Genomic DNA, 60,948 nt, shown 5'->3' on the forward strand with positions numbered 1-60,948 from the left:
TTTTTTTTGCGTTACTGTAATGTCTGAATTTAGTACTCTGTCGTTGCTGACAAAAAGAAAAAACAAAACAAAACAAAAACAACAAAAAAATATGTCGTCTTTGGTCCAAGTCATGCTCATGATCACTCCTCTGACTAATATGCACTTTAAGAATTGGGCCTTTTTTAACGTGGTACGCAGACAACATTGTCAAGTATTTGTAACAGCGTAAATATCAGCTCTCTTGTCAGTATCGCTTTGTCCTGTCTGCTGTCAATGGGGATGTGTTTCATTGTTCTGTCACAGAAAGGAGAATGTGTAGTTGCATAGTTTCTTGCTAAAATTCATGTTAAAACAGTGTTAGCTCACTGATTAGTATACTGTATGTATTTGAATGTACTTGAAGTAGCCGATATCTTTAACAATCTTTCTATGTATAGGACATACATATATATAGGATTTATATCTTGAATATACACATCTCCTTCATATGCAGCAGGTAAAAGAGGCAAGTACAAAACTCTGTCAGAAATAAAACTATCTTGACCAAAGAACTGTTGCCAGTATTGTTTTTATTGGTAAGTGATGCTAGTTTTAACTATCTCCAACTCCATATATCACAACCTGGTGATATATTCTGTCCTCTACTATCTCTCTAGTAGATAACACACTGAGGATATGTACCACAGTGGACAGATGTCTTTTATTTTACAAAGCTGTTGTTCTGCTGTCTCTGACAGCATTTTGTCAGGATCATTTTATCTATGGACCAGGGCTTCTCAGATCCTGGAGCAACAGAGTCCTGGACTCTCCCTAACTGCATAATGAAAAGCTGTCAGCTGTAGACTGATGTCATTGGTAAGGAAGGTTTTGGTGATGTCAAAGTGACTGTTTCTATTATACCATATGACTATCTTACATAACTATCTCTTGTCTATATAACAATATAATGGCACTGCCATTCAAATGATCATTTCAGTCATTCATATCCCAGCAGTCTCTAATGATGTAGAGCTTAGCTTTCACGTAAAGAAACACTGTGAACAGTTTCCATAGAATATTCTGGTCGAGGATTTTGCCGTGAACACCCCTCCTCGTGGCTCTGTCTTTAATCCCGTTTAATAGCTCACTGTGCTCACATGCTATAGGCATGACTTTGACGCCAGTGATTAAACTAGAACAAAGAAATATTTGCAGCCAAATCCACTTCATTAAAACACCGGGCCTACTGGTCACGTTGTTTATGAAACATTTTTGATGTGAACACATGTACTACCGCATCTCTGGACTATTTGTTCAAATAACTACATGTCTGTCGTGCGCCTTAACGAGAAGCTTTCCTTACTTTACAAGAAAGAACGTATTCATACAGTTAACATGCAAATGAGTAATTCGGCTTCACAAATAACAAAGCTATGAAAGAAAGTGAGGCTTCGTGGTTTCACGACACCCTAGATGAAAAGATACGCTTAAAAAAACGTGTGCAGGATATTAGTTCATTGTGATTCATGCCATAACGTCACCGTGGCTCCTTTTACGTGTCAAGTATGATGTACTTAGATACTATTTCTGCATATTCCATAAGGTTCATTTGACCGATAGAGACGCACTTTCCTGTGTAAAGTCATAAATGGCGTCTTACATTTTACCCCTGATATATTTAGACATGAATGTGGTCAGCAGCCCTTTACGTTTGACTTGATAAAAAGAATGTATCGTTTTCGTTAGCACATCAAACTGATGTCTGATGTAAAAGGTTCCTTCATTTGTCCCTCATTTGTTATTCTGTGACTGTAACTAAAATGTATCTTATCCTTCTGTATTGGCCTTCTCTCTCTGGATTTGATGTGAGAAAATAGGGTCGCAAGGTCGAGTGCAATTTTTTACCTAAGAATAAAGATACCTACTGCATATGAAAAATCCGTCCATCCACAGAAAAATTTGGCGGAAGACGTATCAAATAGCATTCAGTGTCTGTATTTGCATGACTACCTTCAACAGCTATCACATGTTCGCATATTAACATTTCCAAGCATAATTTGTACCCCCCCCCCCCCCCCCCCCCCCCCCCCTCCCGACATTGGAGGTTTTATTTCATACTGCCATCTAGTGGAACAGCAAACTTTGAAACAAATCCTATTTGTAATTGCAGAGGTCAGCACGCAATTCCCTCTAGCGTTTTCTTGGGGTAAATGATTTGATTATTTGTGCACAGCTATTGCACAGATGTACCTGTTCACTTACCGCTTAACCACTAGGACATTTAAAATATTACACCATTTGACTTGGGGCCTGTGAGCCCATGTTCTGAAAATGTCTGCAGACCAATTACTGGCACACCACATTAATTCACCACATAATTGTCAAGCTCTTCAGGAACTGAACAAGGTATGAAAATGCAGTGTGTATACAAAATTACAGAATACTCAGAACTGGTCTGTGGGTTTGGTGTCTAAAAATGCAGAGCAACTGGGAAGCACATGTCTGTGTAAACACCATACTGACCCACCTGAACTCCAGTGAGTTACTTCAGTGCTAGAGAGGTGAAAAAGACCTGGGTCCCCAGACTAAAATTAGGACACAACACTCACTCAAGTAGAAGTTAATAGTATTTCAAATGATCAATTATTGAGTGAAAGCCCATAGCATAAAACAAATTCTCTGACACACAAAGATGAGTTAGGTACATACATAAAATTTATTTACGAACATTAGAGAGGTAATAAACTAAACAGTATTTATTATATCAAAACACACACACACACACACACACACACACACGCACACACACACACAACTGTTGGTGATGACTAGTTGGGCCCCGACTGTGAGGTTATCCCATCTGTTAGACTTCTTCCAATTCTGGCAAATGCCACCTCAGTTCCTAACAGTTTGTCTTGAGGCTCCACAAAGCCAGCTGGCATAGTTCCTGAGAAAAAAAGAAGCAAACAAATGTCTTTGGTGGGGAGGAAAAAATTCCTTGCGAGAGAAACAAATATATCACTCAGCAAAGATGCTGACAGTTGCTTCAGAATGGGCTGGAGTGACAGCAGGCTTCTCTAGTGGCCAGCTAACATGCGGGATTTTTCACTGAGATGATATCTCGGTTAATAATGTATAAGTCATTTGTGATGCATGCAGGACTAGCATCAATGTGTATTTTCCAATTTACCATCATGCTAAAAATGGATTCTTGTGCCATGCTGTTGTGTTTTCCATGGTACCCAAGCCTGCTGCAGAAATAAACAAGACAGATAAAACTACAATAGAAAAAAAAAAAAAAACTACAACTGTCCTAACAAAATTGCAAGGATGACCTCACATTTGACGTCACATATGAAAAGCAGAGAATAGGAAAATGGAAGGGGAAAAGAGAAAATAAAAAAGATAGTGGCAGGCAAGCAGCAAAGTACCTGTAAACTTAGAGGGACAGCAAGGTGAGGAAGGCATACCTGACTAACTTTAATATTAGCTTAACTGGCAGGCCCCTTGTCTCATGCAACAGTTTGCTCGCTAGCCATCATGGCTTTTGGCCTAGATCTGCAAATATTTCAGCTAATATAAGAATTAGCCATCTAGTTAAAGGGTATAATTACAATTACTATTGTTTAACCTAACACACCCTCCTCCTGTGGAAGAAAACTGCGAATGAAGAGAGGAATAGAAGTGCCACTGAATCCCCCAGAGAAGAGACAAGGAGAGAGTTGGCCAGCAGAGGAAAGATAGAGATAGAGGTCAGCTACAATGTAGAGAAGAGCAAGGGAACACCTTCAGCCCCACATTATTAGAGTGGCTTAGAGCAGCAGCAGGTGGAAGCAGAGGAGGTGGATCTTAGTGTAACAGTCCAAGATCCAGCGTCCTCACAGGTGACTGAGTACGTCGGTGCTGGACAACTGAGGACGGCCAGACAAATGAATGAACTGTAGTAGGTATTAATTCAAATACCTCATAATCAAGAGGACACCTTTCAGTGAGACAGAGAAGGATATGCCAGAAGATACGGAAGGAAGGGCATTCTCAAGCCACTTATTATACTCTAAATCTTACAATGGCTGTGAGGGGAAAAAAAAACCCCAAAAGAAACACTGGGGGATTTACAGCTAAAGTAAAGAAGTCTTGCAGTGTGCTTAATTCTACAGATGGCAGGAAAATTGGCACAATCAAATGGAAAGATCTGTATGTACGGTTTTTCAGAGAATGAAAAGACCAATGTGCATCAGCATTTATATTGGAGGAAAAAGCCAACTGAAGTTGACTGGCAGCATCCAAAAATCATAGCCAGAAATAGAGAAGAACAAAGCCTGAATGTCACACTATTTAAGTCTGAGAAGTGTGTCCTTCAGAGGTAACACTTATTGACTTGACGAATCACATAATGGGAATTCCCATGGTTTAGCTGAGCTCTCGGTAAAAGATGATACAATTGTACATGGTCATTTATAGACAATAAGATAGAATCAGCAATAGGGAAAGAAAATGCAAGCCCATTACCTTTCACCTGACAGCCAAAATAAATTCACTGAGCTATGTGGTCAGTGCATCCTGAATTTGAATGAAAGGCAAGTGGCAGGATATTATTTGAGAACTTGTGATGCAACTCAAGGAGCAAAATTTACTCTTGTGAGACATCTCTACGGAGCCCACTATAAGTGAATGAGAAATGAATGAGCGTTCCATCAAATTCAAGGACTTTTTTTTGTTTCATAATATGTGGAAAGAAATTGCCTCAATGTTGATACATTCATTAGGAGAGCATGGAATTCACATGTTGCAGGACCTATGGCTATGATAAAATGGAAGCAAAAGTTCAGAGAGTTCAAGCCTGAATTCATTCTTAATATAAACCCACTCTCCACATCTTCTCCTTTGTGGCTCACACCTTATACCTGGATGGAGTCCATGTAGTCCAGGCCTGTCCAGAATTGGACATAGTTTGGGGATTATTAATTGCCTCTATATGATGTTCAGTGCAAGCACAGACTCATGGGAAATATTACAGGGCTTTTTAGGACACTATTTGCATCACTTGTCTGATAATAAGTGGGAAGGCACACACACAGACACAGTTCACCCAGCAGCAAAGTACTGGCCTGGATTGATTGAGGCATTAGACATCTTTATTTCAGATAGCGACGTTACCATTAAAGCCAGATCAGAGGCTCGGGGTTTAAGGACCTACTTTCAGTCCTTTATCACTGCTGCAGGCCTCACCTTTTGGGTAAAGGTGTTAACAGTGTGTCGAGGATAGAGGCCTCATCCTCCAGTCGTCAGCCATTTCCTCTGTTGTAGAAGCTTCAACTATTCAGGCCTCGGTGGAGGAAATGGCCTCCATGCATAACTCACGACATAGTTTTCTGTCAGAGGTCACAGCTGTAGCTAATACCACAGGCATTGAACTGAAATTGGAAATCAGACAGAAAGAAGGGGTGTAGTTTGGCGAAATCAAAAGATACGAAAGGTGAGGGGATCCCACAAAATTTTGAGAAATCTAACATGATATGTTGCCTGAGACAGCATCATTTCTCAACTCGATAGACGTCTTACCACAACAAGGCAGATATGCAATGAGGTTTTTTTCTTCCTAAGGAGCTTCAGAAATGTTAAAGGATGTTAAAGCATGAGTGAATTCTGTGGCAAACTGTCAGCAAAATATGATAGCAATCTGACAGAATCTCTTGAAAAAGATTCATCACGTCAAGACGACATACAGCGTAATTTTCGAAACAGATCCTGTCCCTTTGGAGCTACTGAACACCATACATGAAGTGGTGCTTCAGGGCATTTACAGAGACCTGTGCATCTTACTGCACATTTTACACTCTCTGCTAATGACTGCCAGGTTGTGAGCATTCCCTCATTAAACTGAAGCTGATTTCAAAAACAAACAAACAAAAAAAGCATTCTACCATGTGGCAGGAGAGACCACATAGTTTGGCGATATTCTCCACAGAGAGCCAACTGACATGGGAACTGGACTTTTAAGAAATAACCCACAATAATCAGTAAGAAGACAACACTATGAGGTAGGAATGTATTCATCTTTTTTTAATTGTATAAATTGTATAAAATACAGAAAAATGTTGCAAACCTCTAAACTAGAGTTTCCTCAGTTCTGTTCCCAAAGACCGAGAGCATAGCACGTTCCAGCACATTTCTGCTCTCACTCAGCACCGGATTCATCTCATCAACTGATCAACAACCCGGTGATCTGTTAACAGCTGGAATCATCTGCTAGGCAGAAGCAAAGGAAGTGCAAGCCTTTGGGTTTCTGAGAATTGAGGAAACACTACCACAAACTGTGTTGCACCAACCATAACTTACTTTACATTCTTCCACAAAACCTGAGGTCTTTCAGTCTTCCTTCTTGTTGTCAATGAGCTCCTGTGTTTGTTGAGCCAGTTTTCTTTTCATTTCCATCTGTTTCTTCAAGGCCTCCTCTGCCTTCTTACTCTGGTACATCTTGACTGCAGCAAAACCCAAACATAACAGCAGGGTCTTCGCTGCAAGGATGTAGAACAGTAAAGGCACGTTGTCCAGAGCCTGAGATACAGGGGAAAAAAAATTCAACACGAGTTTACATTTGTTCTTCTGTTCTACAAGAATTATGATCCACAAATGTGCACTGATAACAGTAATCATCTTATCAGACCAGGCTTTTAAGGATCTCTACAAAGCCTAACAATTGATTCCTGACTTCTAGCTTTTCATGATTTCAATAGAATACAGTAGCAAAAAGGTACAGCTAACAAGTAACTGCCAAAATAAAGGCCAAACGCAGAGGGTTAAAACAGAGGATAGTGCCACCACCAACCAACAGGACAGCTGCAATGCACCTCAGCTTTGATTCCATGAGTGTCTGGAACACCACTGGATAAGACCCCATTCTATCATGAGCAAGATCATTTGGTTTGTTAATGGACGTGGAAAATGCCTGATGAGGCATTCTTCCAGTATTCCACAAAGGTTCAGTTGGGAGAGATCTTGTGCTTGCTGAGAGCGGCATGATAGGTGACTATACTGTAGACCACTGCCTATGTTCTTTGCAACAATTTCATAAGCATATTCAAGTGCAGTTTGGGGATTTGCCAATGTCAGTCCACCCACAGTATAGCTTTCGACAGACCTTTCTTAAGAACTGCCTGCTCACACCTAAGACTGAATTAATTCAGATTTGCTTGTTTGTTTTGCTTTGCATCTCAAACAAATGAAGAGCATGTGTCCTTAGCTCATGCCTTTCCCAAAATTTCCATACAAACACCACATTAGCCACTGTTCCTCATGATATACCTGTAAACTGAGCAATATTTGACAGTGAAGCTCCAAACAACTGTTCCAACAACAATCCCTCTCTCAAAGTCAATGAGAATCACTTTCTATTGTCACACTAAAATACTGAATGAATGGGCCTGTCAAGCAATTTAGTTTTAACAAATGCAAGTGGTGTTTTATTGAGACATGGAAACACAAACTTTCCATGTTGAGTCCCTTACTGGTGCTTTCATTTAATCAAGCAGTTGCCTGTACAAGAAAGCCAATAAGCTTTCTAGAAAGTAGGAGAAGCACAAATTAATAAAATATTACACCACATAGAGACGACCCTGTGAGACCTTCAGTGCTGAGGCTGCGGATTTGTACAACACTGATACTACCCCCTCGCCACGCCGGAGGATCCCCCTGGAAATGTCTAGAACAGTTGTCAGAGAGGGAGCTGGGTAGTGGCCAACCAAGGCGACAGAGCAGCTGCTGGCACACTCGTCCCTGATTCATCATTGTCAGCAAACATAACAAAACCTAAGGAGAGTTTCCCACTACTTTGTCGTGTAGTTTCTTTTAAACATTCCAGTTGTTACCCGTGGCGTCTTCAGAGCAATCTGTAAGCCTACACTCCCGTGCTGAAAGAACAAGCCTTAAACAACTTGGATTTTATTTCGAATTGGTTTTGGGGTGGCTGTTGCATTGTGAGACTCTTTACAAATGATTTTACTGGTTAAGTAATAGTCAACCTTTAAGTGAAATGAGGATGCTTAAAATTTTTAAAGATCAACATTTGAAGTTCTTTTGAAAGAAAACTGATTCACTGATAGCCCTTGCCACGTTCGTTTACTTCGAAGGATTAGTACGCTTCTCATGTCAGCTGCTATAATGGTAAATAATAAAAATGTGCTTACCCGCCAGTTGATCATCTCAGCTTCGTTTTTTCACACAGCTGGTAACCAATCAGTCTAAACGTTACCGATGCGAGTCATTTAGTAGTACATCTATCTCGGAGGTGGGACCAGAGGAAACGTAACAACGCTCACCCAATGAGCAAGGACATCCAGATTATAGTCCCTTCATATCGTTTTACACTGTCCGATAAACAGCGTAATAGTATAACTGAAACAAACTAAAACTCTCATACAGTCTAAGACACTTTCAAATATGAAATGCAATGGTTTAATAATACTGCACCAAGTGTACGAAAATCCCTATACCCGGAAATTGCGTATCAAATTTCAGCCATCGTTTTAGAACAATCATTGCCTCAGTTAAATATGCCTCAGTTATAAATCTTATAAAACTTGATAGTTTGTGGCACTAAAGAAATACATCCGATGAGTCATTTAGTCATTAGGTACCTTTTAGAGTTTACTTCGTTCTTTTCTTAAAGATCAGGTGGCTTAACAATGTCATTCAGCAAATATCCATTTGTAAAATCCAGCAAAGTTATTCTATAATACAGCAGGATTTTATATTACACATCGGAATGTCTAAAAAACTTCTTTGAAGGGTGAAAAACGTGGCAGGCAAGTGACGAAACATGTGCAAGACAGATACTCTCATTCATCGTCAAGTCCTTGATTAGTTAACTCAAATTTTAATCGCTGGAACAAACTTTTGAAACCATAGACCACAGGACCAAGATGTAACACTGCATTATTTTTTTCCCCATTCTACCACAAAATGATATTCATCAGTGATAAGCTTTAAGGAGAAACCAAGATGTTCCCCAGTCATCCAACACGACTCTGGTCAAGATTGGCATGTGGGCTGAGCATTCACCTGAGACACTCGATGCAAGTCGAACAGATTCATCCAAGAATCCCCACTGCTAGTGAGAATCCAGAACCAAAGCAGTGTGAGTCATGACTCACTGTACCAACACATACCTGTAGGGTGCTTCCACACCCATGCAATGCCACCTTTGAGGAGTCATCCTGCCCTGTTGGAGCACAGCACCCGCAGTGTAATATCTAATCGGTTGATAAGTTTGCCAGCACTGTGTAAATCCATCTTTACTTCCAGCTGTAGATAGCGCTCCCCACAATGGGCAGTCACAGAATTGGGATTTTACAGGAATCTGAGGATCAAATTTGATGGTATTACACTGGCTTTTGGGGGATCTGTCTTCAGATCTTTGAGGTCTCTCATACTCAGGCTGCTGTAATTGTGTTTTTTTGTTCTACAGAACAGAGCAAAGGCCTATGACTGAGAGGTCACTGGAGTCTTTGCATCCCCCTTTTTTTTTCTGATCAAAGGATATTGTTGCAAATGGAGATGTAAGTAACCTTGAACTGACACTTCGCAAACGCTGGCCAATGCTCCGTGGTCTGACCCTGCTGAAGGATCTTTGAAGCAGTGGGTCTTACAATGGTAATGGAATTAGTAACTACCGGGACAGAGATCAAAGCAGATCCATTTGTAGTCAATGCTGTGGTACTTAAATGGACTCAGACAGAAGCAATACAAGCGTATGACAAAAACCCTTTCATTGTAGATGTCTGAGCATCTCCAACAAAAAAAAACAAAAATGCAAATTTCAGCAGCTTAATTTTACATAGTCTGGACTGATCTGCAACCATTATCCTATCAGTCTGTTTTATGTCGTTAGTCCGTTCTGTTCTGTCCTGCACCAGCCCTGATAATTTGACCTAGAGTGGTATTGTTTACATCACTGCCCTCTACTGGAGGAAGAAAGTCAGTGAAGTTTTGTAATACATTATTTGTGAACATGACCGTGGGAGCGATCTGCATGTGTAATGAATCAGCTTTCCACACTAAGTAACTAAATGACAAGTCAGATCACATCAGAAGGACATTTACCAAATTCTTAATCATTCAATACAGAGTGAGCTCATTACATATCACATTTAGTCATGCTCCAAATATCACTAAAGCACAATGTCACCACTTTTCGGAAAAATAACTTAAAAAAAAAACACACACACAAAAAAAAACACTTTTGGTGGAACAACGTAGCAGTGCTGTCATCTCTGCCTCACACATGCCCTCTACAGATTGCACTACTGCATTACACTTACTGTACTTATGTACTTACTCATAGAAAGCACATTTTGACGCACATGCGTAGAGTTGCATGTTCTAAGGAATGCGCCTTGTTGTGTAAACTTTCTAGGATCTGCCCTTTGAAGTCTGTGTTGCCCTTTGTAATTAACAGATTACATCATAACAAAGGCAATGGCATGAAGAGGTTACATCCCTGATTGTAGTGTTTTGTTTTCCCCATACGTAAATCCCTCATAACAAATATATAATTTCACAATGTCCGTGGGTTTGCTCAGCCAACCTCGGTGCCCCCCGTGTCAGAAACAGACTGTGCAATGGCATGAGGAGATAACATCCCTGAGAAGAACAATCGCACTTGAGTGGGCATTTGTGTGTGTCAACAAACATATGTGGATGGGTGCCATACATGGCATTTTTGCAATCCTCTGATATAGCAGTTATAAATGTATACGTACACAGGTTTCAGACAAATATGGGTCATTCTGGATTCCCATGGCCATGACCTTAAAATCCAACATGGGACTGGGGACCTGGTTCCTTCATCATCGTGTATATTCATCATTACATATAATACAATGTACATGTTATTGTGAAATACTGTAATCTTAACAAGCCATTGATTCATGTGTTTGTATATCATTTCACGCCACATAGCAAAATGAACTGAAGATATAATACACAGATTTAGAGTTAAACATTAGATGCAAATAAGTTCTAAGTGTAGTTACACAAGGAAATATACATTTTTACATATAATTACATGAGGAAATATACATTTTAACATATTTCTTATGAGAACAGTACTCTCTCTGTATCACTCTCTCTGATCACTGGCATGAGCAGTGGGAGTCAGTGTGGGAAGATGAGGAGGAGGAGTACAGTGTAGTGTGTCTCAGCTGGTGGAAGGAGCAGGCTTACATGGTGTTGTAAAACTTTTTTTTTTTATTGATTTATTTTTTAAGCTGCCTACAGATAGACAAACAATGGAGAAAACAAATTATTCACTGCCTAAAAGCCAAATAAAACACAGTCTGCCAGAAGTATAGCCAAGCTGCACTTCTTTGCTCCATGCATGGCATGTACACTCCAGTGCCAGAGCTGTGTCTCTCCACATGAACGAGGTGTGATGATTTGGTTTGTACTCTGCCTGTCTTGGAGGTCACTTTGTATAAAAGTGTCTGCTAAATGAATAAATGTAATGTTAATGTAAGCGACTCTCTAGACCTCGGAAGACTCTGTGTCCCGTAGCTTATTTCTAGGTCAGTCAGTAACAAATCCAAAATACAATAGCTATGCATGTGGCCATTCAAAAGCGGGTGCACCTGGTTACTGTGTTGGATTGGAAAGCCCTGCAAGAATGGTAAAAAAACAAACAAAAAAACCCCTCTGTACTACTAAAGAAATATTTCCCATTCAGTATGTTTGACACTTGTACAACATGCACCTTATTCAATGTCATTTACAAACACAAGGTCACATACATGCTGAAAAGTTAAAGTCTCACTATAAATGTGCTGACAATATTTCTTGACCAACAATGAGATTAGTGTTTTTGTTTTCCCTGTTAAGTGGCTCTTATAAGTTGTCCCTATAAGTGGCTCCACTTAAGCGCCACACTCAGGGACAGCAATCACTTGGCAGAGGTAACAACAACACAGGCACGTGGTCAATTAAAACAAAAACAGTGGCATTTGAAATAATGTTGGGAAACCCTTATGAGGCACAGTTGGCTGTCCATTAGAAGATCCATCAATTCTCCCACACTGAGCACCACCAGCTGAGGTTGTCCGGAGGCAGAGTTCTTGCAAGCAACCCAGGAGCCCTGGGTTCAATATCATGCCTGGACCCATTGAGACCTGTAACATTATCTGGTTTTACCAGGAGCCAACAACCAGTCCGAGGACTCAGCCTTGAGCACCCGAAGACCTAACCCAAAAGACAGATCACCCCTCACAAGCGTTGTTTGCTGCGCAGAGTACAAATAAAGAACCACTTCTGGGGTAAATCTATTCCTAGACTCTCATCTCCTCATTGTTTCACCACAGCAAATACATTGAAAATGTTCCAATAGTTTACAATCCATTTGTTCATGAAACTGTTGGATGCGCATTTGCCATGTTTTCAGTGATTACAGCATAACTGTACCATCACAAGGAGGGAGAATACTGTGGTCCATTTTGAGTGAACAGAGTGAGGAGAGTTGCATGTAGAATTTCTCACGTCCTCTGGCTAATGACCTTCCCTGCTCCCTCTTTGCTCCACAGGCACTGTCTCCTCATGGGGAGGCCAAAAGATCAGCCTGCTGGGAAAACAACAGGTTTTTTTTTTTTTTTCCAGAAAACAACATCTGCTTGCCTTGCAGCTGAGTGGTTTTGTTTGTTAGGGACAAAAGAGTGAAAAAGACATCAAGAGTCTTGAGATGGAAATTTTTTTTCCTCCTTTCTTGGTGGGTAGAGGAAGAAGATTGGGTCAGATTTCAGTAGTAAAGAGGGATGGAGAAAAGTTGCTTCAAAAAGTAAGCCAAGAGGTTCTTGCAAATCAAATCAAATCATTGTAGATCATGCTTCTCAAGGAAAATCCTTTTTTGTAACAATTTCTAATGCAAAGTGCTTCATCAAAATTTCATTAGTTTCAAAAGCACTCAAGTCACTTACATACTGGAGTTCCCACGGCGCAAGATCTAAATTTGGCTGAATGAAGAAGTGCCCACAGGACCACTTGACCAAGCATAAGTATGTCATTAGGTTGAGTTATGAAGATTACCCCAAGGGCAGACTTTTTAAGATGTTGCAGTGAGCTTTCAACCCTCTAATCGATTGCTACTTACCACATTCCTCTCTCCATCAGAAAGAGAGACTAAAACCAAATGCTGAGAAAATGTGAATGATACTGTTTTATAAAGCTGCAGGCAATCACCTGTACAGATATTACTCAGTTTCTATAAATAATAAAATTTAAGATTTGATTTCAGTGACTAACTGCTAGTGATATTGTTCATTTGTTAATTCTTTTGATTTCTTTTGCTTTTTGGTCCTTTAAGGTCTTTACAATCTTAATTTACAGATTATAAGATTATAAAGAAATCAGTTATATCTTTTGTGCTTGTCATAGTACGTATCTACATTTCCAGTTATCACTAATGAACACCTACTACAGTGAAACGAGAAAACAGAACCCTGAAAATGTTTTCCTTTGTCTTAGGGCATGTTTTACTGTACTGTAAACATGACACAGCAATTGTTGTGTGTGTGTGTGTGTCTGTGTGGGCGCGGGCGCGTACATCTGTGGATGCTTCAACGTGTCATGTAAAAACAAGCCAGTTAGTAAAAGGCGTTCTTAGGTCACTGCGTTAAATTGAAAGTAAATGTTCTAGGTGACTGAATGATTCAATTCACCGTGTCGGGTGGATAAGCGGGCGAAAAGATGCATGAGACAAGATAAGCGTCGACTGCAGTGTCCGATTTACGAGCGGACGGCCGAGTGGCATGATAAAACGTAACGATATAAAGATTGATTGGGATGTGTCCTGGCTCCCTCATTCACTAAGAACTGAGCAGTTGGCTGACTTCAACATTGCAGTCGGACCCGACAGTGGTGACATTGCGGTCAGTGCATTCCGCATGGCAGTCATAGGCCTACATGACTTTTAGGAGGTTAAAATATTCTCAGTTGCTGTACAGGCAGTTTGAAGGCTGTTTTGGCGAGGGGGCGGGGTTTCACTTGAACAGAGCGTGTACATGCTGATGAAGAATAAAGAACGTCTTTTTTGAGCTAAGTAGTCGTGTCTTTATGACCCTATGCTATCTGTAGGGCAAAAACACGCGTCATCCTTCCTTTGAAGACATTGATGATGCATCCGCTCCTTAGTGCAGGTCTATTCAGTTTCTCAGAACACCCGGAATAGAAAAGAAAACCCTTTATCAAGAAACCGGCAACGTAACTTTGTCTCTGTCTTAAAAAAAATAATGGCAGGTGCGTCTGGTTCAGACGTGTGTCAGAGTAGCCCACGCAATACATGTATGGTGAAAGACATTAAATTTTCAAACATTCACACTATCTGTAAATAAGATTTATTGTCATCTCGAGTTCAACGTCAGTTAAACCATGTGTAGCCTACACGTTTAGGATGAACCTTAAACACCTTAAAAGTGACCTGTAAAGGTATGCTTTACAATGCTTGTTCCAGGGACATGGCAGTTGAGTTAAAGAAACCTCGATTAACCGACATGTATTCTGAGTAGGTTTTGTTCTAAGAAAACAGCTGCAGTGGAGCATACAACTTGAAGGAATATACTATGGGGACTATGTGAGACAGTAACTAAACTGTCACTGTAACAGCAAGTGATGGTCTTTATGTCCAGTTGAATATGACTTTAAAAAAAGGAAACAAACAAAGACACACACACACACACACACACACACACACACACACATATATATACCGATGAGGGGATTTTTTTTCAGTTTTAAAGAATTACTCAACAGCTATTTATCCCACTGTCTTATTAAATGTGGTTCCTGAAAAAGGAAATATTTTAAGACAGATTTTACAAGTGTCTCTGTGATGGTTTTGAGAGACCTCTGTCTCAGTGCTCTGTTTTACCGGTTTATTTGCCTCAAGTTCATTAGCTCATTGTTTGATTATCATGCCCACATGTCTCTTGTTCATTTACTCATCAGACCTTTGCGTATGTATCTACTTGGTTTTCCCCATGTGTTTTGTGAATTCTCACATTAGTCAAGCTGAGTTACTCCTAGTTAATAATATTATCATAATATTATAATATTATTTAATATTATATTAAATTATTAGTTAATATAATATTATATTATTATTATTATTATTATTATTATTTAGTGTACTTGCTCCTGGGTATTTGAAAGTTGCCCATTTTCTGATTAGTGATTCCTTGTTGGCTTGTAGTAGTCTGACTATTGTGCACTGAACTCTGCCTGTGTTTTGAATTTGAATAATATTTTGGTGTAAAGAACTTCCTCAATACATGGATCCTGCACCTCTGATATTTGTGACAGCTTCCTCCTTCTGCGCATGATGAGATGTATTTTAGGATCCACCTCTCACTGAGACCTCATCAGATATAAACTTTAACACATACCTTAAGCAACTACAAATTGGTAAAACAGAATTCCAGCCACTTGCTAGGCTCCAGTGTGTATTTCCAATACACAGGGTCAAGATGTAGAATCCTTCTATTCAGTCTCCAAAAGATTTACATGTATGTGGTCTACCCAGCCCACTTGTCCATGTGCCTTATTTAATGCCACTGATGGTAAAAAAAAAGGCATGTGTGAAGTCTAAAAAACAACTATAACTTCAATGGCACAGACTTCACTTATAAACTTTAATACAGTGGCTGCATCAAATAGAATGTTAGCTTAAAAACATGACCTCTTTTAAAAAACTATAATAATAAAAATATGGTGAAGCCTAGACAAACTATTACGTAAATGTTTTCTCAAAGTGAATTTTTTCCTGTTTTTCAAAGAAACTTGATAGAAACTTCTGTTTGATTTACATAGCTTTTTTGTTCTATTTGTGCAATGAATTAAACACGTTTCCCCCCCGGGGCCACATTAAAAATCATTCAAGAGTGAAATGTTTTAAAAGCATGTTTGATGTCAATGTTACTGGGAAATGCAAACATTCACAGATGGCAGTTCTGATATGATTGGGTGAAAAAGCAAAAATCTCTGCTGGAGAAATGCAGAAGTCCCCAGCTTATGCCTGCTGTGCAGACTAGAGAGGACTGCATATATTAAAGAAATGCAGTGGTAACTCCATGCCATTCCTTGGTAGCTCATTTGATGGTAGTTATCTTTGTCAGTAATTTTAAATCTGAAACAAAGGCAATGGAGAAGTTACAGGAAGTTAAGTTTTGAAGGGGTCTACTGAAGGCAAATAAATCCTCCAGGTAAATTTGATTTATAGACCTCTAGAAAATATGTGCTAGTGCTTAAATTCCCTCATGTGGAATTGACACACGTGTGATCCCCTAATATTAGATTCCCACTGTTTGAATATCTTTCCCATCTCTGACTGGTCTGCACCTGTGCCAAGTTTTAAGGGTCCAGCTGAGCTGCATTTGTTCAGTACAAAAATAGGCCTGAGTTTGGGTAAGCATGGAAGCCAAACTCTTTTCAAACTCTTCTCTAAACTTTATTTCTTACTTTAGGTTATTTTGAAATATTCTGAATTAAACCTTGGTGTTAGCTCACATCAATTTGTTGTGGCTTACAACCTTCATTAATTATGAAGTTAAGAGCAACTAAATGTGCTTGCAGGAACATTTCAAACTCAGTCAAATGTATAAGCTTCCTGAGAAATTTGACTTTGTGGTAAAGGTTATGTTTGAAGGTGTAGGCAGAATTGTTTTCAGTGATAAAATGACTCAGGTGTTTATTGTACAATATGATTACTAATACCAAACAGGACCAAGCTTCTTCAGTGACAGAGTTCAGTGAGATAGTGAAGTCTTGACTTTATATGTTCTGTAACAAGATGTCTCTTTTAAGACAATGCTGGTCTGACCTTCACCAGACCAGCAAGTTTTTTTTTTTTTTCTTTTTCGCACAGCACAGTGACAAAGCCTGATTTCCTGACACTACCCCATATTAGTCCCAATGGAGGTTTAGACACTGCATTTGTACTCCCATTGAATTGTATATTGGTGGTTCAACCCAATCACATTAGAATTCAGTAGGCTGTAAAGACATTAGGTCTGCATCAAATGAGGAAGATAAGCCGATCAAATTAATACTCAAGCTGTGCTACATTATTGGCTCATTTTTATTGAATTTTACCACAACATCCTTGCTGTTCAGAGCTGTCATTTCACATTCCATAATCACTAATTTATGGCATCCCACTCTGCTCCATATCTCACTGAACCTCTACAGTTTTACAGAGGTTTAATGAAAAATTAAAAAATTTAAATTCAGTTTTGCGCAAACATTTAAATTCAGTTTTGCGGGAAAGTCGTGCATTGTCACATTGTTCAAAATATGTACATTACTAAACGACACAAATGCGTTTTAAGAAACTGTGTTCACAACAGGTACATGGTATTAGCTGGCATCCACCAGTTTGTTGATAAGCCTGTTCATTTTACCACATTCAGCTCATTCAAGGCAGTAGCAGTAAATCTCTATGGACTGTACATCACATGTGATTGTATAAAATGTGTAGTTGCCTAGGCTTAGCATGAAAAGGAAGTACGTTTTAGTATAATAATATTATTAATAATAATAATAATAATAATAATAATAATAATAATAATAACAACAGTAGCAGTAGTAGTAGTGGTAATAATAATAATAATAATAATAATAATAATAATAATAATAATAATAACCAGCTTTCTATATCAGCTTTCTATACTTGACCCCTACCTACTACCCTGACGACTCTTTCCTCAAATGCACTAATTCACTCCATGATGTGAATACTGACCTATGAGTACTTACTCTTTTTATGATGTAGATCTAGTACTTAATTGTGATGCTTCGCACACAATGGTTTATATCACTTGCAGCTCACTCAATTATTTTTCTTTAACTAACTTGTGTGTGTATGCAGCCTGGTAATGAACTCGGTGGGTGCACTTATGGACCAATCAGTTCTTCAGTGGTTATTTGCTTGGTTATTTGACAAAAGTGTCTGCAAAATGCATAGATATAAATGTATAATTATAATAATAATAAGAAGAATAATGATAATAATAATAATAAAAATAAAAATAAAAATAATAGTTCTCCTTATATAGGCTACATGCTTTGAATTCAAGTCATTAGATAAATTCTGATTAGTGTAACTCTGAGTACATCCTGTGTTTCATACATGCGTGTATCTGTCTATGCGTGTATGCAAGCATGCCAGATGCTACTCCATGGCCCCTTATGGTGTGAAGTCCCTGTACAGAGCAATGCTTAACTAGTGACATGTTACCTAAAGCCTTAATCTGTGAATTCCATTAGACCAGTGTGTAGTGTATGCAGTCTGTAACATCAGCCATCATTCATTATAAACGAGCAAATTAATCAGCCTAAGGAATGTAAGGCATCAAAATATTCTTCTGTTTAATCATATCTCTTTGTCTTGATTTGTGTTGGTAATGTTTGGGGTTACTGACGCTTGTCTGCCACAAGCGTGAGATTTAAAAAATTATTCTGAGATTGTTTGATCGACAGTTTAGGCACAAGTTGCCTCTCAATTTGGAATCCTTCACACAGAGTTGTGTAGAATGCCGCTGGCTCACAGATCACAAAACACTGACACCATGTGCAAACATAGAGCTGACACTCTGGATATTATAGACTGTTCTCCAAAGTCTCTAGAAATATCAAAGAAATGTGTCTTATTCTGCGTCGCAACATCAAAACTATTATAAGTATCTGAACTCATCTGATATTGATAGATTCATGGTCATGTGTACCTTGCTGATCTTGGTTAAAGAAGTATACCTCCTACTAGAGCGACAAAACATTTTGAAGCAATTTCAAACTGTAGTGCCATATTTTGTAAAGTATATCTGTATTTTGGACATATAAGATTGAACACTCAGGTTTGTGAAAAAATGGATTTGTATCATGGAATGAAAACTTAATCAGACAATCAAGTATTCAATCATGTGCAAACCCAAACAACTTGTTTCCAGCTCCCCACTCATCATACCTCTTAAAAGATCTTACTGATCTTAGAGAGAGAAAATACACCTACACTTCACTTGTCAGTCATTCTCAAGGTACCTACTGAACCTGTTAAACTCTCAGTGAACTGAATTCAGCTATTCTAGAATTTGACTGAACTCCAGCCTGAGTCACAGAAGTCTCAGTTTGTCCTTGTCCCTCATCTTTGTCTTCTGTCTTTTTGCTCAACCGTATATTGCTGCAACATATCAAAGGATGCAGGGGACAGAGTGTGTGGTGGCCTCTTAAAACTGTTTCAGGTTTACACATCCTTTGCTGTTTCATCCTGATGAAAAGCAATTAAGACCTGTGTGGCATGGTTCCATGAAATTGGATTTCTTAAGCCTTAGAGATAGCAGTAGCAAGGTAACTTGAGGCAAAACTCAAAACTGTCCAATCACAGAGAAGCTGAGGAACATGCTTTTAAACAGTTTCGATTTTTGACTAAGGTCATTCAGCTAATTCTGCTTCGTGGAACACCCTCCCATTCACAAGATAAAGAAGAATTTGATGGCTGTTCTGGGATACACAGAAATTCAAGGAGAACTTCTCTGCACTTGTAGAGATAACGTAGGCCTACAGTGTGGTGTGAAGACAGGTGAAGTGCCTCCTGACATGTGTTGCCCTCACTTGTCTCTCACATTGCTTGACTTTTTAGCATAATTGTGACTTAAGTGAAGTCTGACACAGGCAAACAATGTCACATTTCTCAAGGAAAAAATAACAAAAGATATAACATTTGAATTGTGATATAAGTATGAAACCTGACAATAAAGGCATGGAATTTCACTTGACAATTTAATTCAAACTCGTGTTTTGTGAATGACACGGGCAGATAATATGACATTTTTGAGGAAAAAATTAAAAGAGATACAACAGTTTGAATTGTGATATAGATGAAGTCTGAAACTTGACAATAAAGAGATGAATTTTTACATGAAATTTTAATTCAAACTCCTGTATTGTGAATGACACAGGCAGATAGCATCATATTTCTCAAGGAAAAAATTACAAGAGATATAATAATTTGAATCGCACAATATGTGCTGTCTGAAAGATATGACATTTGAACATTGTCTTCTGCTGCAGTTCTGACAGCATAAATTTCAATTTAGTAACGCTATATACAGGTTTGTTTTACATGGCTTTGCCAGTTTTTAGTATATCTTCAGTAGGAACTCCATTCAAGCTCTGTTTGGTATTTTCTAAGCATTGTCAACCTCGAACCATGTACTCCAGACCAGAACACCTCGTTTCATGTATATTTATTTATATTACAATACTTTGTACTTCAACAATACCCTGGAAATGCAGTCAATTGTCCTTCTTCTAGGTTGAGGTTTTTCATGGAATTTTATGTGGTTGTAATCAATGAGTCACTCAGCTTTTGGCTTCGCTTCTTCCTGGGATGTACTCTGGAACTTGATTTAACCTGAAAATGATCATCAGGATTAAGGTATGGCCCAAGGGCCAGGTCCTGGTCTAATGCATTCCCTGATGCATTCAGACTAACATAATATTAAATTGGTATTAAAACATAATAATATACTTTACATTCCCATTCTGCTCAGTGTTCATGTTTGACAGACATATACATTTCCCCACCCAGTGCTGACAGACAACAAACAGTCCTATGTTTTCCATACAAAGACCTCTGTTGCTCACCTTGATGAGCAAAGTAGTTGACTAAATATACAAAATATGTAATATCACAATCAAACCACACCTGTTTTACAAAGACTCCACCTCCTGATACAGGTATGCAAAATCTATAAATATTCAACCCCTGCTATTTGGCAGTGGTGTAATGCATCCACATTTCTCTGGCACGTACAAGCATAAGGAGATACACTACTAAAATGGGAACTGGGGTAAGAACATCTGCATCTTTTCATTTGATGTACATAGGTTTAGGTCAGACAAAAATGTAAGTACTAGACTGCTCTAAATGTGTATTTCTATTTTAATTTACACAGAGAGAAGGTGATTATAAGCCTGCACCAACTTCTGAAAAAAGCAAAAAGAAGGACAAGAAGAATTTAGAGGAGCTGAAGAAAGAAATTGATTTGGTAATGATCACTTGTTGGAAGTTAACTTTACATTGTTGATCTCAGTGGACATGTTTCGTTGCTGTGGCTTATATGTCTTGCTACATACGTGGGTTTATTTAATGTGTGATTAATTATTTTCCATTGCGAAGGATGATCACAGATTGACTTTGGATGAACTGATTAGAAGATATGGAACAAATGCTGAAAAGGTAAATTACATTTACCCTTTTGATTAAAGACCTTGTGTTGTTATTCTGGCAGATATACATGATTAAATGTTTTACACATATATTCTAAAATGATGAAAGTCAATGATTAATTACTCACTTCAACAATGTCAGAGTTGATAATGGTATTATTGTATAGTTGTACAATGGTACTTCAATAATAGGAGGAATAAGTTGTATGCGATCAGATGGTAAACATCTGTAAGATAAGACCAATATTTTATCTTTATGCCCAATTGATAATTGTTATTACACAGCTCTCCTCCAGACCAGTGACTGGAATTTGATTTCAAGGTAAATCCACACTATTGTAATTCATAAATCTGCCACCATCTATCTATCCAAGGGGTTATCCACTGCTCGTGCCAAGGAGGTCCTAGAACGTGATGGGCCCAATGCGCTAACCCCACCTCGCCAAACCCCAGAGTGGGTCAAGTTCTGCAGACAGCTTTTTGGTGGATTCTGCATGCTGCTGTGGATTGGAGCTTTTCTCTGTTTCCTGGCATACGGCATCCAGGCAGCCACTGAGGAGGAAGCAGCGAGTGACAATGTAGAAGACTAAGCTGACATACAATGAAACTGCTTGTGAGACATTATACCTCACCTCCAGCACCTCAAAGTTGCTTATTCTCCCTCTCTCTCTCTCTCTCTCTCTCTCTCTCTCTCTCTCTCTCTCTCTCTCTTTCTCCCTCTCTCTCTCTCTCTCTCTTTCTCTCTCCCAGCTGTATCTTGGTATTGCACTGGCCGTTGTGGTGTTCATTACAGGCTGTTTCTCCTACTTCCAAGAGGCCAAGAGCTCAAAGATTATGGATTCCTTCAAGAAAATGGTTCCCCAGGTAATTTTGATGAATTGATGTTTCTATTCACAAGTAGAAAACAGGTAAATAATACTACAGTGTCAGTGCATGTAGAACTGAAAAGACACACACAATGCAAATGTTTCCTTCAGCTGATCAAAGATGTATTAGAGTATTTCAAAGGCAAGCAAAATTTTTAATTAATGGAAACCACTGGTTCAGAAAATTTGGCTTGTTCCATTGCTTTACAGCAAGCTTTGGTGATTCGCAATGGGGAGAAGATGAGCATTGATACAGCAGAGGTGGTGGTTGGAGATTTAGTGGAGGTTAAGGGAGGTGACAGGATCCCTGCAGATCTCCGCATCATCTCCTCTACAAACTGTAAGGTAAATTTGATTTTTGTCTGAAAAACCAAACAGCTCCTGAGCAGTAAATGTGATGGTGAGGTCACAGCAAATCAGCAAGTATGTCCTGCATTTTCAATTATCTTACATATGGAAGCACTATGAATGTTGGTTTGATATGCAGTATACTGTAAGATTTGTTAACCCCTCCAAAACATTTAACACTTCAGACTATGCAGAAATTTACACATCATTGTTGTTTTTGTTTAGGTGGATAATTCCTCTCTAACTGGAGAATCAGAACCCCAGACACGCTCTCCAGGATTAACCCATGAAAACCCACTAGAGACTAGGAATATTGCCTTCTTCTCCACTAACTGTCTTGAGGGTAAATCCACATGAATTGGATAGGAGAGACTATGAACATTAAAGTGAATTTGTTCATTTTGGGATTCAGTGACTTAATCACTTCATGTGTTGTCCTTATTTAGGAACTGCCAGAGGAATTGTCATCAACACAGGTGACAACACTGTCATGGGTCGTATTGCCAGCCTCGCTTCCAGCCTTGAGGAAGGAAAAACACCAATTGCCATTGAGATTGAGCATTTCATCCGTATCATCACTGCTGTGGCTGTGTTCCTGGGCGTGACATTCTTTATCCTGTCTCTTATCCTCGGATATGGTTGGCTGGAAGGTGTCATCTTCCTCATTGGAATCATTGTGGCCAATGTGCCTGAAGGTCTCCTGGCCACAGTCACGGTGAGTAAAACAATGTCCTTCAGCAACGGATGTCAGTTAAATACTCATATTTCCTGACAGAGCCAAGAAATTATGAAGAAATTACAGTCCTACATCATTGTCTTGCAGACTATTTATGTAAACATGTCATCTTGCTACATTGCACCACTATTTAGGTGTGTTTGACCTTGACTGCCAAGCGTATGGCTATGAAGAACTGCCTGATTAAGAATCTGGAAGCTGTGGAGACTCTTGGTTCCACTTCCGTCATCTGCTCTGACAAGACTGGTACCTTGACACAGAACCGTATGACAGTGGCCCACATGTGGTTTGATAACCATATCCATGAGGCTGACACAACAGAGGACCAGAGTGGAACCTCTTTTGATCATAGCTCTCCCACTTGGCCTGCCCTGGCTCGCATTGCTGGTCTGTGCAACCGAGCTGTCTTCTTGCCTGACCAGCAGAAAGTGCCTGTTCTACAGGTTCGTGTCAAAGCCATGACAAGGTTTAGGGCAGTCTCGCTGAGCTTGTGCAAAGTAGAAATAATGTAAAAAGAATTCAGTCATATGTTCAGTTAATTAAATGTGTAAAATTATAATTGTAATTATATAGAGAAAAGTTGCTGGAGATGCCTCAGAGTCTGCCTTGCTGAAGTGTATTGAGCTCTGCTGTGGCTCTGTAGAGGAAATGAGAGGAAACTACAAAAAGGTTGCTGAGATCCCTTTCAACTCCACCAACAAATACCAGGTACATCAGGCTTCGTGGTTAGTAGGTTGTGATTAACACAGCAAAGAAATCATATAGTATTTATAACTTGAGTACAATTGTTTCTCTCTTGATTGATGGGCCATAATTTATGGCGTTGTCTTTCATTAGCTGTCCATCCACAAGAATGCCACCGCCTCAGAGACCAAGCACTTACTGGTAATGAAAGGAGCCCCTGAGAGAATCCTTGATCGGTGCTCCACCATTTTGATTCAGGGAAAAGAGCAACCCTTGGATGACGAGATGAAAAGTTCCTTCCAGAGAGCCTATGAAGAACTTGGTGGTTTAGGAGAGAGAGTCCTTGGTATGATTTTGTATTTGAAGCTGGCTGGCAATAGAATAATTATTGAGTAAAAGGCTTGTAAAGAGAGACCTGTTCTGACACTTAACGAATCTTCTACAATAGGATTCTGCCATTTTCACCTGCCGGATGATCAGTTTCCTGAGGGGTTTGCATTTGATACTGATGAAGTGAACTTCCCTGTTGAGAATCTCTGCTTTGTTGGCCTCATGGCTATGATTGATCCTCCTCGTGCCGCTGTACCAGATGCTGTGGCCAAGTGCAGGAGTGCTGGAATCAAGGTAAAGCCATTTTATACATCATTCAAACATTTCACACAACAGTGTAATCAGCCCAATTCTTGTATTAAGAATGTTCACTTTCACTGCATTTCTTTTAGGTTATCATGGTTACTGGTGATCATCCCATCACAGCCAAGGCCATTGCTAGGGGTGTGGGCATCATCTCTGAGGGAAATGAGACTGTGGAAGACATTGCTGCTCGCCTCAAAATACCTGTTAGTGATGTAAATCCTAGGTAAATAATCTACAGTACTTAAAGTTTTTTTGTATCAGTGATTTTACTTTAAGATCTAGCTTTATAACAAGAAACTCTGAAGGCTCTCTCAGTGTGCTTTAAAACTAAACACGGATGTAGAGCTGTAGCACAGTAAAGGCTCAGTGATGATTCCAATGAATAGACACATGTCCGTTTTATTCTCCAAATCACCACAGTAGTTGCATGCAATATCTTCTGCCCATCCACTCATGTAATTGAATTTTTTATGTAAAAAGTGTGACATTTTTTCCATCAGAGATGCGAAAGCAAAGGTTGTACATGGTGGTGAGTTGAAGGACATGTCCTCAGAAGAATTAGATGATATCTTGAAATACCACACTGAGGTTGTGTTTGCTAGAACCTCTCCTCAGCAGAAACTGATTATCGTGGAAGGGTGCCAAAGACAGGTAAGATGAACTGAAAACTAAACCAACTCTTTTGAATCATACATGATTCATAAAGATGCTGTTACAAATACCTGATGGTCTTGTTTACTGCCTATGTCCAATACTTTTCCATTGTTCATAACCACAGCCAAAAGTCCTGCAGGTTTTGAGTTTAATTTGAGGTTACCGTAAGATCAATGAATCCAATGTGTCATCCTAACCCTTCCTGCAGGGTGCAATTGTGGCTGTGACAGGTGATGGAGTCAATGATTCTCCTGCTCTGAAGAGGGCTGACATCGGCGTAGCTATGGGTATTGCTGGGTCTGATGTTTCTAAGCAGGCCGCTGATATGATCCTTCTGGATGATAACTTTGCCTCCATTGTAACTGGAGTTGAGGAAGGTATGGCAATTTGTTTTTACTGAATGGGATGAGAGATGTAGGATAAACTTGTCTTTCTGTCCCTGACTTAACCACCATGGTTCCCATATTCCCTTTCTCAATTCAGGTCGGCTGATATTTGACAACTTGAAGAAGTCCATCGCTTACACTTTGACCAGTAAAATTCCAGAGATGTCACCTTTCCTTCTCTTTGTAATTTTCAACATTCCCTTGCCTTTGGGCACTGTCACCATCCTCTGTATTGACCTGGGTACTGACATGGTATGTGCATAGTCATAATGTAAGGGGTTTTTTGATAGAAAAGATGGGATGCTGATTTTGGATGCTAATTTGGATCATTTTTAATATTATATTACAGGTTCCTGCTATCTCCTTGGCTTATGAACGTGCTGAGAGTGACATCATGAAGAGAAAACCTAGAAATGCCCAAAAAGACAGGCTTGTAAATGAGAGACTCATCAGCATGGCGTATGGTCAGATCGGTAAGCTTTTACCACCAAAGTGTTGAAGTAAATGGTGTCACTGGTTTCTTCTTCTGGCAAAAACAATGTTAGAATTCAGAATACTGACTGGTTTAAACCACAGAATTGCCTTATAATAGTCTGCAATGAAATGATACTTGTTCAGAAAAACTAAAGTTTTAATGCTTACGTTGTGCATGCAAGAGTGTATGAGCAGGTGAGTTCCAAGGGCACTTTCTTGGTCCATTGCTTGACTGGAACCTCTCTGTTCAGGCATGATGCAGGCTGTAGCAGGATTCTTCACCTATTTTGTGATAATGGCTGAGAATGGGTTTCTGCCCTGGGACTTGCCAGGGCTGCGTGTTAAATGGGATAATAAATATATTGGCAATATGGAAGACAGCTATGGCCAGGAATGGGTAAGTAACCATCGACCAAGTCTTTGAAAACTTTTTGGTAATATATCTAAAATGCACAACCAGTCATTTTGACCAGACAAATACAATGTCGTAAATTGTTGTTTTTTCTTAGTAAGAGAAATCCCAAGTCTCTGAATTCACTTTCCACCTTCCTTTCCACTTCTTATACTGTCTTGTAATGAAATGACATAGCCTTCGTGAATTTATGATGGGACAGTGCGTTTTCAGATTGCATCCCTTCAATTTTTATTTTCAGGCAAATTTGAGAATCCAGTCACAAATTACTCTGTTATTATCCATATTATAGGTCTTTTGTGACCATGACTGAAGTTCTGCACTTATCAGTGTTGCCTTGTGTTTTTGGCAACACATTTGTTGGAATCTATTTGGAAAAAAATGAGACTGTCCATGTAACATCCATATTAGAGGTTCATTTTTATAAAATTACACAATTCCCTAGCTTTTTGAGATCTGGCCCATCCCACTAACTGAGGTGACTTGGGAATCTGCAACCACTGTATGGCATTTAGACAATGGTCATCTCAGTGGTTGTTTCCCATTAGGATGTGTGTTTATGTTGTGTTGAAAGCAAACAACAGCTGATTGAAATTTTTGTCAAACCATGTGATTTAGACCTATGAGAGCAGGAAGATTGTGGAGTACACCTGTCACACAGCGTTCTTCACCAGTATTGTGATTGTACAGTGGGCTGACTTGATCATCTGTAAGACCAGGATGAACTCTCTTTGGGAACAAGGAATGTTTAGGTATGTAAAATAATCTTTCATACATTCTCATTTTGCCAGTCATCCTCTGTGACCCATAACATAAGAAGTATACAATTGAGCTGAAACTTAAAATTTCATGTCAATGCAGCAACAAGGTCCTGATCTTTGGACTGTTTGAGGAGACTGCCCTGGCAGCCTTCCTGTCCTACTGCCCTGGCATGGATGTTGCTATCAAAATGTACCCAATGAAGTAAGTAGCCAACAGTGCTGTTCTGCTCTCCAGTGTTGGGACAATATGAAGATAGACAGATAATTTGTTTTTAAGTTTTGTTTTAAGACCATAGTATGTGGTTCAAGTATTAAGATATGTCAGTGACTATATTGAATTTTTCATGAACCTATCCCCAGAATGCAGTTTAGAACTAGGATTAGACCTTGTGTGGAAGACGTCATATATTTGAGGCGACTCTCATATCTTGCTAGTTGACATTATGGTTGACTTGTTCCATTTACCTTTTTGTTTTTCTCCTTTTTCAGGCCTTGGTGGTGGCTCTGTGCGCTTCCTTACTCACTGCTCATCTTCGTGTATGATGAAGTAAGAAGGTACATCCTGAGACGCTACCCAGGAGGTAAGACTACTATTATTACTGTTTGTATTGTGAAACAAACCACTGTTATACCCCCATCACATGTTCCTTTCCTAACAACGTTTCATATCCTACTTCTGGGGCAGAAAAGCTGTTACTGGAGGATCTTGTTTCAGTCTCAATTTGTGTTAACTGAATCTAATATTCAAGGAGGCCATTTTAGGAGTTTTATTAGCTGAACAAAGTGTTTGACCGAGGTTGGAGCTACAGCCTGCAAATCATGCAGCCCCAAAGATTAACTAATTTTAACCAAGACATTTTATAAGGACATTAGCTTTATTGATGGAAAATTTGTTGATAGAACTTTACGCACCAGTAATCCGTTTATGAATGACAATATAAAGAAAGAGTCCTTTAAGTTACACAAGTATCATCTTTCTCCATTTCAGGTTGGGTGGAAAAGGAAACGTATTATTAGGTGTCCTCAATAAAATAGTCTTTGGACCTTTACCATGGACATCACAGAACTGAGCACTCATGTTTTTTTTGTTCTAGTATTTATTTCTTTGAACTATCTGAAAGTTTTGTGTCATTTGCACATACATGCATCTGCTTAATCACAAAAATAAAAGTGGTGAGATCCCAAGATTTTTGTCCTGTCTTTCATGTGTTTTACATTTGATATGAGTGAAAAAGGAGGAGTTAGTGGAAATATGCCACTAGTTGCTGCTCAGCCCTAAACTTGCAGCTATACTGCTCATAAAAACTTATGTGGAACAGTTTCCTCACGTAAACCAGACCTGAAAGCCACAGTGGGTGGCCCACTTAATTCCGTCCGTGCCAGATCAAGAGTGCTTTAGCTGAGTCTATTACTATCAATGAAGAAAGTGTGCTGTGTCATCTTCCCATTAGATTAATGAACTGGTAATCTGACGGATAACTCGCTGTGGAACTCTCCATTTGAACACTTCCACCGGCTAAGCAAAACACATGAAAAAATCTTTCAGTCCTGAATCCAGTTATCATGTTAAGCCATTAACAACTAATACCACCACAAACTGGGGAAAAAACATTTAACTGATCTGCATAAACTGTGTTTAAGAAATACTCGAAATACTTGCCGTGATATATTTGAAATATTCAACGGTCTGTTTGGACCTATGTAAAGCTACTGAAAGTATTGCTGCAGATGTGTTTGTTACCATTGCAGCAAGAAACAGGTAATATACAAAGACAACTGCTAAATTACTAGCAATTGATGCTATATTGTATCAATATTGTATCAATCCACAGCCCAGCCAGCAGCCTACAGACTCAGTCTACGCTGTCCTCATCTAATAATTGACATCAGCAATATAAAAAAAATTTATCAAATTGAACTGAATTGAAATTAGAAAACACATACTCACACACACACACACACACACAAATGTGAGTAAAATAACCAACAAGCAAATATATACTACAAAAAATCTGTGCCAGCCAAAGATCCCATAGCTCAACACTAGTCAGCCAGTGGGGCCATCCAGTTCCTGAAACAGCAGCGTGAAGTGCTGTAGAGTGGAGGGGTGCAACAAATTCACCCAACATGACTGAAGGATTGGGAATAAATAACCATAATCACCTGTTTGGTTGGGATTTGGACATATCTGCAGCCCCTGTAGTGGACAAAATGATGCCACAAAACATCCTGGGTAGCCACAGTAGCATACAGTGTGCTATGTCCATGTGCTGTTCCAAGGTAGAGCTTGTAGCCTTTGATGAGAAAGAAGACCGGGAGTTCTTCTTCATACTATGTGAGGATGTGTCTCATGGACAGGGCTGGACTGGTGCAGAGAGGGTTGACTGGCTTTATGAACAGTTGAGAAGAGCTGCCATATGTGTGCTCACTCCCAGAACATAGCAGGGAAAATTACTTCCTCCTTGTTGAACCGCTTACCAACACTTTGGACAAAATGACCCCACATGAACTTCTTGAAGTAAATTCAGTGAACTAAAGCAGCATCTCCAGATGCAGAAGAATTACAATGTCTAGCAATGTTAGCCTCCCCAGGAGTGAGTCCAGACCTGCAGGATCAACTGACAGCTGATATCTTCCTCAAGGGTCTGCATAACCAGAAGTTAACTTGTGAGGTAATGAGCAGAAACCCTGTCAAACTCTCAGAAGTGTAAAAACTAGTTAAGGCACATGTACAACTTTTATACAACACTTGTCTGTGACACAGATACAAGTAGAAAAGTGAGACAGATCTCCTGGGCAAGATTGCTGGTGCACTGTCCTCCAACCCAAAGATGGATGTCAGCAAAAGGCAGGACAATCGTTGCCAGTGCTCCATCCAGATACAGCAGAGTGAGACTTATTCTCCCAGTCCAGCGGCTAAGGGAGCTTGTTACTACTGTGGTGAAGAACAGTAATATAGACAGAACTGTTTCTGATCCCCCAGCCTTGCTGCAGTCCAGGAAAACTGTAAGAGGCCAGGTGAAACAGCTGGAACCTAGCCAGCAGCTATAAAGACCAAAGTGATATGGACAAAAAGATTTTGGAAGGGGACCAGCAATAAAGCATTCCCCCGAGCAACTACAGAGCCAAACGTATACATATCCCTTCTCATGAATGGCTTGCCAGTCGATGCTGTGATCAAAACAGTGGCTGAAGCCACCACCATCTCCCTAACACTGCATGACCAGCTAAAACTAGAAGAGCAGTGAAATCCTGTCAACTCCTGTCTGTGCAATGCTGAATCTGGCAAGGTAATGAGATCTACTGGACTTTTAAAATTGGCAGCAAATGTTTCAAATGGTAGATCTACATTGCCCTCATTCAGAATAAGCTTTCAGCTTGGGCTTGACTTGTAGGCAGCTGATGTGATCATCTACCCTGCAAGTACAGTTTCCTGTGGTGGTGAACCCATGCCTAATTTTGTCAACAGAGGTGCTGTGTCAAGAGTGCCGCTGGGATGCACTGCCACATAATGAATGTGATGTTTGGGGCATGGTGGAGAATCCAAAGCAGAGGGTGACAACAGTTTTGAAGCCAGTTAGTTTAGCTAATGGCCTGTCCTCTGAATATGTGCTCACGAAGATAGAGAAAAGGGTACCTGTCCAAGAACACAATATGTCCCCTCTTCACACAGACCTAACCCAGGGGACATGTTTGCGCATCGTTGTAGACGCTAATGTTATTATCAGAAGTGCCAAATCTGGAACGCAGGAATTATGATGACTGGATTTCACACTACATATGGCTGAGCCAGTGCAATGGACCTATCTGCACATCTTCAGCAGCTGTTCACTTCTTCTAGCAGAGGATTGAGTCAATCCCAACAATAAGAACTGCTTAAGCTGCTAAAATAACAGTCCATATTTGTTGTTGGTGACCATGACATTGGTAATTTTACTGCTGTTTCTGATTACAGTGACACTGAAAATTCAAGGCCTATTTGACATGCACCTCCAAGAACATCCGTTGGATTTCAGGAGGGGGAAGAAAAGTTTTTGCAAATTGAGAATGTGTGATGAGGAGAATGAAAGATAGAGGCAGAGACTCCTGGGCTAAAAAGGTAAAACCACTCCTACTCTGTCAGTTGTAATTACCTGAACAAGTGACCGTTACAGAGAGAAAGAAACAGAAACCTAAAGGCGGTGCTTGGAGGTATAAGCTCCCTTGCAAGACAAAACAAATAAACCCATATGACCAATCTTACGAGTCATTACCTTCAGCGTGCTTGTTGTGGAAGTCTTTGTTTTGTAATACGTCTGCTAAAGATAAAATAAAGATTAAAATAAGCTAAAGAGAGGGGCAGTACTGCTGCAGATGGGAAACAGACTTAGACTTCATAAGTGAAGAGTCCTCTACAGTTCTCTAGTAACCAGCAATAAAACTGGATTTAAAGACTGCATGAGTGAGAAGTGGCAAAGAGAATTTTGGAAAGGGTGCTGGGAAAAAAAGAACAAGGGAGCAAGATTTTACTCTTTTTTTTTAACTGTGAGGAAACCAAAGGTAACTGAATACCTTTAAAACGCCTGAAATAGCACTATTTTCCCTCCTCCATCATGCACCTGAAGGCAATAAATTGTAACCAGTTTTGTTTGGTGGCTACGCTGGTGGACCAAGATGTGTTCGGCAGAACAGAGGCTCGGGTAAGGTTACCAGCACTGAGACTTTGTATTCTAAATTGTACACCAGTCAGGTTTTTTTTTTTCTTTCTTTCACGGTAATGGTCAAGGTTGAGACAGGAGATTTCTACAGAAGTCAGAGTTTATGGGTTGATAATTCCATTTGTCTGGCTCTTTGAATGACAGCCGACTGGTCAATCTCTTCCTTATGATCACTTTCTTAACTACTGAGCAAAATCTCACAGTGAATCACCTTGCGAATTTCGCACTGTGAAATTTCGCACCGGGGGCATGGTTGTGAAAACATGAAACCTTAATCTACTACTACTTCAGTTTGATTGCATTGAATTGTCCAAATTATAGTCAGCCTAATCTGTTGACCTTGGCTGATAAATAGCGATAAACAGGTATTTATTTTGTTTTTGGTTTTGGCTGGACTGATCAGAGACTTCATGCACTGGAAGATATAGCAATCTTTCCTCCAGTCAGATCATATTTCTCTCATTTAGTTACTAACTGAATAACACATTGTGAGGTCACTTTTTTTTTTTTTTTTACATATATGTATATTTTCTTTTCATCATCGGGCAAACTCTGAGTCTCTGTTCAACTCCTTCGATGCTGGTGCCTCCTTACAGTTCTTCAAGTATCTGACATGACCACACGAACCGTATTGATACAATGGTAGCAGCTGAGACCAGACTTCACAAGAATGACTTCAGTAGCAAAGAGATACGCTTGTATTTTGCCAAGGCGCAAAACAAGCACAGTGTGTCTTTCTATATGTCTCCATGAAGACTGGTATTCACATATAAAGATAAGTGGCAGATCATGTACTTGTTCTAATTTTTAGTGTCTTCAATATCTCTGATATTTTATGAAATTAATTTGTAAACCTGGCTGGTTGTGGTTATAATCCCTTCTCTAAAAATAATAATTTATTTTCATGTCTAAGCGGCATTTCCCCCTTTTTAGCCACTTTAATCAGTTCCAAATCCCTCACTCCCCACTGCTCGCATCACCCCCACGCCAGCCGGGGAGGGTAGCACACCGCATGTCCCCTCCAATACAATTGGAGTCACCAACTACTTATTTTCACCATACTGCAGAGGACTTCTCTAGGAAACCGCAATGTGCTCAGATCCACCCAGTACTCATCTGATGTCCCAACCAGTCAATGGGAATTGCTATGGCAGCAGCAGGGATTCGATTCCCTGCCGGCTTCACCAGATAAATGAGATCAACAGTTCTGTGTGCTTGAGATAATAAAAAGAATTTATGCTTTTTGTTCATGGCACATTAAGTTGATGTCTGATATTGTTAATTTGTCACCCATTTGTTCTCCTGCAACAAGACTGTTAATGAAAAATGTCAGAGGTACACATAAGAGAAAGATCACAGACATAGGGCAAAATCATGAGGCGGGACATCCTTTGTTTTGTTTTTTTCTTATGTGCTATTCACATTTTTTCAGCTGTCTAGTATACTTCATTTCACCTAACAATGATGATACCTCTCCTGTGAAGACATCCACTTCATACGAAAGACAATGCATCCACTGCAAAATCTGAAAAGGCTAGTCCAGCTGAAAACATATCAAGTAGTATTCAATGTTTGTATTAACATGATTGCATTCAACAGCTATTAATCTTTATATATGAATTTTATCATGGATAATCTGTGTTTATTTCCAGAAATAGGAGGTCTTATAGTTTACTGTGACTTCATGGAACAGTGAACTTTAAAAACAAGTCCTGTTAACAACTGCATTTTATTTTTGTACAGCTATTGCACAAGTGTACACCAAAAATATTGCATCATTTGAGTTGCCCTATGGACCCATGTTCTGAAAGTGATTTCAAACCAGTTACGAACACTCCTGATTAAATTCACCAAGTAGCCATTGTCAAGCTCTTTAGTAACTGAATGAAGTAAGAAAATGCAGGGTGTATACAAAATTTCAAAATGCCTAGAACTGGTCTAGGGGTTTGACCTCTAAGAATGGAGAGCAAAACACAATGTGTCCGTAAATCTCAGTCCTTGGGACCTACTCGGAGGCACCTGGCTTTTTTCAAAATACCCAGACGCTCCTGGCTGAAGTCACCTCTGGAGTGTTGCTTCAGGGCTAGGGAAGTGAAAAAAGGCCTTGGGATCTCAAAACCACACATCAAGACACATCACTCAGTTCGGACATAAAATTATAATCTCAAAATACAGTTTCATTCCACTGAGCGAATGTCCGTATAAGACAAATTTACTGTAAGAGACACAGAGATGAGACATGAACATACAAAAAGAATTTTATCTACAAATATCAGGGAGGTAATAAATTAAACGTGGATATAAAAATGCAAACATCAGTGATGAACATCTGGGACCCAGAGGTGAGATTATTCCATCTGTCAGACTTCTTGCAGATCTTGCAAATGGCACCTCATTCCCACAGAGGCTCCACAATGTCAGCTGACATGGCTCCTGAGAAACAAACAAACGTATGCTTAAAATACCTTTGGAAGGGAAAACAAATCAGCATCTTTTCCAAACAGTCTGTTCCACTACAAAGATTTATCATCAAGTCAGCTGCGGTATACTGGGGTTTAACAATGGCCATTCGAGATTTGAGATCTATGTCAGGTCTATTTTAAAAAGAGCACTGCTGAGACCATCTGTGACGGCCATTTTCTGAGATATTAAAAAATGGCAGCACAGCAGTGTTGCCAAAGTCACATGACATAACTGAATGTGTGAACCTCCTCGAATTTTGAGCCATAAAAACATCCAAAAACAAAGCAACACTTGCTAAAATCAAGCAAAACCAAGCTCTGAAGTGATTCAAATAAAAGCAAATAGGCAGAACTGATCAAACATGATAATTGGTGTATTGTATAATTTCTGTGTGTACATTGGGTTGGACTAGTGATGTATAATTCTCAAATGTAAACCATAAACTGTTGTATAAACCATAAATCTCTCTCAACTAATTTCAGAACTTCTCTAAGGAACACACTCTCAAAAAAAGAAAAAAAAACCCACAAGAAAGTCTGACAACTCTCAAACTAGTCCCATAAAACTGCTCAGACAGATACTTCAGCACATTTCTGCTCTAGCTCAGCACCTGATTTAAGTGATTAACCAATTGACCGGTATATTGGCCTGGCCCATGGAAGAAGATAAGTGCTGCACAGAGTTTACAAAGGTGCATGGTGAAAAGCTGCCCATGGAAACACAAAGAGGCATGGCCGGCTGGCTGGTTGTTGTCGAGCGGCACTTACGACAACCCATCAGTTGCAGGATAAAAGCAGGAGTCTGGAAAAGGGGAGGCAGAGGAGGCTGTGTAAACATCTCGACCCTGTTCCCCCCGGACTCTGCCGGCAGAGACAACACCCAGCAGCCAGCCGAGTGGACCCCGAAGAGGGAGAGAGTGTAGAGGCCGGCTCACGGTGCAGGTCTCTTCCCGTTTCCCCAGCCTGAAGCGTCTGCTGCTACCTGAAACGGTTGCCAAGCTGCTGCCAAACGCTGGCTGAACCGCTGCTGGAGGTGATTGCCGCCGGCAGGGTATACCAGAGGAAGGTTATGTGCTGGCTGAGCAGGAGAGCCAGGATAGGGCCCTGGCCCAAGTGTCCAGGCTGGCTGTGTCACCCACTCCCTCCCTGAGCTGGCAACAAACTCAAGGCCCTGGATCCTATTCAGATCGCCCCTGCAAGGAGCGCCTCCACTCGCTTGCACTGGTCCCATTGCCCCAACACCTTGGGCACACTTGTGTGTGTGTGTGTCACTCACTGTGATTAAGCATACCCCTTCCAAGGCGAAAATGATTACCTGGCTCACGTCTCCATTCCACAGTCCATTTACAGCTAAAATCATGTGCATCTGCTAGGCAGGAAAAATATAACCCTGTGGGTTTCTGAAAATTGAGGAAACACTGCCATAAACTGTGTTGCACCAACCATAACTTACTTTACATTCTTCCACAAGACCTGAGGTCTTTCAGTCTTCCTTCTTGTTGTCAATGAGCTCCTGTGTTTGTTGAGCCAGTTTTCTTTTCATTTCCACCTGTTTCTTCAAGGCCTCCTCTGCCTTCTTACTCTGGTACATCTTGACTGCAGCAAAAGCCAAACATAACAGCAGGGTCTTCGCTGCAAGGATGTAGAACAGCAAAGGCACGTTGTCCAGAGCCTGAGGAACGGGGGGGAGGGAAGAGTGTAGATTTGTTCTTGTGTTCTATGAGAATTTTGATTCATAAATGTGTACTGATAACTGTGACAATCTTATTAGACCAGGCTTTTAAGAGCCGCCTCTAAATCTTAATATTGATCCACGATCTCTAGCTTTTCATGATTTCAATAGCAAAACAAACAGCTGACGTATGCTTTGTAATGTGCCTTTATTTTGGCAGTTAGGCCTACCTGTTAATTCAAAGTGTCAAAACAGAGTGTTGCGCCACCACAAACCAACAGGATGGCTGCAGCACACCTTTGCTTTGACTCCACAAGTGTCTGGGACACCTTCGGAGTGATAAGACCCCATTCTTTAATCAGCAAGATCGTTTGGCTTGTTAATTGACATGGACAATGCTGTTTAGGTACTGTTCTAGTATCTCATAAATGGACGCAAGTGTTCTGTTAGGCGAGAGCTTGTGCTTACTGAATGGGATGAAGAGTAACTACACCACTCATACTGTTGCAACAAATGTAATATATTTATCAAGGGCAACTGGGGGGGGGGTTCACATGCAGCAACCCACCCACAGTATAACTCTGGACAGACTTGAGAACTATCCTAGACTGATTAACTACTTATTTCTTTAGCTTTGCAATTCAAAACAGTAAATACAGTTGTAGGGCATGTGCTTTATCACTCATCCCTCACCTATAAGTTTACATTGAGCAAACTGTCACTGAGGCTCCAACAACTCTGCCCCAATAACTGTCCCTCAAAGTCAGTAAATGAAAATCACTGTCATGTTTGCTATAATGAAATGGGCCTGTCAGACATTTGCACCAATACATGACTCCAACATATATAAGCAAGCACTGTTTTAGTGACTCAGGAATCACTCTTGCATGAATACACAAACTTTACCTGTTGCATCCTTAACGCATTTAAAAGCGATTGCTATCATATGAAGTCTAAAACGAATTTCCTACAAAAAGTATAGGAGTTACAAATTAATGAAATCTCACATGACGTCGAGACGACATTGAGAGCTTTATGCTCGGGACCTGCACAACACTCTTACCACCCCCTCACCACGCCTCTTTACTCCAGACAATGTCCTGAACAGTTGTAAGAAGGGGTTATTTTGTAGCCAACCGAGACGCAAGAGCATGTGCAGGCACACTCGTCCCTGACTTACTGTCAGGAACCATAATCGAACGTATGGGGAGTTTCTCACTGCTTCAACCCGTAGTTTAAAAGTAGTGTTAGCCGCGACCAAAGCAGCTGTGGATCTGCATTTTCTGTCTGTAACCTACTTCCATAACAGACTATTTCAAACGGGCGTTATTTATTGAAGTGAATGCTACTGCTAAATTACGCTGCTAGTTAATTAACTTTAGGGTCTTTAATAACAGGGAATCTGTGGAAATAAGTGACGCTTGCTTGACATTTAAAGATGAGCACTGGTTCAGTTAAAAGAAAATTGACTCATTCTTGTAAGATATTCACACTGAAGAGTGATGGCCAAGATTCTCCTCACTATACTGGCAAGAGTAAAAGCTTGCTTACCCGCCAGTTGATCATCTTGACTATTTCGTATGTCCGGCACCAATTTCTCTCTAAAGATTACGAACACGAGTCATTTCGTAGCAGACTACATCTACTCCGAAGGCGTGGCCAGGAAGGCTAACAACGACGCTGGCCCAATAAGCAAGCACATCCAGGTTATAGATCTTTTTAACCAATCGCAGCTTTCTACTGCGTTGGCCGAAAATGGTCACGTACAGTTCACCAACGTATTAAAAATACAACGACAACTGTTAGAGGGGAAAGACTTTATTCCGGTTCTCATCGAAAAGAGAAATTTGCACCTGAGAAATACAAGGCAAATTAGAAGAGTACTTCAAGTGAAGTACATTACATCGATTGCTTGTCGAATCGATTAATGAGAGATCATACCATTAATTGTTGTCTGGTCTGAAGGAACATCAGAAGTTAAGCGATATTCTTTGAAAACTACCGGACCAACTGTAACAACATCTTGGTGCTCTGAACCTGCAAAATTCAGTCAGCCATTATTTTAGAATGGACACACTGCAAGAATAATTGATAATTGGCAAGACCATTTAGACAAATCTACCCGGTCGGTCAACAAATTACATACCTTTTAGAGCCCGTCCCTTTCTTAAAGAACAAGTGGTGTCACAACAGCTGCAAACCTCATCGTTGCCATCAGCAGATGTCCATCTAAAAGCCAGCAAAATTGTTACACTAAATAGCAGATTACAATAATTGAATAATTAGAGACTGAACTGGCATTATTCCAGCACCTGTTATCTGAGAAAGAACAAGCTTTGTTTTCAGCATCCACAGCTGCTGGGACTGCAATTGCTCTCAACATGCAGGTTAAGAAGATCTGTAGAGCAGACACACAGCCATGTCATAAAAGAGACCAATGAAAGTTAGTTGTGTTGAGAGGACCTAACTAGCACTCCAACACAAGTCACTACTTACTGGACCTTGTTCCTGCTGTGCAAAGCGAAAAGACTTCAGTTGAAAGTAAAGTTTGTCATTCTGGACTCTGGCCAAGAATTTAGAATTGGAATGTGTTTGCTTCGAGTCCATCAAGCACCTAACAGGATCCAAAATAAGTGTGCCATCAGTCCCCCCCCAGACAGTGGAAGTGTTTGATAAATTCAGTGAAATCTCATTGCGAGTCATGTCCAGTTGACAGTATGGTAGGCATAAGACTTCTAAATGCAGTAAAAAACCAAATAGATCCTCACCCATGATTCTCAATTACACCATAGATGGGAGGTTCATTTGCTTCAGGTACCAAGGAGGCCACGCAGTAGTCCACAAAAACGCGCAAAGGCCCATAATTGTACAGAACTGAAGCCTCAATGTTCAGTGTGTCGCCAAAAAAGTACACATTAGAAGGTCTGGCAAACCTCCAGTTGTCTGCAGAGAGTCAGGAAACAAGTGCATGACGGATACACTCAGTCTTCAAGGCCTTGATTAGCTCACTCAAATTAATAGAAGGCTGGAGCAAAATTTTGAAGCCAGTGGATCCTGAAGATCAGACCAAGATGCAACAATGCATTATTCTTTTGTTCTCTTCTCTGCATGCAAACACTTGTGGACATCAGTGGTGTCAATCTTATGACGCAGTGCTTACAAAACACCTTAACTAAAAATGGAAACATTATCCCCACATCATAATTCAGCCAAAACAATTCTTTACTGCTGAAATTAAAAAAAAAAAAAAAAAAAAAAAAAAAAAAGTTAGTTAAATAGAAGACGGCATTCACCAGTCATAAGCTTTAAGGAGAAAGCCAGACGTTCCTCACTCATCTTTGTGGCAACAAAGGGGATCCGGGTAGGACTGAGGGCTTTGCTGCTCACATTGTGGAACCTGGGGAGTTACAGAAGACATGGATATTTGGAGTGTACCCCAAAAAACAAACAAACAAAAAAAAAAAAAACCCACACCACACCCCTCTAGTCAGCATTTTAAAGAAACATCTGAGTACAGGGGTTGAGCATTTACCTTAAATACTGACACTCAATGTGTACTGTTGCACTGTTGGTCTTCACAATAGGCTCGTCACCAGATGGTGTAGGATTGTGGGTTAAAACGAAATTGTAAATTAGCAAATTCTCAGACATCTAGGAGAGAACAGAGTTGAACAGATTCATCCAGGAACCCCCACCTTCAGTGAGAATCCAAAACCAAAGCAGTGAGTCATGACACCACCATCACCACATACCTGTAGAGCGCTTCCACACCCATGCAGTGGAGTTTCAAACAGTAGCACTTTTGAGTCATCGTCCTGCCCTGTTGGAGCACAGCCTCCCAGTGTAATATCAGATGGCTTGATAAGTTTGCCAATACCGAGGAAGTCCATCTTTACTTCCAGTTGTAGATAACTCTCCCCACAATGGGCAGACACAGAATTGGGAACAACAGGTATCTGAGGATCAAATTTGATAGTATGCACTGGCCTTGAAATTGTATCTTCTGTTCTCTGGGGTTTCTGCACCACAGGCTGCTGTAACTGTGTTTCCTGGGGTGTCTGCCCTACAGAAGACCACAGAGGAGACTGTGGTGACTGGAATCTTTGCATTCCCGTTTTTTCAAGACTAGAATGTTGTTGCAGACGGGACTGCAAATAGTCTTGTCTTTTTCCAGATGTTGGCCAACGCTCCGCGGCCTGACCCTGCCGGGGGTCTGTTGGTGGCGATGGAGTTGGTAACCATAGGTCTATACCTCGAGGTAGATCCATTTGTAGTCGTTTCTGTGGCACTTGGATAGTCTCAGGAACAAAATAAACCCAGAGTAGTAACACAAGTGTAGACCAAAAGCCTTCCATTGTGACTGTTTGAATCTTTCTCACAAAAGTACCCCACAAAAAAAAAAGTCTGAAATTCAACAGCTTTATACAATTTAATACATGTAGACCTGACCTGCAACCTGTGCCTCTGGTTAATCAGTTTAATCGCTCTCCAGCCCCGGTAAATTGAGCTAGAGTTATTTGTATTATTGCCCTCTGTTGGATGAAGAAAGTCAGTGGTGTCAAGTAACACACTGTTTTGAACCAACGCTCAAGTCCCATAGAATAGATCTAAATGTGTAATGAATGACAAAAGTGATGCCAGTTCAGCTTAGAAGGGCTAGAAATTCTAATTCATTCAATCCAGTGATCTCATTGGGTATCAGCATTAGTAATGCTCCAGAAGAGATTGAAACACTACGCAACCAGCTGTGGTGCATCTTTGGTTTCTCTTCTATCTGTCGTCCACTAGGGTGCACTACTGTAGTACACATAGTGTAACACAGCTTTTTTAAGCGGTTTTAGCAGTGCTTGAACAGCTCATAGAAATGCAGAGAATTGCAGAGGTTCTGATGTATGTGCTTCGTTCTGTAATCTTAAGAATCTGTCCTCTGAGTTATGTGTAGGTCTTTACCATTGGCCATGGGTGCTGCTGACAACTGTACTTAACAGATTAATCCTCAATATTATAATATTTTTGATGATTATTTTGTACAAATTTGATTCAAAACAATCAGCAATGGAATACCATATAGACAGAACAACTCATTAATCTGGTGTGTGCCTAAATTCAGTGCTGTCAATGGCAATTCAGTTCGATAAAAACCTATGAACTAAATGAGGGCTTACTTCTTGGATTGAAATGAAACTCAGTTCAGAGTTACAAATCACTTTGAACAGAGATCGAAAGTTCTTTTTGGTCTAAAGCTACCTGAGTCATGGAATGTATTAGCGTGTAAACAATTTTTGTATTATTAAATATGTTTTTTTGTGTGTGTCTGTGTATTTTTTTTTGGGTTTAGCCAACCATTTTAAGGTGTCACAAGGGACTGTTATATATTCACATAGGCTGTATTTTAACCTCTAGAGGGCATCAGAACTCTGTAGTTTCAAAGAGCTGAAGCAGCAAGTGTTTCTTCTTCTTTGTTTGGATATTCTTGCCTGCGGACTGTCCTGACACAGCTGTGCATCGTGTGCACTTTTTATTTTATCTAAATTCTAACTACTTTCAGTAGTGGACTGTGATATAACAAAGGCAGTTACATGAGGAGGTTAGATCCCTGAGGAAAATGTAACCACATCTGAGTGTGTATTTCCACATATTTTAACAAGTATCTGTTGCTAGGTGCCATATTTGGATTTTTGGCAAACCTCTGATAAGGCAGTTATAAATGTATACCTACAAAGGTCACAGACACATATGGGTCTTTTTTGGAGTCTTGGGGTCATGACCTTAAATTCCTTGGGACTAGGGACCTGATGTGTCTTTATCATGAATTCAGCATTAAATTATACATAATATTGTGTACATTTTATTTCGAAATACTGCTTAAAAACTTAAAACTTAAAAACAAGCTATTGACTCAAGTGATTGTACATCATTTCAAGCGACACATCCCATAGCAAAATGAAATCATTCCATCTTTTTAATACCCAGATTCAGGGTAAAACATGAGACCCAGAGAGATTTAGTGTTATGTAAGATACTAGGATAAAATATTATTTATATTAAGTTATGTCATAAAATATCAAATTTAACACATCACTTTTTATAAAAGTACTAATACCACTCTGCTTTGTGGCATGAATAGTGGGAGTCAGTGTGGAAAGATGAGGAGGAAGAGGAGGAAGAGTATGTTGGCCCATCTGAATAAACAGGGCCTATGAGGTGAGGTGCGTGTGGAATGTCTCGCCTCCTCCGGCTACTGACCTTCCCTGCTCCCTCCTCGCACCACAGGCACCGTCTCCTCATGGGGAGACAGAAGATCGGCCTGCTGGGAAAAACAACAGTGGATTCTGGGAAACTACGTTTTGTTTTGTTTTTTTTCCTTTTCCCCAGAAAACAACATCTGCTTGCCTTGCAGCTGAGCGGTTTTGTTTGTCAGGGAGAAAAGAGTGGCAAAAGGCACCAAAAGTCTTGAGATGGAAACTTTTTTTTCCTCCTTTCTCAGTGGGTAAGGGAAGAAGATTGGATCACAGTTCAGCAGAAAAGAGGGATGGATCACTGCACACATTGTAGAGTGTGAGTTTTACTTGAAAAACCAAACCAAAAGGTTCTTACAAATCAAATCATTATAATCACTGTGAATGTTTCATAAGGGAAATCCTTGCAATTCTTGCAATTTCTAATGCAGAGTGCATAGTCAAAAAAAGCCATGTATTGCAAAAGCACTCAAGTCATTTACAGTTTGGAGTGCCCATAACATAAGATCTAAATTGACTGATCAAAGAGGGACCACTTGACCAAGCATAAGTATACCATTAGGCTGGGTAATGAATCTTACCTAGTGGGCAAATGTTTTAAGACCTTGCATAACAGTAAGACTTCAACCCTCCAAGCAATGGCCACTTACCGCAATCCTCTCTCCATCAAGAGGTGTAACCAAGATCAAAAGTTAAAACAATATGAGTGTTACTGATTTCATAAAAGTACAGGCAACCAAAGAAGCTGAATTTATTGTTTGCATTATTATAGTCTCTTATTAATGTTCAGTTTTACTTGTGGTGCTTGTCATATTATGTGGCTACGTGTTCAGCTGTCACTAATGGCCACCTGCTGAACTCAGAACCTACAGTTTCCCATGGTGTTTGGATATGCTGTTGTGTTCTCCGTAGGGGAAGCTACACATGAACACATTTGATGATCAGATCTAATCTGATCGTCAAATGAACCGATGGAATAAAGAGTGTTTAATTTTTCAGGAAAGAAGAGTGCTCCTTTCCTATATTCTGGTATTTTATTCCTGTAACCCCAGACCAAAGAGCACCTTCAGTATCTTTTGTGATTTAATTAGTATTAGTATTGTCTCTGTTTTTTCCAGTCTTTCTTTTTCTCTTTTACCTCTCTCTCTGTAAGTCTGTTAGTATGTATATGTCTATCAGGAGGCTAATGGGAAATGTCTTACTTCATAGCTGTCTTATATGCAGTCACAGTGATAAAGTGCACCATGAGGATGTATGGAAACCATGCTGTCTTGATCCTTATACTAAAGCTGCTGCTTGTAATGCCCAGAGCAGGTACTTGATAAAGCAGGCTGCTGTGTGTCTTATTGAAGTCTTTGAACTTAGTTCATCTTTGAGAGAAATTGTTTCTTTGAAGGGGAAGAGATGCTGTCAGCATGTAGACAAGACACTTCGCCAAGACACACGTACACGCACACATGCACAGACACATACACACACATACACGCACACACAACGACACACACACACACACTGACCTGGTTCTGTCAGACTCTCAGGGGAGCTGTGGCAGGTTCCACTGTGTTTTCTCTTTGTAGTTGAAGTATGTGTCACTGTTGGGCGATATCCCTTATACAAGCACGCTGGGGTTTTTCTTTGTTTGTTTTGTTTTGTTTTGTTTTTAGTCCATTAGTGTTTTAACTTGTGGGATTTGAAAGCAAGTAGAGGGTGAGAGCACAATGGTAGAAAAGGCTGAGTTGCTCCTATTCCATTTATTTTGATCAGTCAAATTTTTGGATGACTGAAAGTGAAATGCTTTCTGATCTGACTCACTGTTGGCAATAGAGTAAAATCTAAACAATGCTGTACAGTAAACTCTGAATGCCTCTGTTGTGCCATATGCCATGTGGGTACATGACCTTGATAATAATGCCTAATTAAACATTGTTTCATTCACTCATGAGAGGTGTGTCTCTGACACATGAATAGCCAAGTATCACAGATTCAGAGAAATAAAACATGTACTTTTGTCGTACAGTATATTTTTATAAGGGTCCAGCTGTACAGTAGAATAGCACACCTCCTAGGTCTGGGCCTGTGTTGCCTAGTAGCCTGGTTAAACAAGGCAGAACTAACCAAGCACACCTGGCAATGATGTTCTAATTACCATAGCAATTACTTGCACACAACTAAGCTTTTTAGTATTGTTCAAGTTGTCAGCTAAAACACATTTTTACCAGATGTTGACGAATAAATGTGACTTGGGCTTGGATTCATACTACCAAGTTCACTGGGATACAAGCATAAAGCTTTTAGTTCATTTCATTTTATACTGGCCATTGTGCATGAGCAGACACATGACTTTATTTATCAGACACTTTCAACATGTATTTTAACAAAAAGTAATCCAACTTATATTTCTAATTTTGATTGTTTGAACATTGACATTGATCACGTTGTGTTCAAAAAAAAGAAAAAAAAGAACTGAACTAAACTAGAACTAAACTAACAAGTTTGTGACCACATCAACCTAAAGAGCTTTAAAAGTGGTCCTATATTTCTCAAGTTTAAATAAATTAACTAATCCATTGAAATAAAACACTTTTAGATACTTTTTGTGGAAGAAGAGTGATTGGACTTGAAATGAACTTGAAAAATTCCCCTTTTCTAAGTAGGGGTTGGACTGCAGGGAAAAAAAAAGAACTGTGATAATGTTTCCTTTTCAGTTATAGGGTGTGTCCCAACGTGCAGTAAACATAATATGTATTCTGAGTAGGCTCTGTTCTCAGAAGAGAGCCATAGTGGAACACTTATAGTGCTGGAGGGAGTATATGGGTGATAGTATCTAAACAGTCACCTTCCCCTTTGTTGTTATTTATGTATAAAATAACTGTCTCTAATTATTTTTAGTCATCTCAAAAATGGTCAAGTTTTTCTCTTTCATTTTCAAACAGTTATTTGACAATGTTATTGTGTCTACAGATGTAACTCAAATGTTTTACAATGTCTACAAATTTTTCCTCCCTGTGTGCATACATGTGATCTAAACTCCAATTTTATGCATTTTTGAGACTGAGACACTATAAAACTGTTGACTACTACAATAGATATCAGTGGATTCTAACATCCCTGTTGTGGCTAGTCTTGGCTAAAAAAAGAAGTCTAACCACTTCCTAGGTTCCAGTGTGTACTTCTAATGTGAAGAGTCAAGACAGAGAATCCAATGTAGTGTTTGTTCATTTATCTACTTCTGTTTCCAGAAGATTTGTATGTGTGTGGTTAGGGGACCATGAAACCAAACAGGACCACTAGTGCCTCCCACTCGTGTCCTATTTACTGGTACAGATATCAGAAAATGGTGTATGAGCAAAATAGGAAGCAAGGAAATTCAAACAAACGTCAAGCAAATGTTAAATTTAGATGAGTGTTTTTGTAACTTAAATGGCTCCTACATTGTCTGTAGGCTTATAAATGTTGGCTGAACCAAAATGAAACATAATTTTTTTTCTCAAAAATAAGAAATGTTTAAGCATTGCTAAAAAAAAAAAAAAGCAACTTATTACAGAAAATGTTTCTGTTTTCACTGTCTAAAAGATGTTGCTGTTAAAATATGTTTTCAAATCTTTCTTAAAAATGAAAGTTTTCTCTTTTTTGAAAAAAAAAATTGAGAGAAATGTATATTTGTTTTAAGTTGCTTATTGTTCTCTTTGTGCACTGAAATTAACCCATTGTTGCCCTTGTGTCACTTTAAACATCATTCAAGGATGAAATGTCTCGAAACTCCAGTTTCTTGTCAACATTGCTAGGAAATGCAGACTAATCATTGTTAGTAATTGTGACATGATTATGAGAAAAAGCAACTGATGATTCAGAGCCTCTGAAACTTAGAACACTCCAGATGAGGCCTGATGTGCAGACTGAAGAGGACTGTACAGATGAAAGAAACGCAGCAATGACTCCATGCTTTTCCTTGGCTCACATCATGGTGGATATATCTTTGTCAGCTATTTTAAATCTGAAACAAAGGCACTGGAGGAGTAAGACGAGAGGACTTCTGGAAGTGGTCTACCAAGGCAAGTGCACTCTCTTGGTAGATTTGATTTCTGGGCCTCTAGAGAATGTTCGCTTGTGAAATTCCTTCATGTGGAATTGACACATGTGTGAGTGTGGCAGAGGGAGATCCCCTAATGTTAGATTCACACTGTTTGAATAACTTGCCCATCTCTGACTGATCTGCACCTGTGCCCAGTTTGAAAGCTCCAGCTGAGCCCTGCATTTCTACAGTACAAAAATAGGCCTGTGTTAGGGTAAGCATGGTAACTAAACTCTTTTCAAACTTTTCCCTAGACTCACTCTCTTACTTTATTTTTAAATATTCTGAATCATCTGTGCTGCTGAGTCGTCTCAATTTGTTATAGTTTGCAACTTGTGTTTGTACCGAATTAATTAGAGGAATTAAGAGCCAAGTATGTTGCCTTATGTGTGTTCACATGAATATCTGAAACATTGTGAAGTCTGACTTTGTATATTCTGTAACAAGGTGCTTCTTTTAATATGATCCCGGTGTGACATTCACTTGACCAGTAAGCTTTTTTTTTTTTTTTTGCCTTTGCAGTGCACAGTGACAAAGCCTGATTTCCTTACACTACCCCTAATTAATCCCAGTGGAGCCCTAGACACTGCATTCGTATTCACAATGTATTTTATATCGCTGATTCAACCCAATCACATTAGAATTCAGTAGGCTGTAAAGACATTACATTAGGTCTGCATCAAATGAGGAAGATAAGCCGATCAAATTAATACTCAAGCTGCGCTACATTATTGGCTCATTTTTATTGAATTTTACCACAACATCCTTGCTGTTCAGAGCTGTCATTCCACATTCCATAATCGCTACTTTATGGCATCCCACTCTGCTCCATATCTTACTGAACCTCTACAGTTTTACAGAGCTTTAATGAAAATATCTTAGCTTTCCGGAGCTTTCATATCCAATCTGTAAATTCATCCAGCACCGCGGAGGGTGGGGGTGGGGCATCCACTCAGAGGGGAAAGGTGGAAGACATGCAGGCAAATGAAAAGTGTCACCACTGTGCATGTAGCAAGGCAACTCAAGTCAGCGAGCCATATTCCTCCATGCTATTGCATAATGCATGTGTGGCCATACCTATGCACACCACAGGGAAGGAACAACCATGCAAAAATGAGAGATAAATAACGAAAAGAAGGGACAACACATGAATCACTTTTTAAGCCTATTTACAATTTCTATTTACAGTCAAGTTGTAAAGCCGATTTACAATCAAGTTCCATATTATATGACTCTGAACAGGAGAAGGAAAAATTTAAAGTTTTAAATTCATTCACAAGTTTGGGTAGGAATGTGCTTCTTGTTTGTTCAAAATATGTGCATTATGAAACTTCAATGACAGGTTTTAAGAAAACGTGTTCCCTACAGTGCACAGCAGCAGCGAGATTCTTCCTGTTGTTTTTTCATTAGCCTCAATGTTTTGACACATCCAGCTGATTCAAGGCAGTTACAGTGAACCTCTATGGCAATGCCAACTACAGTACGTGCAGTTTGATAAAATGTGCAGTTAGTCTACTGATAGTAATAATAAAAATAATAACAGAAAGTAAGCATTTGGTTCTTATACAGGCCACATGCTTTTAATTCAAGTTATATGATAAATTCTAATTAGTGTAACTCTGAGTACATCCTGTGTTTCATACATGCGTGTATCTGTCTATGCGTGTACGCAAGCATGCCAGATGCTACTCCATGGCCCCTTATGGTGTGAAGTCCCTGTACAGAGCAATGCTTAATTAGTGACATGTTACCTAAAGCCTTAATCTGTGAACCCCATGAGACTGGTGTGTAGAGTATGCAGGCTGTAACATCAGCCATCATTCATTATAAACAAGCAAATTAATCAGCCTAAGGAAAGTAGGACACCAAAAAATATTCTTATGTTTAATGTTATCTCATTGTCTTGGTTTGATTCACTTGGTGCCGGTTATGTTTTGGATTACTCTGCTGCAGCGTGAGGCTTAGAAAATTATTTTGAGATTGTACAATTGACAGTTTAGGCACAAATTGTCTCTCAGTTTGGAATCCTTCACACAGAGTTGTGTAGAATGTTGCTGACTCACCGATCACGAAACACAGACACCATGTGCAAACATGGAGCTGACACTCTGGATATTACAGACTGTTCTCCAAAGTCTCTAGAAATATTACAGAAATGTGTCTTGTTCTGTGTTGCAATATCAATGCCTTCCCATTATAAATTTCTCAAAAACTCATTTGATATAACACATTCATTGTCATGTGTACTTTATTGATCCTGACTAAAGAAATGTATCACCTGGAGATATAAAACAAAATTTAATGCCATATTTCACATAGTTCACGTTGTATATCTCTGTTTTCCGATTAAGAATGAACTCTCAAATTGTGAAAGGAATCTTGAAATAAAAACTTAAACATCAAATAATGAAATACCCAGTCAGGGATGTACGGAACCAAACAATTTGTTCCCAGCTGCACAGTCATGATATCTCTTAAAAGATCTTACCATCAAGCTGACCCCTCCCCCCGCCTGCCCCAGAAGAAAGTGCTCTGAGACCTCATTGGTCAGTCATTCTCAAAGTACCTATTGGACCTGTTTAACACCAGTGAGCTGCATCCAACTGTTCTTGAATTTGCATGTTTGAGTTCAGGCCTGCGTCACAGAGATTGATTCTCACTTTGTCCTTGTCCCTTACCTTTACCTTCCGTTTTACTGCTCAACCACATATTGCTGCAACACATCAACGGACGTAGGGGAAAGGATGCGTGTTGGCATCTTAAAAGAGTTTCAGGTTTACACATCCCTTATTGTTTTGCTGTGTGAACAGCAGTTAAGACCTGTGTAGTGTGGTTCCGTGAAACAGAATTTCCTGAGCCTCAGAAGAGGCATTAGCAAGATAACTCGAGGTGAGAGTTCAAACTGTCTAATCAGAGAGCAGAACACAATCTTTAAACAGTTTTGATTTTCAACTTAAGTTGCTCAGGTAATCCCACTTCGTGGAACACCATCTCAGCCACTGACTAAACGAGAATTTGATGGCTGTGCCACGATAGCCGGGAAGCCTCCTTACTGGTAGTGCTGCTGTGTAAAGACAGGTGAAGTGTCAGCTTGTGTGTGTTGCCCTCACGTACGTTTGACATTGGTCGTGTCCTTGGTTTCACAGCAGTAGTTCGTTGTGGAAGGTTTTAAATAACCGACAGATTGGGGTAAAGACCAACATGTGTGCCTCCTCAGTAGCATCCCAAATGGCTCATTACCTCTTGTTGGTCTGTTTTGATTGTGTACATCATAATTGTTATTTGGCAAACAACAAAGATGAAGGCAACAAATGAATGGGAATTAAATTGTTTAAAAAAAATTTTAAGTTGAAAAATAAATGATATATATGATAAACAAAAACCCATTGTTTCTCTTCTACTCTTACTGAGCATCACTTGTGGCTGCCCTAACTACCAACAAGCACCCATGGCAACGCTATGTTCTGTTTATGGTATATATATCATGTTAAATGTCTCAGAAATGTTAAGTATTTTTTTACATTTGACTTGACATTTTAATTCAGATGCCAGCTTTATGAATGATGCAGGCAGATAATGTCACATTTGTTGAGGAAACAATTACAAGAGATGTAACATTTTGGTTGCTGTCTGCTACTGCAGTTGTGCCAGTATACATCTCAGCAATTTGGTATTACTATATACATACTGCTCTGAAAAACAGCAGTTTTTTTTTTTTTTTTTACTGAGCAGTATGGGGCTCCTCAGGTCGTATTCAAAGCAGGAACGTAAAACACCTGGAGAAACCATTTAAACAATATTCAGTTTATTAACCAACGTGTATTTGCTTTTTCTAACAGCTGTTAGTGTTCACTGGGTATGAATAAATTACACCCAAATGATTTATTAAAAATGATCATAGCTGTACAGATGCAAAGAACCTACAGAAACTTTTTACTTTTGCATACATTAATTATTGACTTAAATTATCAACTTAGAGGACTTAAAGTACTTAATATGTGTTATGCCAGTTGATATTTCTTTAGAAAGCATCACAGAAGACTACACAGCAAATGTTTTGTTTTGGGTTTTTTTCCCGGTGTATTTTACAGTTTCACAACTCTGTTTTATGTTTATGGAACCGTCTGGTATTGTCCACAATCTCTTTGTATTTTACCTCAAACTACGCACTCCAGGGTAGAATACTTCATTTCATGTATACATATTTGTATTGCATTGGTCAGTTTCCACAATACTCTCTTTGTGAGCTTCAGGCTTTTCATGGAATTTTACATGGCCATAATCAATGAATCACTCTGCTTATCACTTTGGCTTATCTTCACCCTGGGACAGCAACTCTCGTACTTTGTTTAATCTGAAAATTATTCTTAGGACTAATCTGTAGTCCACTGGACAGATCCTGGCCTCACTTCAAGGATTCATTACACTGACATGACACTAAATGGGTATTAAAACATTATAATGTACTGTATATTTCCATTCTGCTCAGTCTGCATGCCTAACGTTTCCCTACCCCGTGCTGACAGACAACAAACAGTCCCAAGTTTTCGCTACAAACTCCTCTTGCTCACCTCGATGAGACTGTAGTTGACTAAACATAAAAAAAAATGTAATATCGCAATCAAACCACACCTGTTCTACAAAGTCTCCACCTCCTAATACAGGTGTGCAAAATATGGTATATAAATATTCAACCCCTGCCATTGACATCTCTGATATGCATCCACATCTCTGAGGCACATAACAGGCACGAGGAGATTCACTGCTAAGATGGGAGCTGGAGTAAGAACATCTGCATCTTTTTATTTGAAAAGGTTTAGGTCAGAGAAACTGTAGGTGGTGGACTGCTCTAAATGTGTATTTTCTATTTTATTTTACACAGAGAGGAGGTGATTATAAGGCTGCGCCAACTTCTGAAAAACGCAAAAAGAAGGGAAAGAAGGATTTAGATGAACTGAAGAAAGAACTTGATTTGGTAATGATCACTTGTTGAAAATCTGCTTTATGTTGCTGCTCGCTGTTAAAATGCTTTGTTATTGGGGCTGGAATGTGTTGCTGAAGTTGTAGTAATTTTACACCTTTGGAGTCAACTTTGAAATAATCACAATTCATTTCCATTGTGTAGGATGATCACAAATTGACTTTGGATGAACTGGTTAAGAGATATGGAACAAGTCTTGAAAAGGTAAATCATTTTTGTCCATTTGATTGGAGACCATATGTTATTACTCTGGCAAAAACATATGATTAAATATTTTCCTCTTGTATATTCTTAAATGACAGAAGTCAGTGATAAGGTAGTCGGTTCAGCAGTGTCAGAGTTAATAATGACATCATCATGTTATTATGATTAGGCAGTCATTTGAACACTGTAGGACATAAAGTTCAAACTTCAAGTTTATTTAGAGCCCAATATTACTATTTAAAGTCTGAAAGGGCTTTAGATGTCCACAACACACAAAATAGGATGCACCCCCTGACTTAATTCATAGCGCAACAGCACAACCAACAACATCACACTTAAGTATCGCTGGAAGTATATAAGTATCGCTAGAATATTACAGTAATAGTAGCAGCTAGGCTAAACAATTTAAATCTAAACAAACATTAGTCCAAGATGGTTGCTAAGTCAGTTGAATTATCCTTTGCTGTAAAATGTGGATCCATTCCAGAAATGATGTCGATCAAAGTCTGTCTGTCGTAGCTGATCATGCCGTTCGAAAATGCAGCGTTGTTGCTCAAAAACAGCACAAATAAACTAACAAAAAATTTAAGTTAAGGAAGAGCCCAGAGAACAACAGCCATCTTGACGGTGTGTTACTATGGAGTTAATATAAAGATAATATCATATTAGGAGTTCATATATGGTGTAACTGTATTGTAAGGGGAGGAAAAAACTGTATCCTATCAGCTGGAAATATAAGGGAGATAAGGCTCATATTTCGTATTTATACTCAACTGATAACCGCCATCACAGTAACCAGTGACAGGAATTTGATTTCAAATATATATTATTTTAATTCATAAAGCTGGCACCATCTGTCTCTCCCAGGGGTTGTCCACTGCTCGTGCTAAGGAGATCCTTGCACGTGATGGGCCCAATGCTCTAACTCCTCCTCCGCAAACCCCAGAATGGTTGAAGTTCTGCAAGCAACTTTTTGGTGGATTCTCCTTGTTGCTGTGGATTGGAGCTTTTCTCTGTTTCCTGGCATACAGCATCCAGGCAGCCTCTGAGGATGAACCAGCGAATGATAATGTACAAAACTAAGCTGACATTCAATGACACTGATTGTGCTACATTATGTTAAGGTTGCGTATTTGTCTCCGAGTTGCTTATTCTCTCTCTCTCTCTCTCTCTCTCGCTCTCTCTCTCTCTCTCTCTCCCTCTCACTCACTCACTCACTCACTTTCTCTCTTTCTCTATAAGCTATATCTTGGAATTGTGCTTTCAGCTGTGGTGATCATAACAGGGTGTTTCTCCTACTTCCAAGAAGCCAAGAGCTCAAAGATTATGGAGTCCTTCAAGAAAATGGTCCCTCAGGTAATTATGATGTGCTGATGTTTCTTTTCACATATTACGGGAGTATGTGGATGCATCGAATCACAATGTCAAAGTGAGCAGAGCTGAATAGACACAAATGATGCAGATGTTTCCTTCAGCCTACACAGGCATACTATAGCATTTCAAGGGCGAAATCATACGCAATTCAGGGTGACCACTGGGTTTTTACAGTGTCTTGGCTTGTTCCATTGTTTTACAGCAAGCCTTGGTGATTCGTAATGGAGAGAAAATGAGCATTGATGCTGTAGATGTGGTGCTTGGAGACCTAGTGGAGGTTAAGGGAGGTGACAGAATACCTGCAGATCTTCGAGTCATCTCCTCTACAAACTGTAAGGTAAAGTTGATTGCTGTTTGTAAAAGGACTGAAACTATTAAGTGAAACAGTCCTGAACAGTCAATGTCATGGTGAGGTCAAAGCAAATAAGTAATTATGCCCTGAACTTTCAGCTTTCTTTCATTTGGAAATGTTAAACTTGTGAATACGGAATAAATATGCAATATAATGTAAGGTTTAAGAAAACAAAACAAAACAAAAAAACTAAAACATTAAATGATATGAAAAAAATGTGTTTTTCTTAAAAAATGTTTTTATATAGGTGGATAACTCCTCTCTGACTGGAGAATCAGAGCCCCAGACCCGATCGCCAGAATTAACCCATGAAAACCCACTAGAGACTAGGAATATTGCCTTCTTCTCCACTAACTGTCTTGAAGGTAAAACAGGATGATTTTGATACGAGTTATCACAAACATTAACATTAATTTGTGAATTTTAGATGCAATGAATCACATTGATCACTGCATGTTTTGTCCTTATTTAGGAACTGCCAGAGGAATTGTCATCAACACAGGTGACAACACTGTCATGGGTCGTATTGCCACCCTTGCTTCTAGCCTTGAGGGAGGAAAAACACCAATTGCCATTGAGATTGAGCATTTCATCCATATCATCACTGGTGTGGCTGTGTTCCTGGGCGTGACATTCTTCATCCTGTCTCTTATCCTCGGATATGGTTGGCTGGAAGCTGTCATCTTCCTCATTGGAATCATTGTGGCCAATGTGCCTGAAGGTCTCCTGGCCACTGTCACCGTGAGTTAAATACTTCCTAGACTGCAAGTATTGGCTTGGGCATTTTAAAAAATCAGAAGTTGTTCAGTCCATAATCCGAAGTAAATTTCATTCTTGCTTGTCTCTTTCCACAACAGGTATGTTTGACCTTGACTGCCAAGCGTATGGCCAAGAAGAACTGCCTGGTTAAGAATCTTGAAGCTGTGGAGACTCTTGGTTCCACATCCACCATCTGCTCTGACAAGACTGGTACCCTGACACAGAACCGTATGACAGTGGCCCACATGTGGTTTGATAACCATATCCATGAGGCTGACACAACAGAGGACCAGAGTGGAACCTCTTTTGATCGTAGCTCTCCCACTTGGCCTGCCCTGGCTCGTATTGCTGGTCTGTGCAACCGAGCTGTCTTCTTGTCTGACCAGCAGAAAGTGCCTGTTCTACAGGTTTGTGCAAAGATCACCATAAATTCCGTAAAGTTTTGTGCAAAGATCGCCAATGCTGAAGGCAATCTTATTGAGGTTCTGCAATGTAGGAATCATGTACAAAGCATAAATACTTTATCTGGGAGGTTATATTTAATTTATGTTCAGTCAATAAAATGAGTAAAATTATGATTCTTTTTTTATACAGAGAAAAGTTGCTGGTGATGCCTCAGAGTCTGCCTTGCTGAAGTGTATTGAGCTCTGCTGTGGCTCTGTAGAGGAAATGAGAGGAAACTACAAAAAGGTTGCTGAGATCCCTTTCAACTCCACCAACAAATACCAGGTACATCAGGCTTCGTGGTTAGTAAGCTGTGATTAACACAGCAAAGAAATCATATAGTATTTATAACTTGAATACAATTGTTTCTCTCTTGATTGATGGGTCATCATTTATGGCGTTGTCTTTCATTAGCTGTCAATCCACAAGAATGCCACCGCCTCAGAGACCAAGCACTTGCTGGTAATGAAAGGAGCCCCTGAGAGAATCCTTGATCGGTGCTCCACCATTTTGATTCAGGGAAAAGAGGAACCCTTGGATGACGAGATGAAAGATTCCTTCCAAAGAGCCTATGAGGAACTTGGTGGTTTAGGAGAGAGAGTCCTTGGTATGATTTTGTGTTTGGAAGCTGGCTGTCAATAGAAAAATTATTAAGTAAAAGCCTTGTAAAGACAGACCTGTTCTGACACTTCTTCTGACAATCTTCCACAATAGGATTCTGCCATTTTCACCTGCCGGATGATCAGTTTCCTGAGGGGTTTGCATTTGATACTGATGAAGTGAACTTCCCTGTTGAGAATCTCTGCTTTGTTGGCCTCATGGCTATGATTGATCCTCCTCGTGCCGCTGTACCAGATGCTGTGGCCAAGTGCAGGAGTGCTGGAATCAAGGTAAAGCCATTTTATACATCACTCAAACATTTCACACAACAGTGTAATCAGCCCAATTCTTGTATTAAGAATGTTCACTTTCACTGCATTTCTTTTAGGTTATCATGGTTACTGGTGATCATCCCATCACAGCCAAGGCCATTGCTAGGGGTGTGGGCATCATCTCTGAGGGAAATGAGACTGTGGAAGACATTGCTGCTCGCCTCAAAATACCTGTTAGTGATGTAAATTCTAGGTAAACAATCTACAGTACTTGATGTATTTTTTTATCAGTGATTTTACTTTAAGATCTAGCTCTACAACAGGGAGCTCTGAAAATGCTACTATATGAACTCCTAGTTAGGAGGTTTTGCATTTTATTGTATGAGTGGATATTCAATGACCTTTAATTAAAGCTCTCTCAGTGTGCTTTAAAACTGAGCACAGATCTGGAGCAACAACACAATAAGAGATCAATAGATATGCTAATGAAAAAAAAGATTCACTGTTTTAAATTCCAGCTCAGGACAGTAGTTGTATGTGTTACCTTTGACCAATCAAAATCTGTCAATTAAAATAAAAAAAAAAAATTAAATTTTTCAACAGAGATGCCAAAGCAAAGGTTATACATGGTGGTGAGTTGAAGGACATGTCCTCAGAAGAATTAGATGATATCTTGAAACACCACACAGAGATTGTGTTTGCCAGAACCTCTCCTCAGCAGAAGCTGATTATCGTGGAAGGGTGCCAAAGACAGGTAAGATGAATTGAAAACTAAACCAACTCTTTTGAATCATACATGTGTCCATTTAAGCCAGATGCTGTTACAAATACCTGAGGGTCTTGTTTACTGCTTATGTCCAATACTTTTCCATTGTTCATAACCATAGCCAAGAGTCCTGCAGGTTTTGAGAGTTTAATTTGAGGTTACTGTAAGATCAATAAAGCCAATGTGTTGTCCTAACATCCTTCCTGTAGGGTGCAATTGTGGCTGTGACAGGTGATGGAGTCAATGATTCTCCAGCTCTGAAGAGGGCTGACATCGGCGTAGCTATGGGTATTGCTGGGTCTGATGTTTCTAAGCAGGCTGCTGATATGATCCTTCTGGATGATAACTTTGCCTCCATTGTAACTGGAGTTGAGGAAGGTACGGCAATTTGTTTTTACTGAAGGGGATGAGAGACGTAGGATAAACTTGTCTTTCTGTCCCTGACTTAACCACCATGGTTCCCATATTCCCTTTCTCAATTCAGGTCGCCTGATATTTGACAACTTGAAGAAGTCTATCGCTTACACTTTGACCAGTAACATTCCAGAGATTTCCCCTTTCCTTCTCTTCATCCTTTTCAACATTCCCCTGCCTTTGGGCACTGTCACTATCCTGTGTATTGACCTGGGTACTGACATGGTATGTGTAAGAAAATTATCCCATGTTTCTATGATAGACAAGCTGGGATGCTGATTTTCAGTGCTAATTTTGATGATTTCTAATATTACAGGTTCCTGCTATCTCCTTGGCTTATGAACGTGCTGAGAGTGACATCATGAAGAGACACCCAAGAAATGCCAAAACAGACAAGCTTGTAAATGAGAGACTCATTAGCATGTCCTACGGTCAGATCGGTAAGCTTTTACCACCAGAGTGTTGATACAAATGGTGACAGTGGTTTCTTTTTCTGACAGTAATGACGCTGAAATTCAAGATAATACCTGCTCCAGTTTCAAGTATGACAGTGCTGCTGTTTCATGGTCTGCAATGAAATGTTACTCATTCAGGGGGAAAAAAACAATGCATCAATGCTTATGTTGTCCATGTATGCCCATATGTGCAGCCCTAAGTAAATTCCAAGGTTGTTTTCTTGTTCCATTTTTTGACTGGCACCTCTCTGTTCAGGTATGATGCAGGCCTCAGCAGGATTCTTTACCTATTTCGTGATTCTGTCTGAGAATGGGTTTCTACCAATGCACCTGCCTGGTCTACGTGTGAAATGGGATGACAAATATCTGAATGACTTGGAAGACAGCTATGGCCAGGAGTGGGTTAGTAACCATTGACTAAAGTCTGTGAAAACTCTTTGGTAATATTTTTAGAAGAGGTCAGCAGGTCATGAGTCAGTTTGGGCAGACGCATCCGAATTGGTAACTAACTGATTTTTCAGAGTCAAAGAAACTTTCCACTTCATGCATGCATCTTTTCCATGTTACTGGAATTCTCTTCCACCCCAGTGTCTTGTCCTATCCCCTAATGAAATGACAGTGTGATCATAAATTTAGGTTGGAACAGGTCTGGGTGCAACACATGCAAAAAATAAAACAAGCTTAATTTTGGAGCTGTTGGTGTAACATACAGATTTGAATTTCAGTCTTAAAAAAAATTACATTCTGACCTGCTCTCTGCAAAATCTGGTCCACTGCACCAAGCAAGGTGGTTTTGGTTAGATTTTGATATATACAATCTGTACCTAGTTTCCAGATTTTAGACCATGCTTACTGCAGTGATCATTTCTACATGTTTATGTTGAGTTAAAAGCAGAAAGAGCCGAAAGACCATACTTGACTGAAATTTCTCTCAAACCATGTGATTTAGACCTATGAGCGTAGGAAGATTGTGGAATTCACCTGCCACACAGCGTTCTTCACCAGTATCGTGATTGTACAGTGGGCTGACTTGATCATCTGTAAGACCAGGAGGAACTCTCTTTGGGAACAAGGCTTGTTCAGGTATGTTAAATAATCTTTCGTTCAGTCTCATTTCACTATCAGTCATCATGTTTGGCCAATCATCGCAGAAGTTTACAGTCGAGCTAAAACTTTAATGTTTTTGTCAATGTAGCAATATGATCCTGATCTTTGGACTGTTTGAGGAGACTGCCCTGGCAGCCTTCCTGTCCTACTGCCCTGGCATGGATGTAGCCCTTAGAATGTATCCAATGAAGTGAGTAAACAACAGTGTTGTCCTAGTCTACAATATTGGGAGGATAGCTTTTTTTTCTCTTTTTTTCTTTCTTTCTTTTTTTTTTTTTTGGCAAAGACCAATAGCAATAGATGGTTCAAACATTAAGTTGTTTCCATGACTAACCTGAATTCTGCATGAATCTATCATCACAATACAGTTTAGACTCTTGTCTTGGAAACCATACCTCATATGTCTGTAACTAAGTAACTAACACACTACAGTATTTTCAAAATATCTTGTTAGGCTACATTATGCTCTATTCTATTTAATGCTTTCTCCTCCTCCTGTTTTTAGGCCTTGGTGGTGGCTCTGTGCACTTCCTTACTCACTGCTCATCTTCGTGTATGATGAAATGAGAAGATTCCTCCTGAGACGCTACCCAGGAGGTAAGACTATTACTATTACTGTTTGCTGCTGTGAAATGAACTACTATTATACCCCCATCACATGTTCCTTTCCCAACAACCTTTCGTATCCTACTACTAGGTCAGGAAAGCCATTACTGCAGGATCTTGTTCTCGTCTTAATTTGTCATAGCTGAATCTAATATTCAGAGGCCCCAATAGGATTTTTATTAGATGAACAAGATGTTCGAACAGGGCTGGAGCTACAGCCTGCATGTCTTGCGGCCTCAACAACCAGCTAACTCTATCCTTCACATTATGAAAAGACATTAAATTTATTGATGGAAATTTTACTAATAGAATTTTTTTGTGCCAATAATCCCAGTTTATGGCAGACAATATAGAGAAAGAGCCCTTAAAGTAATACTATCTTTCTCTATTTCAGGTTGGGTGGAAAAGGAGACATATTATTAGGTGTCCTCACTAAAATAGTCAGTGGATCTTCACCATGAACATCATACAGAACAGAGAACACTTAATTTTTGTCCTAGCATTCATTTGCTTGTATTGCGTCATTTGCAGAAACATGCATCTGCTCAATCACAAAAATAAAAGTGATGACACCTCAACATTTTTGTCCCGTCTTTTACATCTGTTATGGGCAAAAAAGGAGGAGTTAGTGGAAATATGCCACTAGATGCTGCTCCATCACAAAATTACAACTACACTGCTAACAAATCCCTATGCGGAATAGTTTAATCTCTTAAACCAGAGCCAAAAGCCATAGTAATTGTCCCACCGGACTATGATGAAAGCCGCCTTTTTTTTTTTTTTTACCTTATTTTTACCTTGTTTGACCACAAAGGTTACACTGGGTTTGATTACTTTTACTTTTTTTTGTCTGCATAAACCCGAACATAAAAGGTGTCTGTGAGGAGAAGCTTGTCACTTTTTCTTCTCCCCTTAGAGGTGATAATGATGGATACATGCCAAGATGGTTCAGTGACAAACAAAGCACAAACGTCGTACAGGTTATTTTTAGATTCCCTCAGCACTTGTCAAATAAAGCAGAGACCAGAGGGTCTTGAAGATGTCACTTGGTATGTAGAAGCATTAGATCATTTGAACAATATCCTCTCTTGTATGTCACGTATATACATTATTAAATATGTATGTAGAGACATAGATCATTTGGACAATGTCCTTTCTTGTATGTCACACACACACACACACACACACACACACACACATATATATATATATATATATATATATATATATATACACTATTACAGATATGTGTAATCTGTTATTACATTATTTCATATATATATGTGTGTAATAATAGCTGTTTGTGGTGTGCAGATAAAGCAACATCATCACAGTTGAGAAAAAGGAAAGGCAGTTCTGACAGTTGTTGTGAAAACAGTCATCGCCACAAGTAAAGACTTCCTTCCTGCAGGTAGCTATATTTTCACGTCATGCATTTTTAATTCTTCTGGTGATTTGCACAACAGTTAAAGGGAAATTCTACTACTTGGAAATATTATCCATTCTTATTGTGTTTTTCCACTTTATTTGGGGAATTGCTATGCTATGTCAAAATTGGGAATCACTTTTCCTCAATTTTTTAAATGAGGCGGTTAGGAACAGAGGGACTTTTATGTAACAGTCCCTCTCACTGAAATGAATACTAATGCCTTCCTGTTAATGATTATACAAAGCAGAGATTTACAAACATTTCCTTCACTTATATGTTGCATGCTTATTGTTTCGCATGCAACAGATGTAATTTGTCTTTAAGCTCTTACAGTTAAACTTCAGAAACTCACACGAGGTTATATTTGGTCAAATTGTGTGATCTTGCAGTTTTTATTGACCTTTCCTCGATTAGGTCATTTTTATCAGCTGTTGGTTGCATGCCAAATAACGTGGGATTTAGGGACAGAAGGCTTAGGGGAAACTTCTAGTCAGTTGCAGTATTTGTTGATTGTTTGGAAACTTTAAAATCTCAACAACAACAACAACAACAAAAACTGAACCAGAGCTTAAAGGCCCAAACAATAGGATCTTATTTTTCTGGCCCTCTGCCAACCCTCGTGATCAAATGACGTATTCTGAAATTTTCCAAATCTAACATAATATGTATTTATTTTATGGCACAGTTGCGCCTGCTTTCTTGTTTTTGTGTTGTTGTTATGCAAATGCCATTATGCTCGCAAAAAAAAACAAACTAGCATGCTAAATAAGTAAGAAGAGCTCTGTCTTTCTCGTTCTCTCTCTCTCATGGCAGTGTAATAGTTAATAGTTTATCAGCCTTGACCATCTCAGCACTTTCTCAACT

The 60,948-nt window shown here is 39.5% G+C and overlaps 4 protein-coding genes across 4 annotated transcripts; 2 read left to right on the forward strand and 2 right to left on the reverse strand.

Annotated features, from left to right (window-relative positions):
• Positions 1–6,330: 6,330 nt before the first annotated feature.
• Positions 6,331–8,162, reverse strand: smim11 (small integral membrane protein 11). The gene is made up of 2 exons (XM_030780953.1): positions 8,148–8,162; positions 6,331–6,519 (listed from the first exon to the last, which is right to left on the reverse strand). Exons 1-2 carry the CDS (start codon positions 8,160–8,162, stop codon positions 6,331–6,333), a joined length of 204 nt encoding a protein of 67 aa, XP_030636813.1.
• A 12,669-nt stretch (positions 8,163–20,831) lies between these two features.
• LOC115816031 (sodium/potassium-transporting ATPase subunit alpha-1-like) lies at positions 20,832–28,196 on the forward strand. Its single transcript, XM_030779003.1, has 22 exons — positions 20,832–20,843; positions 20,949–21,041; positions 21,173–21,232; positions 21,597–21,800; positions 21,973–22,086; positions 22,299–22,433; positions 22,662–22,779; positions 22,883–23,151; positions 23,307–23,615; positions 23,746–23,880; positions 24,010–24,202; positions 24,305–24,480; positions 24,579–24,715; positions 24,993–25,143; positions 25,355–25,523; positions 25,630–25,784; positions 25,882–26,005; positions 26,258–26,403; positions 27,037–27,170; positions 27,280–27,381; positions 27,669–27,760; positions 28,168–28,196. Exons 1-22 carry the CDS (start codon positions 20,832–20,834, stop codon positions 28,194–28,196), a joined length of 3,057 nt encoding a protein of 1,018 aa, XP_030634863.1.
• Positions 28,197–37,934: 9,738 nt separating this feature from the next.
• Positions 37,935–39,915, reverse strand: LOC115816032 (zona pellucida sperm-binding protein 3-like). Its single transcript, XM_030779004.1, has 8 exons — positions 39,763–39,915; positions 39,543–39,661; positions 39,304–39,407; positions 38,779–38,953; positions 38,507–38,624; positions 38,323–38,408; positions 38,157–38,239; positions 37,935–38,047 (listed from the first exon to the last, which is right to left on the reverse strand). The coding sequence occupies exons 1-8, from the start codon at positions 39,898–39,900 to the stop codon at positions 37,935–37,937; spliced, it is 936 nt and encodes a 311-aa protein (XP_030634864.1). The 5' UTR covers positions 39,901–39,915.
• An 11,176-nt stretch (positions 39,916–51,091) lies between these two features.
• Positions 51,092–59,085, forward strand: LOC115816787 (sodium/potassium-transporting ATPase subunit alpha-1-like). Its single transcript, XM_030779911.1, has 22 exons — positions 51,092–51,103; positions 51,204–51,296; positions 51,447–51,506; positions 52,374–52,577; positions 52,749–52,862; positions 53,083–53,217; positions 53,480–53,597; positions 53,705–53,973; positions 54,090–54,398; positions 54,586–54,720; positions 54,850–55,042; positions 55,150–55,325; positions 55,424–55,560; positions 55,911–56,061; positions 56,283–56,451; positions 56,558–56,712; positions 56,804–56,927; positions 57,199–57,344; positions 57,892–58,025; positions 58,138–58,239; positions 58,555–58,646; positions 59,050–59,085. The coding sequence occupies exons 1-22, from the start codon at positions 51,092–51,094 to the stop codon at positions 59,076–59,078; spliced, it is 3,057 nt and encodes a 1,018-aa protein (XP_030635771.1). The 3' UTR covers positions 59,079–59,085.
• The last annotated feature ends 1,863 nt before the right edge of the window (positions 59,086–60,948 follow it).

This window comes from Chanos chanos, chromosome 7 (assembly GCF_902362185.1).
Source record: "Chanos chanos chromosome 7, fChaCha1.1, whole genome shotgun sequence".
NCBI classification, from domain to species: Eukaryota; Metazoa; Chordata; class Actinopteri; order Gonorynchiformes; family Chanidae; genus Chanos; species Chanos chanos.

Excerpts from the sequence above, each read along its gene's own strand:
- LOC115816031 (XM_030779003.1), top strand. Across the intron at positions 21,801-21,972 it reads AGGAAGCAGCGAGTGACAAT|CTGTATCTTGGTATTGCACT; the intron begins GTAGAAGACTAA and ends TCTCTCTCCCAG. Across the intron at positions 22,087-22,298 it reads TCAAGAAAATGGTTCCCCAG|CAAGCTTTGGTGATTCGCAA; the intron begins GTAATTTTGATG and ends ATTGCTTTACAG.
- LOC115816032 (XM_030779004.1), bottom strand. The coding sequence starts at position 39,900 with ATGGACTTCCTCGGTATTGGCAAACTTATCAAGCCATCTGATATTACA. Across the intron at positions 38,409-38,506 it reads CACAGCAGGAACAAGGTCCA|ATCTTCTTAACCTGCATGTT; the intron begins GTAAGTAGTGAC and ends TCTGCTCTACAG. Across the intron at positions 38,240-38,322 it reads TGTTCTTTCTCAGATAACAG|ATGGACATCTGCTGATGGCA; the intron begins GTGCTGGAATAA and ends GCTGGCTTTTAG.
- LOC115816787 (XM_030779911.1), top strand. Across the intron at positions 54,721-54,849 it reads ACTCCACCAACAAATACCAG|CTGTCAATCCACAAGAATGC; the intron begins GTACATCAGGCT and ends GTCTTTCATTAG. Across the intron at positions 55,043-55,149 it reads TTTAGGAGAGAGAGTCCTTG|GATTCTGCCATTTTCACCTG; the intron begins GTATGATTTTGT and ends CTTCCACAATAG.